Consider the following 70234-nt stretch of genomic DNA (forward strand, 5'->3'; position numbering starts at 1 on the left):
AATTGTGTTCTCTCGTGTCTTTTAATCATAAGTCCCGCGAGGCTCATAATGCCACATGTGCACTCCAAAGGGGCCCATCAGCTCGGCTCATCAAAGGGACTTAATTTAATCCCAGTCTTTGATGGAGACAGGAGCAGTCAAAGTCCACCCTAATGATTTTCTAAGTTTACTTATCTTGCAGATTTGGGGCATGAAGGGCACTTGGACTCCAAGTACAGCATTGATAATGGGAAAGGAGGAGGAAGAGAAAATTGGCAAGAGCTTGACAGTCTGAATCAAGAGAAATCACAGCAGAAACTTGGAAAAACAGTGGAGACTGAAAAGGCAAAATAAATCCCGTGACTGGTGTCACCTCGAGCAACAACATGAGACTGGTAAAATAAATTGCTGGAGGCAGTATCTACCTCTGAGTGAATATCAGAGCTGTGAGAGACCCACCAAGGAGAGGCCAAGAGCAGGAAAATCCAAGCTAGGAAATGCACAGCCAGAAAAAAGCAGGCACAAAGTGCTGTGGATGGTGGAGCTGCTCTGACCTGGCAGCACCCCCTCCCAGACAGAGCAGGATGCAGTAGGCATGAAAAACACACCTTTGCATGAAAAAGTGCCTGCTCCTCCCTAAGCTGAAAAGAAGCTCAAACCTTTCAGAGCTGAACATCTTTTAAAACCACTTCTCTGCTCATTTTCAGCCCAACAGTTCAGTGGACCCCAGGAGCTGTAATACAGTGACACCAGCTAAAAAATGCTGAGCAGACTGAAGCAAAAACCCACAGAAAGGAACCAAAATCCCTGGCTTCAAGGGATGCTAACAATGAACATTAGGACCAAAGGCATCACAGATAAGGGTTTAATGGAAAAGCTAAAAGCCCAGCCTTCTCCTGAGAGAGCTGACAGGAGAAGACTGGAGCAGTGTTTCACTCCTGAGCTGTAAGTGATGGATGTGAACACAGTGAAAAAAAAATTAAAAAAAAAAATTTAAAAGAAAGAAAAAAAAAAGAAAAAAATAGGAAAAAAAGGAAAAAAAAAAGGACTTCACTAGATGGTTCTGAAGCTCTCAATAGCCTTTAATAGTTTTCAGCTCAAATGGAAGAGGGAACTCAGAGCCTGCATTACAGAAGCAAGAAGTGCTGCGGGCTGTGAGAAATAGAGCACAAACCCTTTGGTTACCAGCAGCACATACAAAAGGATGGTGCAAGGGAGAAACAAAGAAATCCTCCAGTAGGGATATAAAGGACTGTGCTGGCACCATTACTGCAGAGATATTCTTCATGGCACTATCAAAGTTTTGGTGGAAGATGGATAAAATATCTACCTGCAAATAGCCAAGGCCATTTATTTATTTTATACAGAGAGTGCAGGTGGTCTAGGACAACTTTTGGGGAGAAAATGTAATGAAAACCAGTGATATTAGCTCCAAAAGTAAATCCACAACCAGCAAAGGGTAAAATGCAAACATTACCCAGGCTTGCTAATCCCCACAAAAGGACTGACTGGTTAAAAACATGTCAAATCCTTGGTCTCACGAGGAGTGCTCTTTGGAGAGGTGGAGGACCTGAATCTGAGGAGAGCTTCCAGGAAGGAGCTTGTGGGTGGGCAGAGTGGGAAAGTCCAAACCTCCCCTTGCTTCAAGTGGTGAGATGGGGGACTGCACAACTCCTTGGCCATCTCCCTGAAATAAGGGCACTGATGACACTGGCTGTGGTGAGAAAGGAGCAGGAACACACAAATTGAATACCCTCTATGGAAAGAGGGAACTGTCCTCTCTTTGCTCTGCAGATTTTGGATGTATAAACTGTCAGGAAGCAAAGCTGGCACCGGCAGCCCATGACTGGCACACAGATGGGCTGGCCAGTGCTGGACCTGGGAGCTGCAGCCCCCAGAGAGGCATCGGAGCAGCCGCTGAGCTCAGGGCACAGCAGGACTGCACTGCATGGCCTCGCACGTGGGGAGCCACTGTGACTGACAGCAGTTTGTGTTTTTGAAAGACAGCAGCTCCTGGTGCCTGGTGGATTCCTGCTGGCCTGTTTCACCTCTAACTTGGGCAGGAAAAATCCATATTGGTACAGCACCTTTGAGAGGTTTCTTGCTTTGGTGAGGACAGCATGAAGCTGCTTGGAAAGTGTTTTGATGCACAGGTTAAACAGAGAAAGAGCCTGAACAAAGGCTCCCAGCAGCTCCAAACAGACTTGGGCAGAGTCAGAGCTTCAAGCAAATCCACTTCCATTTGAAGAAACTTCATTTGTGAGTGGTACACAACCACAGCAAGGTCTGGGAGATGCCAGTTATTACCCAAGACCTGGTCACTGGGGATGGACAAATAGACCAAGAAGGAGCAGAAAGTGTCCTGCCAGGATGCAGCTTGCTGCTCCTCGACCACAAGATTCAGAGGCTGAAGCCTGGCAGCACATGGTAATACACAGTGATAAGACAGGGCTCTCAGCAAAACACTGACATTGACTTTTAAAAGCCAAGCCTGGAATGGCCACAGAGCCAGCCCCACTGACACCAGCTGGCAGTGGGGACAGAGGAGCTGCCCCTTTCCACCAGCTGCTGTTTCCATGCTGATGGCAGGTGTATGATTGCAAAAACAGCCCACTGACCATACACCACTGCTGAGATGGACACAGCCTGCGTGGCTTTCTCTCACTTCTGTGCAAGAGACTCTAAACTGGCTGGCAGGGCAGGGCCATAAATAATGTGTAAACAGGCTGGGGCCACAGGCAGCACCAATGGATGCTCCAGGGCTGGTGACAGCAGTGTGTCAGTCCAGAAGTCCCTGTGGCTTGACTTGGCACAACACAAGGGCTGACTTTGGGCAGCTAGCCAGGCATAGGATAGGTGTGAGGGAGATGCTGGACAACCCTGTGCTCTGAACTGATTTGCCTACAGAAGATGTGTCAGGGCATACGAAGCTGTGACAAAAAGCCAGAGGCAAAGCAGCCAGGGCAGATGCTGTTACCACCCAGACATTTGGCTTGGCGTGGTCTCTGCCCAGACACAGTTCTCCTCTGGGTCAGCAGCTTTTCTGGATGCAGAAAAGTGAGCAGCATTGTCCAGGACAGCCCTCAAGCAAACACACTGCTGCTGCCAGCAAAAAGGCTGCATGAGTGGAGGAATAAGCAAGGTGCTGAGGGCTGGTAAAGTCATCAGGGAGAAGTGACTTGTGGGGAGGGAAGATCAGAATGTGGGAGTGAGGGGGCTGACTGCTAGCAAAGGGAGTCATTTGGAGCTAACTTGGGAGTCTGCAACAAGAGGAGAACCAAGCTGCAGCTTGGAAAGGGTACATGGCAAGTCAGTTCAGCTTCTTTTCCTTACGCACATGGGTAGATCCAACAGGACAGGCCAAGCAGACTGTACCACATATGCAATGACAAAAAAATAATCCAAAGAGAAATGTTTGCTTGATTTGTGTATCTTCATCTTGGTTGCCAGTTGTCACATTGGTGGATTCCAGCTACAGCTCCTCATTGCTCTTACTGAATTGCTAAATTCAGGTTTACGTTTTTACTTTCTGTAAGCATATTAGAATTTTAATTAAGCACTAAGTCAGTGTTTTAGCAGGGTTTTGAGACTTTAGCTATTTATCTTGTTGATTACAGTTCTCTCAGGTCCTTAGTTGTGGCCTAAATTTAGAGCAATTCTGACTGACTGAGCCCTGCAGGATAACTGCTACAACTATTCATTAAAAATGAAGAGATCAGAGCTGATCAGCAGACTGTGGGAGCCTGCTGTGTGGCTGCTTTGCATCCTGACAGTCTTCTGATCTACAGGTGCTAGAGCCAGGTTAATGCTGATCTGCTGGCAAAACACAGCATGAAAGATTTTGAGAAAATGCAGCAGCTCCTTGATACAAAGCTCAATAAGAAACTGTTTCCTTACTTGTTGTTCACATGAGATGGTGAGGAAGGAGGGATTTTAAGCAAAGCAATTATTTTCTTTCATGCAATTTCCATTAGGCAACACGAGCCTTCGCAAGGCAAAATATTTGCGTGCCCCCATTTTTGTCTCTCTGGGGAGTACTTTGCAGGAGATGAACGAGGGTCCCTGCTTTACAAAGCACGTGGGAAGCTCCCTCAAGGAAGCAATGCCACAGTTCATGTTTAGCCAGCTTCATGTGGAACTTCGGGGCTTTTTTCCTAAATTGCTGGAGAATTCTAAAGGCCCCACATTTACTTGTACATGAGAGGTTTATCACACACATGAACATGAAAGACTAGCTATCAACAGCTATCAACATGCAAATCCAGCTATCAACATGCAAAACCCTGGCCAGATCTGTAAACATCTGGGACCAGACACATCTCTTAAATGCTGTTTTAAAATTGTATCACAATAACAAATGTAGTGATAATGAAATGCAGAGTCTGGGACCATCCAAAATTCAGCAGCTGTGGTATTTGCCATGGCGCTGATCTCCCAAGTTTAAGCAGCTTGTGCTAGAAAGTGGTTCTTGTAGCTCAGAAAAGAAATTCCGTGCAGAGAAAAAAAGAGATTACCCTTCTGTGTATGACCCTGGCTAAAACTTGTTAACCACCCCTAATTGTAGCTCTCCCTCCTGTGCTAATCACATCTGTAATAACATTCAGCTGTTTGTTCTGTTCCCATGGTTAAGCCAAGGTGGTGGCTCCCAGGGATGGTGGGGACATTGCCAGGGTAAAGCCACCTCCTCCTCTGCTCAGTGCAGACCCACCAGTGCTGGTATTCATGCTATTTTTTTAGTACTCTGGAATGCCAAGCCTATTTCCAAAGCATGGGTGACCATCTCCTCCAACAGCCCTTCACCACCAGCTAGGAGAGTGCTCTTCTGAATTCATCCACTTTTTAATCATCTGAGCTTTCTTCTTCTCTCATCTCATATTCCCTGCAATTAATTCAATGTAACTTCAGCTGTTCATTGAGGAATTGGGAAGACCTTGACCAAACAGCCCTTTGTTTCCTCCCTGCCCATCAGTCTCCAGTTTCCTTGCCTCAGGCCAAAGCCAAGTAAAGTGAAAACCTTTTCTTTAACTTGCTTACATTTCTCTTTCCCAATAAAACTCACATCTAGGTCACTGCTCAGTAAATCACAACTTCCACCAGGGCCAGCCCTGCCTCAGTCTACTTTGCCAGGCCCCACCTGGGTATCCAGAGAGGAGCCAGCTCCTGACCTGGCCAGGCTCCTGCCTCCCAGTCAGTGGTGACAGCACACACCAGCTGCATCCAAGTTGGTCCCATGCAGCCCTCCCGGGGCTCATCTTCTGGAATTCTGGGATTGCAGTGAAAGGAAGATGGAAGAAAGGAGAGATGCAAGCCCCTTGAGCTGCACAGAGAATGTGCTACTTAAAGGCATTTGACTGCCTCAGAAAAAGGTAAATTTAAGGAACCAACAGCAAAGATGCTGTTTTGCTGAGTTTGAAATCTCATTTTTATGCTTATCTCATGCAAAACTGGAAATAACACTGGTCACACTTACAACCTGCTAAGGGGAAAATTGGCAACAGCCGGTGCAAATGAATTTTCTGCACAAAAATCTTCCTCAGAAAGCACCTTTCAGAGAAACAGATAAACACACATACTTGCAGAGCAAAGCCAAATCCCCTGCAATTTCCATGAAGGTTTGTGCAGCAACATATCTACAATTCCCCACCACCTCTTCCCTGTCCCTCAGCTGGAGAGGATAATTCCTGTAGGTCAGTTAGAGTGAGATTTCCCTAATCTGTGCCAGGGAAAGCTTCACTAACAGCTGAGAATCTTCAGTGACAGGTGAAGCTGGACAGGCAGCAGGTTGCTATTTCTCTATAGAGGTTCATTCAGCTTTACATATGCTATCACTACTCTGGATCCTCCCTGTGATCCTAAAGCAAAGAATTGTGAGGAATAAAGAATATTTTTCTAAAATTGGGTATGAAGAGCTGAGCATGGCCCCATCTCTGAGGTGAACATATGGAGGAAAAAGAGAACTCATTACTCCACGAAATCAAGTCCCAAACCTTTGATCTAGTCTTGAGTCCATTTGAAGGTGATGCAAGGTCTCCAAGGATGGAATAGTGGCTCTAAAACTGGAGAAGTGCAATGCTGAATGTGCTATTTTCCACCTTCTCCAGCTACAGAAGGGGCAGCTCATTGTTAGAGCCCCCAGGCTGCTCCTGGCTGGTTGTGAGCATGCCAGTGGAAATCCCTCCAAACTGCTGGTGCATTCCAAATAAATGGGTCCAATTTAGCAAAGCTACAACAGCAGCTGAAGCAATGGGGAAGGATCATACCACCTACCAAACAGGCAGATCAGAGAAGGAAAAGCTTCCAATAGGTGATGATGAGCAGGTGGGAAGAAGTAACCAGTTCATCTCTGAGAGAAATGTGAACAGAGCTTTACAGTCCCCTGAGCAATTCCTTGGAGGGGCTGCAGGAGCAGCCCCCAGCCTCATGTTAGCACCTTATTTATAGAACTGCCTTCCTGTTCATAATCATCCCAACTGTGAATTGCAATTTTTCCTTCCCCCAGCATTATGGTGATGGTTTGGAACACGGAGATGTTTGGAAAGGAGCAATTTGGCACCAGGAGTCTAAAAAGCAGATACAGATGACATGCTAAATGTATCTTTTATGAGTTTGGAACGATTCCTTTAAATTAAGCTCAGAGTCTGTGACAGCTTCTGGTAGCATCACCAATAAGGAAATAAAACAAAAAAAACAAAACAAAACAAAACCAAAAAAAAAAAAAAAAAAAAAAAAAAAAAAAGCAAGAGGTTCTCAAGCATATGTAGTCTTAGAGATCTGGATACCTTGCTTTCCCTCATGCAACTATGAACTGCTTACCAATGCTTCTCAAGGAAAGTGCTTCAATAATTTTAATTTGTCTCTACACCACATATGCCCTCAAAGCCCAACATACTTTTAAATTCAAGGCTTATAAAAAATTAAATGCTCCAATAATTCTAAATTGTGTTTGTTCAGTGTTACTGGAGCCTGGCCATTCCTTCAGTTTGGGGATTTTTGTTTTGTTTGCAGTGGGTGGAGGAAGAAATGCTTTCTATTAGTGCTTCAAATTGGAAGCCAGTCAAACAGCATCACAGCAGAGTGATTCAGCAGCCTCTGAGCCGACTCACAGTGTGTCATAAAATGGGATTAGGAAAACAACAATGCTTGGAGGAGAAAGAACCCACACAAAGAATCACACAGCAGGAGAACAATACCAGAAAGAACAGAGGGGAATAATCCTCACTTGGCTTCTGAGAAGCAGGTTGGATGACCTAATTGGTGGCTTTCAATGCCCTTCATTCTCCATGGAGTTGCAGAGTTCAGCTGCCCGGATCCAGCCACCACAGCTTAATAAATGTCTCTGCATGGACTGAACCACCCCGAGTGTTCCTGCGTGCACATCTGCAGCCTCTTCTCATTTATCTGATGAGACCATGGTCCCCCTCTGGCACAACCCCAGATGCTACTTCACAGCAGGCAGGAGCTTATGCAGAACCAGTGGTGAAAGTCCATGCCCACTTGGAACAGGAAGCAGAGGGAGCAATCTTAGGCTGTGAGTTAGAAACCAAAAAGCTGTGTTTTGTTAGTGTTACTCAAGAAGATGCACACACACTGGCAGCATATCAAAGGAGCTGAGGTGGTGTCAAACTAAGTGTATTTCCTATCACTGTCCTGAACTGGAATTAAATTAAACATATGTATTTTGTGATCTCCTGAATCCAAGCATCAGCAACCACCTATGGCCAATGCCAAGATGGAAGAAGAAAGCATAATTTAAAACCTATTCTCTGTGAACCTAAAGATCCTATTGACAACCTTGTTTTAAATTTGGCCACGCCTGTTACAACTGTGGCCTTGAAGTGACAGAGGAAGGCAGGGACTCTCTCAGGTGTTTTACTAGATCAGCAGTGGTTGGATTACTCCTATGCAGAACATGAAATCACAGCTTCACGCAATTGAGGAAAATCAGACAATTATATCACAATTCCAATAAAATTGCTATATCCAAAGTCTGGTAGAGACAGAAAAACAAGGAGGAAAAAGAAAAATCTCATATGCCATGCTCTCCTCTTGTAGACTGAAAAAATGATAAAGTGCATCCTTGTAAATAACTCACTGCAGGATGCCTGGAATGTTATAGAAACTACTGCAACTTGTCTCCCAGTGGGGAATAAGTGAGGCATGAGATAAGAAATCAGCCATATCCTAACTTGCAGTGACAGGTGCTGTAAAAGGAAATGCCCAATAAAGGCTTAATGTATAGGAAGATGGCAAATAACTGTCTGGAATTCTGAAATAAGAAAACATAAAGCAATTCTCTAATCATGTCTAATCAAAGAACACAATCACTTGCTAAAAACTTCTAGGGGAAAAAAAGGGAGAGGTGGTAGCATGCTTGTCTTCGTCAGCAGTGTTTTGGGAATATTTTAGCCTGCAGAATTTAATTCCCTGTTATTACTTCTGAGCCTGAAGGTGAAAATCATAAATCAGAACCATTCATAACATGCAATAATGGGATGAAATACTCATAAGGAGAGTTACCTGATGAAATCCTTTGGGACTGTGTGTAACCCTTACAGTCTTTGATGATAGCATTAAAAATCCTTCTGTTACTAACATCTTTTCTTCCCTAATTCCTATAGTAGTTTTTCCTCTTTCTTCTCTCGTAACATTTCCAGATTTTTGTGTCATATGGCATTCCTTCCACCCTTCCTCCCTGCTGCCCTAAATATATGTTTAAGGCAAAATCATAGGAAAGCATTCCATGCTTAAGAAGATGGGCAGGTTTTAAATTACACTGTAATTACTAATAAGGGCTTTTAATACCTGAGGAGCTTTCCCAGGGAGTTTTGTTCTGCTTTCAGAACCCCCATCGTTTTTATAGAGGGCCATTTGGTCCCATTTATAAGGTGGTTACATTTTGAGTAAGAAAGACTGCAATGCTCTAAAATAAAATAACGCTGTCCTCACCCTTCTTTCACCTTCTCATAACTGAGTCAAAAAAACCCAAAAAACAACCCAACCCATGATGTGTTAGAGCTTTGTTTTCTGAGTAACAAGACCAATCATGTTTCCTCTGCTTGAGTTCTCTCTCTTCTCTTCCTTTTCTTCTAGGTCCTCTGGATCCACACTGACATAGAAATATCCCATGATGGAGAAAATAATGCACACAGCAAAGAGGAGAACAGTGAACAAGACAAATTCAGCCCACTAGGAAAGAAAAAAGAACAGCAAGTCAGGAGACCCCAGACTGTCAGTCTGGAGGATATCTCTGCACTTTCAAGTGCTTTTTAAAGAGCTGGGTGAAAATTATTTCTTAGTTTCCAAAATGGCTCACAAGATAGAAACTTTCTCATCCTGTTTTTCTGGTAAATGCTTGAACACATAATGTAATTACAAATATGTGATACCTCTTGAAACAAGACAGTTAGATTGAGTTGGTTTCATTAAATCTTTTCTTACAAATCTGACTGGAACATACCCACCTGGGCTTTTTGCCTACAAGATTCTTTTGGGAGAGGCAGATTCATGGTGGCCAGAAATAAGCCCCAGTTCACACATTCATGGCATCATCCCAGAAGTTTCACTGCCTGAATTAAACTACCTCTGCACCACGACCTCCCCATCAGCCTGACATCTCTGGGATGCCACAGGCAGCTGGCCTGGCAGGATTCCTCAAGTGAGACCCTTGAGGAAGAGCTGAGTGCCCACTGCTCTCAATGTGTGGCTGCCACTGCGTTCAGACCAGGTCCAGACACAGCCAGCTTGCCTACACTGAGCTCCAGCAGTTACCAGCTCAGGTCAGGTACTTCCAGCCCTTGGAGGGCCAGTGCTCCCCAGGGGAGCTCCACTGAGAGCCCCGCAGAGCAGGGGCTGGGGGACAGCTCAGAGTGAGCTGCTGTCAACTCAGGTGCAGGAGCCTGGGGCTGGGCAGAGAAGCTGTGCACCAGGACACCAGGACACCATGGCCATCCAGAAGCACCAGAAGCCTGTTGCAAAGCATGAGCTCTGTTTTAAGAGCCAAACCATACCTGTGCCATTGGTGCAGCCTCGGCAACAATGAGCACAAAGGTATTCCCCACAGCCACGGTGAGCAGCCAGCCTGCCTGCAGCACCGACTTCATGCTGGCTGGAGACTGAAAAGAGGAGAAGGGCCTGATCAGTGGGAACCGCGCTGTGCCCTTCGGCCCTGCTTCACCCTCTGGAGTCCTGCCCAGTGTAGCAGCCACTGGGCTCAGCCTAGGAGGAGATGGTGGAATTTTCTCTGTGTAGAGTGGTTAATCTCAACATCTGCATAACAAGGAGCTTTCAAAACACGGACAGGAGGACACATGAAGAAGCAGGAGGTGCTGTTGTTGCAGAGCTGAATCCGGGTCATCCCCAACCTGCATCATCTGAAATGGTACGATCAGGATGTCCAAGGAGCCACACAAGCCCTGCAGCTTGGAGTCTGGTGCCATGTGGCTGTACACCTTTGGAAAAGAGACTGGATCTTGATGTTAAATTTCCTGCTGAGGACAAATTTTTCACATCCCATTACAGATCATCCCACTGCATTAATCATCCTCATTAATAAACATCTGCACCTTACTCCAGGGATAGATTTCAGTAGCTTCAGTAGCTGTTTGACCATGTAATGCCTCAGTTCTCTCTTCTCATCAACCTCCCCAGACAATAATGAAATCATCCCTTGCAGGTTCATTACCCCTTGCTCCCTTGTTACAACCTTGCATGTTTAGACCCCTTCAGTCTCTCAGTTTAAAGCAGGTGCCAAGTCCTCATGCCACCCTGTAGCCCTTGAGATACCTTGCCTTTAGAGCACTGAAAAATAGATAGCACAAAATACTTCACTAGGAGAAAACCCTGATATTAAAATATTCAGAGTTTTCCTGTTAACTGTCCAGTTCTGTTCTGTGTTCTCAGGTTTACCAGAAAAGGATATTTCCAAGTATCACTGAGAACAGGTACCTTCAGAATATGAATTAATTTAGCTTGAGGGCACCCAGCAAGCTGTGTAACAATCCCACTTTCAGCTGAAGGATAGATAACATTGTTAGTGTCATGTCAAAGGAGGTATGACAAGTCAATGACAGATGCAGAAATAAATCTTGAACTCCAATTGTAAGGCCCTTATCTTTAAGTGGAGTACCTGAGAATAGGAGAAGGCCAGACCTGTAATGGAGAACATCACCTCCCCAGCAGATATCAGTAAATACTGTGGTAACTGCCAGGCCATATGGACATTGTTGGCTTTGATGTCTTCTGACTTCCATGTCTCAACTGCACCTCCAGAAATCTAGCAGGAAAATAAAGGCACACTGATTAGTTGCTGAAAGATCCAATATTTCTTAGCCTGGACAACAGCAGCAAATTTACCAAAAACAAAGTTTTAAGCAAAGGTGGAAAAAAAGCCCTGCCTTTGAAGCAAACTATGGCTCTCAATCCTGCCATTTCCAAGCCTGTTGGGAATAGGATGACTCCTGCAGCACAGGGCAGAGAGAGCAGGATGGAAGCATTCCAGCTTATTTAGGTACCACAAGAATTCCCTGAATTATTGCAAACCAACAAGTTGTCTTCTGTAGTGGAGCTGGGAAAAGCCTGTGAGGTTGCAGTGCAGAGCCTGTGACCTGCTGCTGTCCCCAAGGTTAAAAAACGATGAGAGGGTAAGTGCTCATTGGGTACATGTGGTCACTGCTCCCATTTTATCAGCACTGTACAACCTCCCTATGATATTGACACCCAGACAAATTCAGCTCAGGAGTGCCAAGAGTGGCAAAGACTGCTCCATATCTATTCACATAGTTATGGTAGGTGTATTCCTAATTATTTTTGTTTCTTTTCCCAGGTGTAATCAATACTGCTTGTGATGCACAGAGGCTCAGAGGCTGAGAGAGATTTGACTAGAAGCCAGGAAAACACTAGATTGGAATGACTTCAGGCAGAAAGCCCTGTGTTTAAGGAGAGTACTCGGGAAAATACAAGGGATGTTTACGAGATGTTCTTAATCACCAATCATTGCCAGGGAGGCAAATCAAGAGACTGTATTTCAGCAGGTTAAAAGGGGTGAGAAGAATGCTGTGCATTGCTCTTTAGCCCATAAAGAAATGTCACAAGCACCATGCTGTAACTGCACACTGAGGAAGGCTGGGTAGAAAGCAGCATCCCCATGATTTAAGTTTCACAGTTCAGCTACATTAGCAGACTAATATATTGCATTCTTGGTTCTTCTATATGGCACTCCTGGCAGAGGAGCAGGGCTCAGTACAAATCACTGCAATAATTAAAAGTGATCTTGGCCTCAAGCAAACTAACTCTCTACAGAAAGCAGAAACCATAGAGAGAGATGAAAAAACAGAGGATGAAAAATATTAAAATACTCGCACAGGGTTCGGAAGGGCTGAGGCACAGAGCCACCCTGAGCAGCCAGGGCTATAGCAGGGACTTATGCAGATGGGACCACAAACTGGAATCCTTGGCACAGTGACATGGGACACATTTACCTCAGCTGGCCCTGTCACCAGAGGCTCTGGAGCAATTTTCTTAGTGTTATATTTTTAATGCAACTTCTCTATCTGGTTTCTCATCTGGTGAAAGAGGCTTGCAGCCATGGAAGAGGGGTCTGGCCAACATCACTTCAAGTGTGTGTGTTTTATGTACATAAATCTCTGCATTCACAGATGGCAGCATCTGCTTGTTCCCTCCAGGGCTGTACATCCCACTCCAGCTACTGGAATTGGAAAAAAAAAAAGCCAGGTGCTTCATGGCTATATTTTTCCCCCAGCATATCTGGACTCTGCAGACATGAACAGCTCCCATTAATTGCCCAACAGGGAGATGCTACTGCCAGGGAGTAGCTGACAACACTTTGCTCTGCTCATCACAACACAGCAGCCAAAGTCCCAGAGGGCAGCTTAGCAGTGTGTCCTGTCAGACCCAGTTTGTCTGTGTGCCTTTGTGGTGGAAAGGTTAAAATGGGAACTAAGCTGATCACGTTCATCTCTGTGGCTCCAGCCAGCTGGACCAGGGTTGAAGCAGTGTGTCTGAGAGGTTGGCAGGCAGGGAAAGGAATTCACCCTCTCAGTGGTGCTCAGACTCCATCAGGGCTAGGCTGTTCAGAAAACCAAGCCTTGACTTTATACTAGGCTCCAAATTAGCTGTACAGACAGTGAGAGGAGGAAACAGATGTACAACCTCACCAACCTCCTCCCTCAAGACCTTGTTCCTCTTCTCCCTATGCATAATCTACAAAATCTTGGAAGATCAGTCTTTGGTTCAGTAAACTAAATGCAAGGATAGAGCAGACTGTTTTCTGCAATTTTTTGGGTATGAGGCACCACCAGGTACCATATTTTAAAGACCACAAGCAGAGTCAGCTCTTGGCAGATGGTAATAACTCTTTGCAGTGCTCTGGGTCAATGTTAACTACTCACGGATGGCATGAGACCAGCACAAACCACAGATCACATGATTTTCTATGGAGAATTTCTATCCAGGAAAAGATTTTACTTCTTTTTAACCCATGCAATCTGACATGATCACAGTGTGAGGTGGAACAAATACACACTCACCTCGCTTATGTAGGTACCAAAACTTTTTACAATCCCTTTGACAACAGACTGCCTTCAGAGGGTTACTGCCCAGGGATCAGAGAGTGGACAAAGCAAGTAAGAGTCACCAACACGGGAACAAAAGCACTACCAGAGAGTAGAACAGGAGTGTGTTACCATCACAGGAACACTTACATTAGTTATCACAACGGTGTATGAGGCACCAAAGTCAAGCAGCCCCAGCTCCAGGGGGAGCTCTCCTGTTTCAGTTATGCATTTTCCATTATTATATCTAGATAAAAGGATGAAGGACAGTATTTCCTAGTTAGTTCCACAAACAAAGAACACAGAACAGACCTATTAAATACACCCCTGAAATGGAGCAAGGAGGACGCAAGATGTAAAGATGCAATACCATTTACATCAGACTATCACCTGAGTTCTTGCTATCTTATCCTTCCTAAGAAGCACTTAGACACCGACTGGAATTCACATAATGGCCCAGGCCATTGCTAACATTTTTTAATGGTTTCTGCTTTTTCTTAGTGCTGATGTAATTTTTTCCCCCTTAGGTCTATTTTCCTCCCAAATTTTGCTGCATTTCTTCAGGAAATGTAGGCCAGACAAGTAGCCAACAGGAACTCAGAGATGTGGACCCAGAAGCAACCTTGTTTCCTTTCAATAGAGCAAATTAGCCTTCATATTTGTTCTTCTGATTTTGGATGTGTGAGATGGCACAGAGGCTCAGTAGCATTGCCACAATGGCTGCTGCGTCCTACTAAATTGCAGCAATAAATATTTTGGATGGAGCTGATGCAGAGAAAAGCCATGAAGCTTGTTTTGAAACATTGGAAATGCTAGAAATACCCTACAAGAGCCAACTCCAGTGCTGCCAAACCAAGGCCATATGGAGCCCCTGTCTAACGAGACCAGCCTGCAAAGCCATGTAATGCTACTTGATGTTACCAGCCCACATACTAACACTTGGTAGCATGGAATATGAACTGGCCTTTCCCTGAGAGCACCCTAACACCAGGAGCTTGGGCCTGAGAGAGTAACAAAATAAAGCAGGCACTAAATGGCAGAGGAGACTTTACCATGTCCCACCTCACTCCACTGGCAGATGCACAGGAATGGCCAGTCTCTTCCCTGCAGGTCCCCACATAATGTGAATAAAAACTTCTGCACATGACTGGCCTGGAGCACCTGCTCTGCCCTGAGTTGATAATTCGTCTTTTTACCAACATCTGCCCCTACAACCACATGCCAAGACAATAGCAATGCAGGTTTTGCTATTAGGCTGAGAAAAGTCTCTTTGTACCCAAGGAAATGCCTCAGGAAGAGATACTTACATGTCCCTCTCCAGCAGTGAGTACTCAGAAGCACTGTAGTTTTTCTGGACAGCAATGAACCTTTTGCTATCAATGGTGAGGTTGACATCTTGACTCAAACCATTAATGAATCTGCAAAGAAACCATACTTCATTGACCTGTCACACAGGGCAGGAGAAGCATAATAGCAGACATTTTAGAAGTTTGCATACTCTCCCAAAGCATTCTGTAATTCCATAAGTTTATGAGAGTCTCTTCTGCAAGTTACCAAAATGCTAATTTGTCTGATTCATTGCCTAGTTTCTCAATACAAGATTATTTTCCCTGTTGCATAAGTTTACCCTCTTACTCTCTTTTCTATGAAAAGTGACCCTCACTTTTTGTGGTCTAGAACCTCCTGGCAATCCAATCTCAGAGACCAACAGAGATTGCAGCAAAGTCTGAGGAGGCCATGAAGATGATCAGAGGGCTGGGGCACCTCTCCTGTGAAGACAGGGTGAGAGAGTTGGGGCTGTTTCAGCCTGGAGAAGAGAAAGCTCCATGGAGATCTCAGAGCACCTTCCAATATCTGAAGAGGTCCTACAAGAGATCTGGAGAGGGACTTCTTACAAGGGTATGGAGTTATAGGACAAGGGGGAATGCCTTTAAACTGAAAGAGGGTAAGGTTAAATCATCATGTTAGATTTTAGGAAGAATCTCTTCATTATGAAGGTGGTAAGACAATGGAACAGGTTGCCCAACAAAGTTGTGAATGCCTCATCCCTGGAAATGTTCAAGGCCAGGTCGGATCGGGCTTTGAGCAACCTGGTCTAGTGGGAGGTGTCCCTGTCCATGGCAGAGGTGTTGGTACAAGGTGTTCTCAAGGTCCTTTCCAACCCAGACCATTCTATGACACTCTGGTGATTGTTCCATGGCTGTGTGAGGGGACAGAGTCTCAGCCTACCACAGGAAACTCTGAACTTGTGTGTCCTGATGAGCAGGTGCACCATGCTGGCAAAGAGCTTCTACCAGTGGCAAGGAGTTTTCTAGCATAATAAGATATCTTCATCAAAACTAAACCTTATATGGGAACAGTTTGGTGTTTCCATAGACAAAAGACAGTTTCCTTCTGGCAATTCAAAAATTGATAATAAAACCAAATGTTTTTCATTTGACCTATGTTTTCAGATATTTTGGTTTTCAGTTCTTTAAATGGGGGTGAAATCCCTGAAGTTAGTCAAATGCTTAACAAAAGTAAATTTTTAGTGCAAAATTAGTTTCTTCCTAGTGAAACTTCTTTACAAATTCTTAAATAGAAACTCTGGGGATTTTGTCAAAAATCTCCACAAGAAAATATAAAAAAAATCTGATGAATCAAGTCTTCAAGGTGTTTAGTCAGTAGAAACCTTCACAACTACAGGGCTATGAAGAGATACTGCTCCCCTAGTTTGTCTACACAGGCTTTCAGATAAAGGGGTTGGACATTGATTTTAAGGTTGGTTTTGTCCGGGTTTTTTTGGTTTTTGTTTTTTTGTTTTTTTTTTTTTTTTTTTTTTTTTTTTTTTTTTTTTTTTTGTTGTTGTTGTTGTTGTTTTTATTTTGTGGTGGGTTCATTTTGTTGTTTTGTTTTCTTTCTAATTTCACCATGCCCAAATCCTCTAGAAAGTTTTGCTGGAATCCTGTTTTCTGGGGTTTGTGTGTTTGTTTTTGTTTTGGTTGTTTGTTTTGTTTTTTTGGCTTTTGAGGGTTTTTTTGCAAATTTGCATCTTCTGCACCTCACCGGCCAGCACAAACCAGAACAGGAGTGTTCATGGACTCAAATGGAGTAGCTCAAATTAGTAAGAGTGCACTAAGCAGAGCTCAATGCCCAGCTGAATTGTTTATGAGGATGTAAAATTGTTGCTGCATCCAATTTAATAGACACTTGTGCATGAGTTTGGGTGAATGTCATGGGTTGGCCAGTTTGCAAAGGACATAGCAACAGCTCCTATCCAAACTGCTGCTTCCCTTTCATCAGTGAGATGAATTTGCCACTTTTCCAAGGAAGGAGCTCTTTTTTGCTGCCATCACAGCCCAGACTGTCCTAGGCAGTGAGCAGCAATAGTTCTCAGCTCTGCATGGCATGTGTGGGAGGTGACACTCTGTCAAGCCTCCACAGCTGACACCCAAGTCTTGCATGAGAAGTGTGGACTGGATTCCAACCCGAGAACATCTGGGCTATGTTATATACAGATGCATTAGACAAAAGCACTTTCCCTCACCCAACCACCGCCAAATCCTCAAAAAAAAAAAAGCCATTCCTACCTAACAGCTGCCAAACCATTTTCTGGCTTTGCTTCCAAGTCTGTAATCTAAAGAGAGGAAGAAAAAAACCCATCAAACATATTTATTAATGCTGCCTTACCATGTGTGGCAGACAATAGTGGTGTCTGCAGAGTTACACATGTGCTGCAAAGCCTGTGGAAATCAACTGGACTCTCACATAAGCTTTACATCAGGCCACAGCTGGGGAGCCCTGGTACAATGAAGTCAATGGCAAAGCTTCATCTCCTCCAAGGGCTTGAGATGAGATCATACCTTTTCTCCTCATCTCTTCTGTAACAAAGGCTACTGAGTTTCAGCCAGTCACCCTTCTACTGAGGCATGTAACACTCTCCAAAAAATGTATTTTTCTTGATATTGACATAGCAAGAGAGCAGTACCCACATTAGCATCTTTCAAGTGCATCACTCCTACAAAATCTGCAAATGCCTAACTTTCAGACCCTGATTCTTGTCATATTCATAGACTTCACAGAAGTCTAAAGCTGATAGGAACTGCTAGGTTACTATACTGATGATCATGCATCACTCATGCTTTCCCTGATCCTCAATACTCAAGAGATTAAACTGTTGTAATGTGCAGGCAGAGAGCAGGAGAATCCAAGACGCTTGTTTGTGCTCACAAACAGATCCCTGCAGACAGATCCCTGCAATGGCCATCTGGATGGGCACACTGGGGAGTGAGAGTCTCTCTCCTGGAGACCACAGCTAGAACAAAAGCTAGATAGTTAATCAGCATTCATTTGGAGAAACCTGTTTGGTGTACAATGCTGAAAAAACACAGTTAAGACACAGCCCTGCCCTGGAGGTTGTATGTCACAAAAAAAAAAAAGAAAAAGCAAAGCTCTTGGCTATTAGAAATCCAGAGTTGAGCCATGTCCACTGAAGATGGCAGGGCAAGTTCAATTTGTACTGCCCACAGATGGAACCCAGGCAAGCCAAAAGGGACTTTAGGAACTGGCTCTCTCTCAAAATTTTCTGGCCCTTTCTCCACACATTTTTTCCTGATGCAAAGCCCTGAGTTTCTGAGACCAAGGATCCAGAATTTCTATTTCTAAATCCAGTGTATCTATTAATGCCTATTGTACTTCAGACTAATATGCTACCCACAAATAACATATGCCCTAAATAATAAATAGCCACAGTGAATAATAAATATCAGAGCAATAAATAATAAACAGCAACATTTTTTTTTTTTTTCCATGGGAGACACATGGGGATGAATACTCCAGTTTTTTTGCAGACAAGCCAGCCAAACTATTACTCGTTTTCACTGATGATCCCCAGAGCTATCAAATTCATTTCCTGCCTACTCAACAGCCCACAAAGGAGAAGAAACCAATTTGAGATAGGATCCTTCCAGGAAAGTACTCCCACCTGAGTGAGTGGATCAAGCGCAGCAGTGAGGGAGGTAACTCTAGGGTGAGCCCTGCAACACAGCAGTGATGCTGGCACTGTTTCCTTGTGTTGCAATGCTGGAAAAGTATCATTTACCATGCTGTCTTCCACATCTCCCTTATCCAGAGCTGTGAATGACAGGTCAATAGCATCACCCAACAGCACAGATGTTTCCCAGCACATGAGAGCCTGCCTGTGCCAGGGTGGGCATTAATTTAAGCACTGTCTAGACAGCTGGGGCAGCATAGATGTACGGGAGCTCTGAGATCACTATGCTCCAAGCCTGTTGCAGGTTTTTCCTTCTTAAGGACTGTATGAAAATCACAAGTATCCATTTTCTAAAGAAACAGCACACAGCTTTCAGGGTCACAGGGAAACTTTGTGTGATACTGAGCCCTAGACTCCAAATCATAAAGTTTGATCATCAGCAAAAAACCTTGCCGCTATGACAAAATAAATTCTTTAAATTAATTTCAAAAAAGTTATATGGTTTCTACTATATAATATTGAATTATATTATATTGTGTGGCTACCCTGCAAAGTAAAAGGCTCAGGAACTGCAAAGAGAATGGGTATTTTAGCATGAGGACAGATTCTGATGGCATTTACACACTTGTCACAATGTGCAATAACACCATGAATTTAAAGAGTGCTTCTTAGGATACAGCCATGCATAAAAGATATCAGAATCTGCCCTACACATCCCATATGCCCCTCTCTGATTGTTGCAGAAATACACAAAAGTCCAAATACAGCCAGCTCGGCTGCAGAGCCTGAAATGAGCTTAATAATTTATTCTGTTCAGCAAAACAAATGGGCCTTCTGTGCTTTTTCACTAAACACTTGCAATAACTAATCCCAGAATCATTCCTCTGATGCTTTTATTCCATGGCCAGCCCTGGAGCCTCTTTAACATCTTTGCTTTATAGAGCCATCTTTGGGGGAAAACCCCTGGCTCTGTTTCCCCAGCTTTCTCCAGCTCTGCTGCCTAGCAGGCATGACTCTGCTCTCCCACTGCAGCACTCAGTGGATTAAAGTGTGCCCAGAAACTCTCAGATGCCACAACGCCTCTATTAATCAACCAGCAGAAATGTGTACAGATCCAGTGCCTCTAGCTAAGAAGTGAGTTTTAGACCATCTGAGAGCAATCAGACAGACATTGCAACTGAGCAAATGAATTAATGAGCTATTACCCCATTGTAGCATCACAGCCATTGAATTAATACTGTATTTACACTTCACTCCCACACTCACTAAGCGGCTTGATAGGCTTCCTTCTGCCTCAAAAACAATTAAGCTGTATACTGATTTTTCCTTCACGGTGTAGTTAAAAGCAAGAGTCAATCCTTGATGTTGCAGGGTGAAGTGAAGGCTCTGTTGCTCTCCATTCAATATTAATTTTGAGTACTCAGCTGGGTTCTGTGGAAGAAAATAAACTTGGTTACACTTTCTTCAGATAAGAAAGGATTTGTATTTTCCTACCAGGTGCAACACTATCCCCTCTTTAAGGGAGACTGTAATCCTGTTATCCTTTATTCCTAATTACAGGTGAATGTAAGGTGTATGCTTTGCTGGGGAAATTCTTCTCCAAATGTTCAATTTCTGTTTCATATAACAGAGATATTATGCTTCATTTGTAAAGCTATTCCCATGCACTTCTAAGGCAATGGAGCAGAACAAGCTTTTGCATCTGTGGGCTTTAATAGAAAATGCCTGAAAAAAACTCCATTCTTTCTTCAATGACATGCAAGTCAGGCCTTTCAGTCCCAAATATATGCTTACCTGAAAAGACTCCACAGGCTGCTGAAATAGGTCCATGTCTTGGATTGTCACTTGAACAGGGTTCTTTGCCAAATTCAGAACCCGAATTAAACTTTCTTTTGGGACAAGTCGAGGCATATCGGTTTCCTAATTAAAGTAAAAGGCTTTAAGTGCCATCTGTATGCTTTATTAGCACTTTAATATCCCTTCATTTTTAGCCATAATAGTCTTCCTCTCTGTAACGACACTTTTCAATCTCTTCCTCAACAGAAGTTGCACTCAGAGAAAACGGAACATAAATCATTTTTAGGGAGGTTTCCTCATAGCAGCTCAATGGCCAACCCATCATTCCACCCAAAAATTGCTCTTCACACCACTAAGTGTACAGACTACACACCTACTGAGGAGGTAGAACAATGTCACAGCTTTCCTTATACAGCTCCCTCGTGCCTGGATTTAACCAACTGCCACATCAAAATGGAAAAAATTGTGCTTAGCTTTCAAAAGCAGTGACCAGAATAATTATTTCCCACTGCAGTCAGTGACTGGGGAAGAAATCAAACCAGAAGTTAAGTAGTTTTGAAAATCCCAGTCCAGCTTCATGTCTGTAATCAGTGCTTTTGCATTACTGGACCTTGCTATCTATACAGCTGACTGTATAGATATTATTCCTTGTTTTCTCAGAGAGGTAAGTTGATGCCTCCAGCACTGAGGTGTCTCCTTCTGTCAGGAATCATTTCCTAGAAAGAGTACATCAATCAGTGTCAGCCTTGTACTATCTGCAGAGCTAATTTTTTTTTAACTTCTCTTTTTTTCTCATTTTATTTTCAAGTAGCTGCAAGCAATACTGCAGAGCTATTTATTTTTTTTCTACCTTATCTGATAATTTGGGTATTGCAGGCAGGGCATTTTGAACCTAAATGGGTGGGGAGACACACTGCCAAAGAAGTCAGAATGAGCTGATTTCCTTGTATCCATATTTCCATATGCTGCTCTGGACCAACAGGCCTGCTAATATTATCCAGCAAATTTACTGTAGCTTTTCACTTCTGCTACTCACAGTCATGTGAAGGTGGATCATCTTATCCTCCTCTTTGTTAGATCTTACAATGGCCTTTAGAGTAAAAATTTCATGCATAGGAAAGGGAGTACCTCTAACTCACCTTGCCTCTGCCCAGAGGAGTCACCCAGAGCCAGAGCTCTTTGGTGAGCTTGGCCAGAGATTCTGGTGGTGGCAGTGAGAGCATTTCTTTGCTCACGTAAAAGATCAGAAAAAAGACCTGAACCCACACAGTCTCATTTCAGTGGGAGGCTCACTAGAGAGTTCACCTGAGGAACCAGCAGATGTTAATCCAGGGCTGTGAGCCAGCCACTCTAACAGAATGTTTTAAGTATACATAGAAGCTTTAAAAATTAATCCTATAGTAACTTTTGTGAGACAAAGGTCAGCCAAAGTCTACACAATGCTGGTCATGAGCCAGAAACAAACAGTACAAATCTGCAGCAGCTAACATGGAATTTATAAGAGATGTGCTACCATCCTCTCTGGGGATGCCTGGCAGTCCCTGATGCCTGTGTCAGCATTCACCTGCCTCCCCAGAGAAACAATTTGGCTTGTAAAAAAAGCCATCCCCATCATAAAGCAGGAAAGTGATTAAATTTTAAAATTTTAAAACATTTAAATAAAATAAAAAAAACCTGGAACTACCACACACACACACGAAAGACCCCAAACAGTAAAGTATAGGCAAGCTACAGCAAGAAATAGGAGAGAGAACAGACTACCTTTTGGAAATTAATCACTAGCATTAACTAGATGTCTGTCAAGCACTTTGACGATGGAAATCTAGAATATAGACCAATACAGATGACCAGCACAGCAAAACTGCAAAGACTAGAAAGAAAGACATAGAGACAAAGAGAGGGAAAAGTAGACAAGGTAAGAATTATCATTAGCAACTGGATCAGAATGCTCAATTGTAAAGAAAACATTACAAATTTTGATCAAGGAGCACAATGGCTTAAAGGATTATCTACCAGGCATCACTGATAACACTCCATGGAAAGAAAGTATTTCTGACGAATGCCTTGTGCTTTACTTACATTTATTTTGACTTCTATAACAGCTGCAAGTCCAAACGCCAGCCCTGCAAGGATCATACCTGTTGCCATTTTCCTAATAGGTCTATGGAGCAAATGAAAGAGGTGCCATTAAGGAAAAAAAGTAATTTAAACTATAGAATACCATTCCTCAGAGCCTGAGATGAGCCAAAACCATGTAATAAACTGTCCAACAGGTTGCACCCAGGATGACAGGCGGTTTAAATTGCCAATCTCTTAACTTACAACTATTTTATTATTCTGCATGAAGCCAGCACTGAGGCCAATTAAAACTGATAGGCCGTGAAAAGAAGTTCCTTCCTTGAAAGTTTCATATTATCTTTTTCCCAGGTCTTCTAATGGGAATAGCTCATGACATTATGTTAATCCATTATGTTGGAAGGAGCACCAGAAATGATGTATCTTCAAGTCCCTTTTGGAAAGGCAAAAGAAAAGTAACATTCCGTTTAGCAGTGGGAATGAGGAACAGAAAAATGTGTCGTTTATGTCATCAATGTTTCTGACCATCTGGGGCATCATTCTGGGTTATTTCTCATGCCAATACATTTACATTTCTAGAAAATAAAGAGCTTTCTTCTAAACTCAAGGCAAAGCTAGAGCAACTTTACCAGAATTACGTGAAAAAAATCTGCTATAAATCAGAATAATACATGTCCAGAACAGCAGATTCAAACTGAGTATTGAGTTGTTGAGATTTGAGACAAATGTGGTTCTAGATTCAGTGATCTCCACTCTTTGTCATGGTCTTTAGTCCTGGCATTTAATCCTGGTTGGTGCTTGAGTTTGTGGTGCTGGGTGAACTACTCTGTGATGTGCTCATCAGGCAGGAAGTTTTCTGCCAAGTCAAGGTACAGTCCAGACCATGGGCTCACAATGGTATCAGGGAGAAGCACAGCTTCTGATGTGTGTCCTCCAAAAGGGGCACCATTGCAGGGCTGGACAGTATTTTTGATATGTCTTCAGGTAATTCAAGTAATTCAGATGGTGGGAAAGGACCAGCAGGGTGAAGGGGAAGGTTTCTGAGGCACCTGCCACCCCATTCTATGTGGTTTCATCTGTCCAGCAATTTAGTTTGGATTAGGAACATGCTTTTAAAGCCAGTCACCCCACTCATTACCCTTTCCCATGCTATGGCTGACAGGCAGAAGTGGTGCTGGAGCATAGAAATTTGTCTCCTTTCAGTTGAAATTCCACTGAAAAAGGCACTCCAAGAGTGCACATAATGTACTTCCACTGCTACAGGGCATCAGTCCACAGAGGCAGAATACAGACGCTCTGAAGTTAATTCACACAAATTGCATAAAGTGGGTCTCATAAACAACCTGAGGTCTGCTCCTATTACACTGCACTTCTTGCTAACATAAGGATAAAGGATAAAATGCTTGGCTCATGTGGAAATCTCCTTATGCACTCACTGGTTCAGATCCTAGCCAGCACAGGACCATGAATTTGGTCCCCTGGGGACTTTTCAGGGAGGGAATTATTTAGGCATGACCTGGGAAACAAGGTAGAAAACATGTTGATCAAATTCAAAGTGAGATTACTCGTATCTGCTTTTGGAAAAATCTGTACAGAGCAGAATCCAACATCACTGAGTTTTACCCTCTGGCATTTCCATGAGTCACTTCCTTCTGTGGAAGAGGGTGATGCTGCCTCTTGGGACTGAAGTATACTCAAGTATTGGGAAAGGTGAATGGAAAATTGTGTTTCTCTTCCTTAAAAGCCATTCTGCACACTTACAGCAAAAGAAAAAGCACAGATGTATCTGCATTGTCCCCAAGTACTTACGTGAAATTCAATTTGCACATGTTTATCAGGGGGTAGAGCCCAAGGTCAAAAATTGGGATGAAGACAAGAATAAGAAGTGGATTTAAGAACTGCAATACAAAAGAATGGGAGTTCAGTGGCTAGAAAGCAACTTTTACTAATTAAACCCATAAAGCACTGTCCTCCAGAAATATTTCCATTACAGAAGGGACATGGACAAACACTTAAAACCTCCTTTTAAAATATAATCACAGTTTGCACTTAACAGCTTCTGCTATTTAGTTTTCACAGGCATGAATACATTTTGTTCATATCCTCCCCTCCAAGAGGCAAGCAAGCATCACTGGCCCAGTTTCCCTGGAGAACTAAAACATGATGTTTTTAAAGAGTACAAACCCCACTGACAATAGAGACAGGTGACCTTTGGTGCTGTGGTGGGACCTTACAACAAATCAGCAACAATGGAAACATCTTGGGACTCCAGCAAAATCCCAGAGGAACAGGCACTATTCTGTGAGATTGGCAATTTCTCACACTTCAATGCAACTGAGTAATCCCTCAGGAACAAAATTTCTCCTGGTAGGGGCACAGTTTGTCTGCCAGCCAGAAGTGGCAAAGCAAGAAAATAGAGAGCAATGAAGAACAAGCAGGGAAAAATGTTGTTTCAGTTCCAAAGGAAGATTTCAGGGAACAGAACAGCTTTGAATTTCCAGAGCTATTCACCATAAGAATTGTAATCAACTGTGACAACACAGCACCATCTTGCTTTCATGTTTTCATCTACCCTGCAGAAAGGGAGGAACCAAACATATTTCAAGAACAATGTTCATCCCAGGACAGGAGCCTGTTAAAAGGAGATACAGGTTGTATTCTCCACATGCCAGTACTAGCTCAAGAATTATTATAGTGGTATGTTACCCCACACCTCTGCACTGTTCTGCAGGAGTCAGCTTCTGCATTAGGACATCCTTAGGGCCTTCTGAACCCCAAGCTTGCAAAGCAGCCTGTGAACAATAAGGCAGAGGCCACACCACAGCAACCAGCAGGAGCACTGCCATTACCTTGAAAAGGAGCAAAGAATGGCAACTGGTCCCATGAGAAAAATATAAATGAGAGAAAAGAAGAAGATACATTCTAAGGGTTATTTCCTACTCTGTAATATCTTTTACCTGCATTTGGTCAGGCTGAAGGACATATATCCCCTGAAACAAAAAGATATTCCAAGTGATTCATAAACACTATAACATATCAGTGCATACGGTAAATAAGTAATCAGTCCCAGAGAGGCCTTTGCAGCCAAGGTGGTTTCCTCAAATGCTTTATGTTGGCTTTAGCAGCTGATATTGTGCTCTTGACACTTTTTGTCTAAGGACACAGTGTTTAATAAGATCATTTTGCAGAAGGAAGCTGCACTCAATCCTTGATATTTGGCAGCTGTGACACAGCTCATGACAGCTACTGAGGCCCATCCTTCAGGCTGGCTGAGCCATGAACTAGGTGAGTGGAGAAGGATAGGGGTGTTAGTGTCCAAGCTGGGAGAAAGGCTTAGAGCTTTTTCTTTCCTCTCTTCCATAATGTGAAAAGCCCCAATCCTATAAGTGAGTGTTCCCAAGCTTCAGGACCTTGTGAGCTCTGTTGGCATTTCTCCCCAAATTCCCAAAAGGATAGTAAAAGACCACCCTTGAGCCAGTGAGATGCACAAACACCTCTTTCCTCCCCCCATCTGCATCTAAGAGGCTTTGGACAACTGCAGCTTCTTGGTTTGAGCCAAGAATCCTCAAGGCTATAAGAGGTGCCTCACACTTGCATCACTATCCCAGCCCCCACAAATGGGCAAGGTCAAAAGGAATGGATGGATGGAGGGATCCCAGACTCCAAAAGGAACCATGGACTTGTCTCCAGGGAGGGACTGGTGATTTTCTGAACTCCATGAAATACTTTTCATTTGAAATTAGGATGAAGAAGATGGGGGGAGAGGGGGTTTGGGGTGGGTGGGGAAGAGAGCAGGAGAGAAGAAATTATGAATGAAATAATGTATTTCAAAGAAAATGCTGGGGGGTTCTCTCCTGTCTGCCAGTCCTGTCCCAAGCTGAGTCTAAACTGGCTGCCTGTCTCTGCCCACAGCTGCCTCCTGGCAGAGTGGAAAAATACCAGGCAAATACCCCCTCCTGCTACTTTGCACACACTATAGAAATGTGCCATTTCTCATTTAGGAAATGAGCCTGCAAATATTTCATCTGACACTAAATCATTCCCTGCTTGACTCCAGACTTCCTAGCTGAGCCCTTGTCCACTGAACAGAAAGTCACAGACTATTACAAACATGAACTCCAACAAGCCTAAGGGTGGGATCACTCTGATGTTGCTGTTAATTTTCACCTTCTTGAGGCAGGGCAGCTCATGAGGGGAGAGCAGAGGAGACTGAAACAAAAGCCAAGGAGCTATCCAAGCCTTGAATCTATCTTTCTTCACCTGGGAGAGGCCAGTAGTGACACCTGGTGATACTTAGCTCTCCTGCTAATGGATCCTGCTAAGTGCATGTGAGCAAAACACCAGAAAACTAATGTTTTAGATATACATCACGTAGACTGCATGGACTTTGTTCTGTCTTTCTGAGGTGGATAAATATTACCCAAGGTGTAGTCTTTTTCATGCCTCATTTGAACTAATTAAGCCTAATGAGTATCACATATTGAGAGCCCAATTTTTAACAGGAGTGACATAGAAGGTCTCAAATTTGTGGCTTTAAGACAATTTTAAACTGGAAAATGGACACTTACAATCCTAGATTTTTATGTGAGCATCTGCAGGCAAGATCTAGATGGCCTGTTAAAACCAAAATGTCTAAACAGGTCTAGATGGCCTGTTAAAACATATATGGGCTGAAAAACAGCCCAGTGTGGGGACCCCTTCAGGCAGATAGCTAATCTACATTTATCTGCTACTTAGAAGACCTTTATGGAAACTAGTGAATTAATCCCTATCACATCTTTAACCTATACACAAGATTCCTGCTGGTTTTGAGAGGCTTCATTAATGTATCACCAAGTGATCCAGTGCAGAAATTTACAACAGCTCCAGTCACACCTTAAAAGGGCTGAGTGACTTGTCTGCCTTCCATGGGCACAGCAGGCTGGAAATCCTACCTGCTCTGGGTCACAGGGCCACTGGCTGCCAGCAGGTCAGCACCCCTGACCTTGTAGGCTGCTGATGGCTCCCCAGCCCTCACTTCTAGCTGAGAGGAGCTGTGATGAACTGAACATGGCTGCATGAACAGAGCCTCTGGCTTCTAACCACCAAAAGTGAGACTCACCCAGATTCACCAAGCAGACGCTCTTAGTACTGCAAGACTCCGGTTAATAAGCAAGAGCAGGGATGTTACTACTAGTCTTACCCTGATGACATTAAGTACTTACAAAATCAGCATTCATTTTTGTGGCTTGCAAAGTCCACCTGGATCCCTAAAGAGAAAACAGACAGCGGTGAAGCCTTCAAGATGTTCTACAGGGCTAGAAAACATGGGGACAGAGAAGATGACAGTGATGGAGGTCTTAATTCCCATCTATTCCTTCCCTTCCCTCTAACACCTGTCATTAGGCAGGGCACATTCTCCCCTCTCATTCTCCTGTGCCAGACACCAGGACACTGAAGGGCTGACCAGAAGTGATGGTAGAAGGAACTGGACACTTGGTACGAGTGTGGCCCACTGTGTCCCCAGGATGCTTTGGCGTTACCCCAAAAGGACAGAGGAGCCAATCAAGGCTTGAAGGCAGAGCTGTACCCACTGTACTGTACCTGCTGATCAAACAGGGCCCAGAACATTGGCAGTGGTATGAAGAGGAAGAGAACACGAGTCACCATTTTAACCTCCCCAATCAGCTGTTTCTAAAAGGGAACAGGCAAAAAGGTAATGTAGGGGTGTAAAGCCAACAGGTGATTCAAGCCACAAATAATAACTCCTATTTCTTTCTGCATGGAAGTTCTTCATTGCACTTCCTTGTGACATTGGATATGTTTGCATTTCTACACTTCAGTGCAGCACCTAAACCGTCCATTAAGGGTCAGGAGAGTACAGATGTGGGAAGGGACAGGAAAATGCATGAGAGGAACAGTGTGGCCAGGCTAGTCATACTGTCTCCCCTGTCTGTCTGCCCATCTCCCCCTTCCCACTCCACACCTATCAGGTAGAGCATCACTTACTGAGTATTTTTCTGAAGCCCAGTCCAGCCAGTGATCTCTCTTTGGAATCTCACGGGAGCGGTTTTTCAGCCGGTTTTTAATAGCAAACTAGGGAGAGAAAGGGGTGAGTAACTCACTCATGCTGTACCTGCCCTTGTCACATTCCCAACTCAAGGCTACCTTCCCCATCCCCAAATGTAAGCAGTGCCAGAACATTGAGGGGAGTGGGTTGCTGGATACCTCTAAAATCTCAGATTGGAGGCTTTATGATGAATTGTCTGCAAGGAAGTTTCTATGACAACGGTTGATTAAAGGTACAAAGGGGGAATGAATCATAGAATCACTGAATCTTAAAATATCCTGAGTTGGAAGGAACCCATAAGGGTCATTGAAGTCCAGCTCCTGGCCTGTTTATGCTGTGGGCTCCAGTCATTGAACACTGAGCCACACGGGCAAAAAAAGTGGCAGATTTCACTTAGAAATCCTGTCTTTAAGATCCCACCTGTTTCCCCAAGGTAAATTTGGCACTAGGATTGACCTAGATAAAGAGAAAACATCTGCTGTCAGCAACAGCTTCCTGAAATAGAAACATCCTTACCCACCTAATAATAAGAGAGTATTTTTCACATACTGTATTCAGCTCACACACCATGAAAAACAATTTTTAAGGCTCTAATGCAACTTCAGCAAGTGTCTCTTGCATTTACATGAACATGCTGAATGTCCATAATGTGAATGTGTGCTATTACTGTCTGCTGAACTGTTAAAGTTCAGAAAAATTATTCAACTGATAAAAATGGAGTCATATATCTGATACTCTCTGAGTTTCTGAATTTTTCTTTCAGTTCAGTTTCCACCAGCATCTGCCACTTGTGGTTCAACTTAACAGTTCATGGAGCTAAAGGAAAGCAATTGAAATGCTGGAAGAATAAAATAGAACCTAAATATGTTTCTAATTCCTTACAGCTCATCAGCAAGACATCCCAAAGCACCACAGAGAACTCCACAAGTCACCTCCCCTATCCCTTTGCACCTTTTTGTCCTGCAACCTCTGACTCACACATGAAAAAGAAAATTACACACACTTACACCGATGCATTTGCACACTTCCAGCAAGACATTTCCTTGTGGTGGTGTCTTTCTGTACAGTCCACTTCCAGCAATGAACACAACTGAAAAAAATATTATTATCCAAATGGGGATTCACATGGCTGAAGCTCAATCCTGCACTGGCTTCTCGGAAGGATCCCCCACCCCTGTATTCAACAGAAATGCTCTGCCCTCGGGGCACACAGGATTGCCCTTCTAACTACATAAATATACAGGACTCCTTTAATGTCTACAGATGGAAGAAAATGCAACATCCTTCAAGAGGCAGTGTGATCCCTAGGAAGTCACCACGGTCCTAATATCTGCTCTGGCACCTCCACATCTGATTCACTCTGGGAACCAAAACTTTGAAAATTCATTTTGTCTACGCTTTTTATAGACTAAACTTATAGTACAATCCACACTGAATTGCTGCACCTGATGTTGGAAATCAACCCTCACCCACTGGAAACCTGTGAGGATTAATCCAGATACAACGGGGGCTCTGTGCACCTTGCATCTCACACATTTCAATGGAAGCTGCCCAAAGATCCCTGCCTCACACAGAGATGTTAACAGAAATTACCTCCATTTATGGTTTCCACAAATGGACATACAATTTAAGATACTGTTTTATCTTGGTTTTCTCCCTCAAAGCCCAAAGAATATCAGAATGAGGCTTCAAAATCCTGTCAGAGATGGAGTTATCTGATTGTGTATCATTTATCCTCTTCCATGAGAGTCTTTGAGGACACTGGAATTCCAAAGAGATTAGTAGGGAGAAGCACCTTAAAACTGAGTATGAAATCCATATAATAAACTAACCTGAACTTTTAAAACTAACCCAGTTGTCTGGGTCAGTCCACAAGCAGTGGAGAATAGCAGGTACTTCTGTCCTAACACAGGAGGCCTGAGACACTGCAGGGAATACACCTTTGCTTTTATCTGACTATGAAGACCTTTAGCATCTAGGTTTGACTTGCAGAACTTGAGAGACCTCTGAAGTCAGTTTAGGTGAGTAGCACTTTGCATTTGTGCAAAGTCACCCACAGTGAAAAGTCAGAGAGAAAAGACCCAAAGTCACCCAGGTAGCTGCACTACTTAATTTTTAGCATTTCCCTGTAAAGATGTTGGTGCTTTTAAAAACGTGATCCATTAGGTTTGCTGAAATACCTTTTGGTGATGCCATTGACTCCTTCAGGAGCTGATGTTCCTGCATTGGGTTTAGCATTTGGAATGTAATGGTATCAATCTACTTCATCCTTAGGAACAGTAGCAGCTCAGAAAATCTCACTCTAAATCTGCCTCTAAATCTATCCTTGCTTTCCATCAACGCAGGGAGAGGGCCAGTCAGGGCCGAAAGGGTATTTTCTCCCTTCTGCATGCTACTCACATAGTCAAATATATCACTTCCCAGAGCATTTTAGCACGTTACAAAAGAACAGAGAACTGCTTTGCCAGGCAGGACGCGGAATCTGGCAGCAGGACCCTAGCTAAAAACACATTTCCACTGATGCCCTCACTGAAACTGCAACATTTCCACGTTCATTTTCCCCTGGGCAACTACTGCTCTGCTACAAACATTCATCACAGCATGGTGCACACAGTGGGGCCCTAAACTGATAGGAACAGGCCACAGGGGAAAATAGAACCCTCTCAGGCCTGTGACCATGCACTTTTTTGAAAAGAATTGCTGCAACATTAGCTGTGGCCTGATGACGTTTCTTCAGTTTCCTGATTCTTCTCCCTGATGGAAATTTGAGTGGACACAGCAACATTCACATTCTCTGGGGGACAAACTTTTCAAATCCAAGATGCTGCAGTGAAATCACACAACTGCTTGGTATCCCAGTGAACGTAACAAGCTGAATGAGAAGTCACCCCATGCTGTGTCAAAAGCTCACACATGCAGTATAATAAGGGAACTGCTCTTCTCAGAGTTTACAGCTGTGAAACTAAAGCTGATGGGGTGTCCTCTGTGCTGGCTACCAAGGAGTAACATTAAAAATGGGGAGATTGTTGAATGTTTTATAAAGGTTGAAGAAGAAATCTTGACAAGTACATCAGTGGGGCTAAGATGCAAGCATTAAGAAGCATAGGGATTGTGGCTGTCTCCTGACACTTGAATAATAAGGATTTTTTATTGCAACATAATAATAAATTGTTACTGCAATTGCAGGAATTACTTCAGCCAAGCAAAATAAGATAGTTCAGAGCAAACTAACATCTCATCTAGCTCCTTCTGCAGCACACAGATTCAGCAGCAGAAGTCTGAGCCATTGAAGATGGCCTTGAGCTGCAGGAAGCCCATGGAAAGGTTAGAAGTGCCATGTTAAGCTTCTCTTCTATAAGCTGAGGATCTCTAAGGACTGCTCAGATTGCAGTTCAAAGGCCATGCCTCCTCATAGGCAAAGCTGCAAGCCATCAGGAGAATCATTTTAGTGCCTTCCTTTGCATTAGAGCAAAGCAATTATACTGTGAAACATCCATGAGACCACCCCCTTAACAGTATCACAGTAAAAGATTGCAGTAAAACCATGCTCATCCCACCATCAATCAACTACTGATATTTATTGCTGTTCTGAACTGGGAATTGTTAGGTGACCTTGAACCCTTTCATTTCCTATCACAGTATCCATCCAGAATTAGTGAATTTGTGCATTTTCTCATCTAACCATGGACTCAAAACTGGTAACTCCTATTACCACTATTTCCACTCACCAAGTGCCAACACCATCAGTGCTGCTGGGACACCAAAAGCCAGTGCATAACAATCCTCTCCAAAACATTTCACATCCCCTGAAAAAAAAAGTCAGAAATAAAAGCAGTTCATTACATCTAGACTTATGTTACTGGGGCTTTTGATTTGATTCCCTAAATCAGTCACTTCCCCTGGTTTTAAATCTTCTTTGCTGGTGCTTGACACTGTGAATTGAATCTCCTTGAAACAGTTGTCCTCCCTTGATGAAGACAATTTGGAAGCAGGGTTAGTGTCTGCCAGCAAAAGCAGCTGATAATGGGATATTGATGCAAACGGTAGAAGAGAGGAGGCAGACAAATAGGTATAAAGAAGTACTAGGAACTGTAATTGGGGGGGGAAAGCACAACATTTAAAATAACCTGAAGCCATTCTGTATTTGACTAGATCCAAATAACCTGTGCTGCATCAGTTTTGAGTGAAAAACCTGAATCTGTTTTCATAGCGACCTACAGTGGAGAAAGTGGAAGCCAATGCCTGCACTGTGTAAGTGGGAGCCCAGGAGCTCCAGTTTCCTTTCTCACCACCACCAATCTCACTAGGGGCAGCCTGCTTCAAATGTCAGGTCTTGCAGCAACCCATTAGGAAACCAGGAGTGTTATTGGTTGCATCAATCTGAGCTCTGGGTCACTGAAACCTGCGCCTCTTGGACCAGGTCAATTCTTGTGCTGTGCCCTGGCTGCACACAGCAAACCAGCAGTGGGCTCTGTGTTTGAACGCCAGGGGCTAGACATCACTGCATTCTTACAGGGATAATGACAAAATGGCTAAAGTAAGCCAACAGAGTTAACAGGAGACAAATCCATGAAGCCCTCAGCTGCTTGTTGTAGCTGGAAAATCACGGCTGCACAGCTGTGTGCATGCATAGCATTTATTTACCTATTTTCAGCATATCAGCTAAAATCTAACAAAGCTGAGAGCACGAGCTCTCTGGGCACACTGAACTTTCAACATGTTATATGAGTTGGACCTCTCTACCTAAAAGTATATTTTTTGTACTTGCACCAAATGTTTACAAACTGCATTTCCTGCTCTTCCAAGAAAAGATTTCACGCTTAGCAAGAATATTCCCCTTTCCCCATCCTCTCCAGTTCCATGTTGCAACTAGTTTATACTGGCACATGTTTGGATGCTTCAAGGGACTGGATTTTCATCTGCCCACTGACTATTTTAAGCAAAAGCCCTTCTCAACTGAATGTTGACCCAGAGACACCAGAGAACAAACAAGTAAGAGATATAGCATTTGTTTTTGTCCCTGTGCATGGTGTACACATGAGACAAGAGCCTGTTAAAATGACACTCCAAACAAACAGGGCTTTCTGGAAGCCACGGAATGGAACGGAAAAAATGGCAACTAAATGTGAAGATTACCTTATCCCTGTCCCCATCACCTATGGCCTGCTGCTCTGCCTCTGTGCCTGTATTTAGAGCATGCCAATCCCTTTGGCTTTGAAGCACTGTGATACAATGAAGTAAGTGCAGCAAGGCTCAGGGACTAAAAAGGGTTTTGCAAGCAGGCTGGAATATAAAGTAGGTCTTAAATGGGGCAGAGGCCTGTGCTTTGTCTTCGAAGCTAGTTGCTCAGGGCAGCAATCTTGCAAGCAGATCCATGCAGACAAGCCTGAGTGCCAGGACATAGCCCTCCACAAGTCAGCAGCACCCCGTGGGAGGGAGAAGGTAGGACTTTAAAACCAGTCCTGTGAAGTTTTTCAGCCCTGATACTGTGCAGGACAGCAGAGCTCATTTCCCATCCATAGTTTACCTGAAGCCAAGTTCTTCACTGGCAGCGGGGAACAGATGACCATGTAGGTCCTTCCACCTTTCAGAATGTTTTGATTCTGCAGTTCAGGCTGGCTTTGAAATACAACCAGGAATATAATTTCTGTGAGTTGTCTGCCTGTATTATAGATCTCTTATGCTGCTACAGCAGGATTAACAAGGTGTAAATGCAATACACTGACCACTCCACAGATAATATAATTTCTGCCATTTTGTTGTCATAAGAGTCTAACTATGCACAGCAGAGTAGTTAGAGGGCAGCTAATTGATTGTTTTATTCTAAATCCACACTGACCTCTTAATACAGGAGTTACAAACGTGGAGATCAAACTTCCAGCATTAATGGATAAATAGAAGATGGAAAAAAACTTGCTTCTCTCTGAGGTCTAAAACAAGAGAAGACAATGTCAATGTCATGGCTAATACACAGCATTGGGCTTGCAAATTGAACACTATCAATTCTCTTGTTAGGAAGGCTGGGTAAATATTGACACAAAGTGCATAAAATGTTAAGCAAACAAGCTCGTGTTCAGGTGATGGTAAATGCTCACACAAATCAGCTCACGTTACTTGAGAAGTGCTTTGGGGCTTTTTGGCATTTCAGAGGAAAAGCTGCTGCTTTGAGAGCGTTGTGAGACTGGAAGAAGGGGAAAGCATTTACTTATTCAGAACAAGTAGCATGATTCAGATCCTTTGTCACCTAATTCAATCCAATTTGGCATGGTTTGACAAGCTCATAATTTCTTTCCATGTCTGAGCTCTTTTTTTTTCCCCTCCTCTCCTGTGTAGAAATAGAAAAAGAAACCTGTATATTTTAAGGAATTGGTAATCACAGCATAGATGAAAGAGTGCCAGCAATTGAGAAATATCCATCAAAGAGGAGACCATCAAGGTGAGACCAATCAACCTCAAACTAATAGGGTAAATTAAATCTAGGGGAGCAAATTCAAGAGCCTGATGGAGGGATGAACTCTAAGAGAAAGAGTTTTGAATTTAACCTAAGCGGTAACATATTGAAGTTTATAGAGTCAAAGGATTCCTGCTGATCTTCTTTCTTTCTGCATATTTCATAATTCGGAAGGAATCAAGAAATTGATGCAGACTTTGGTCCTTTGTGCAGGAGTAATGAGTGCGTGCCATCTCACCCTGCTTGTGGGAGGGACATACATGCACAGTCACACATGTGCTGTGTACAGTGTTAACCTCCTCCCTGTGCCTGGGGGGGCCAGCAGAGGGGAAACAAAAGCAGGCTACCCGACCCACCCCATGCTCATGTGTATCAGCAGCTCTGGGACACCTGAGCTGATAAAGGTAGCAGGGAAAAATGCATCAGACATATTGTATGGTACCCGACAGAGAGCTTCACAGGGCACCTTGAGCCTCTTCTCTATGACCTGAGCATCATTTGAATGCAAAGCTTTAACTCAGCTGAGTGCTAGAAAACTCCTCAGGGACTGTTGTTCTGTCTCCTTTCCTTCTAATGTGTCCTGCTTCCGTCTGCTCCCTGAGACAACAATATTCACAAGGCTAGAAAACTGGAGAAAGCGTGAAGAATTGCAGGCAGCTAAAAGAGGACAGCTGTAAAGTAATGAATCCTGAGCTCCAAAAATGTAACAAAACTTCCTGTAACTGATGGTGCAGCCAACAGGAAATATTGCTACTTCGTATGGCAAGAAGCTTCTTATCACAGGGGATTACTGCAGGGAAGAGGGGGAGGTGAGAGACTGTGAGAGGGCTTCTCTTCATGCCCCTTTGCAAAGTGGGTACTGAGAAGGTCAGGGTGAGAGCCCTATAACCTCCCACTGTCACCCACCAAGGAGTCTGGGGGTCTCCTTACTTGGATTAAGGGCTTTCTGCTGTGACCCAGCACAGTTAGGAAGACCCCATCATCTGAGCTTTTGGCTTTTACATGATTTTATTTCCTAGAGTGTTCAAGGCTGACCCATACATTCCTCTTAAATTATTTATCCTACACTAAAGGATTTTAAAGCCTTATAAAAATCATGTCAATGGCATATTCTCATGGTTAATAGAAAACAGCAGTGGGTCTTACTACCCGTTATATTCCTTTCCTTGCTGGTGGTTTTGATAACCCAGAACTTTCTACTGCTAAACTAGTAAAATTATATTTTCTTTTTCATTCTACCTTTGTGACTAGTTATTTGTCATCATAGAGAAAACTAGAGAGGTGAGCAGCCTCAGCAATCTTCCCCATTCCTGGATAGCCCTCCCATGACTTGTCGAGGTGGTGCAGTAGAGCCCTCACAGTCCTGCTCTCTTCCAGCCAAATTGTCATGGCAGGTCTCTAACCCTTCATATCTGAGCAAATCAGAATTTCTGAGAGCTGTGATAAACTCAAGCATGCAGCTCTTGACACGATCAAGTCTAGAGCAACAATTACCAAAAAAAGAATGTGGTGGTAAGAGAAGAGGATAGTGATGCATACAGAATTTGGAGCATCTTATTTCACAGATTTTCAGATTTTAGTGATGGAAAGAAAAACGGTCAGAGAAAAGCTACAAAAATAATAACCCAGCAGCTTGCAAATTATACTGACTGGAATAAAGAATTTCCTCCCTATTGTCTTAATCTTTAGAGCAGACACACATTAATAACATGATTTGGATTAGCTAATTTGAGAAAAGGTACTGTACTTGATAATCCTGATCTCCTTGCCAACCAGAAAATAAAGAAACAAAGGAAAGCTATTTAGCACCTTAAACACCATACTGTACTGTTTGAAAGCAGCTTTGGTCCCTAATTAATATGTGCAGCAGCTTCACATTCATATAACATATTGTAAATATAATTTTTGTTCAGGCATTTTTAACTTGGACTTCTAATCCCATAGACAAAGGCATTTGGAAATCTCCTGCAGATAAATCTGTTTTCCCTATCTGACCTCCCACCAAATTAGTCCCCATCACTGTCTGTAGTAGTACTGTTCTCCAAGTGGCAGATCCAAGACTATTATGCTCCTGAAGTACTTATAAGAGAATCAGATTGATGCTGTGCATTTACCTCAAAACATAAACTTGTCTCTAGGAATAGCAGGGGTAATTTAGTTATTTATACACAGAACTACCTCATTCCAAGTTTTCAGACAAAAACAAATAAGCCCATGCACTTAAGGACTCAGATGAAGTTTATTGGTGTCCCGGAAATTAAGGAGGAATCAAATGCTTCATTTCATAGTGAATTTTTAAAACTTATTTCAGGCTACCTGGAGTGGAAGAAAATAAAACATAAGACCCCTCAAACACCACTCCAGAGGAAGAAATATTCTGTTTGGCCTCAAACCTTTCATTCCTTACAAAATCAAAACTTTTCATTCCAATTCTGATAACTTAAACTTCCTATCACATAGCATAAAACATTTGTTTCTTCTGAAAGGCCAAGTCATTTCAAAATGGTAAAATAGAAAACTTTCTATTTTGAAAAGAACGTTTGAAAAAGAACAAATAGAGCAGAACACATTGTTCTTATCAGAATGCTTTTTACAGTTTTCTTTCTCTAAATTAGTTTTTCTTGAAGGTAGCACACAGGTGAATGTTTGAGCCTTTGTATTAGGTAAATTTGTTGGAGAGATGTAGTCTGAATGCTGGAGAATGGGTAGAGGCCCACACAACCACAGGCAGTTCAGATTTTCTCTCTGTGATGCAGCTGTAGTTGTAAAGTTGGGATAATAATATGTATGTGCCTGAGAGGGGTGCTGAGATTCATTAGCTGAAGTCTATAAAACACTCTGAAGATAAGTGTTATATATTATCATACTGTAATTAGGTGGTAATTGAAAGATGCTGGATAAACACTATTAATCATTAATATTCATAGAAATAGCACTTGTGTAAATGCTGCTGTTGGACCTCTTAGAATTCTTTTGGGACAACTATTGGTGCAGCAAGCCAGGATGCCCATGCACTGGGATGCATGCAGCTATCCCAGAGCACGTGTGCTGTGCTGCCAGCCTGCTCTTGGTCAGAGTTGTGCCAGATGGGGAGGCTGGTGACCAGCAGAGCATTGCTGATCCCCTTTCTGCCACATCCCCTAAAGCAGCAGGTGCAACTGACAGCAGGTAGACACGCCTGCAGGAGGATCTGCTTTGGACAAGCGACCACAGAACATCCCATGTTTTGCTACTTCTTAGTAATCATAAGCTTCATCACTCAGTTCATGTGCAAAAAGCACAACTCTTCCTAAAATTTTAAATTTAGTCTATATTATTTCATTACATGTTGACTTCATACTGGGGTATTGCAAAAGACAAGGAGAAAACTGCCCTTCTGGGCTCCTTGTCCAAGGGGCCAACTCTTATCTAAATCACCAGTGCTTTTCCTGACACACTATTAGTCTCATGTCCTTCTTTAATGCCTCCATTGATGGGAATTTCCATCTCACAAAGGCCCTAGTATTTTCCAGTGTTTCTCTAGATCTACTTCTGGAAAAAAAATTCACACTGTCAGTCCTAAATAATCCTCCTTGAGTTTAAGCCTACTCACCACAGACCCCAACACTTATTTTCTTTTTTGTAGCAGCGGCCTTCTACATATTTGAGGACTTGTGTGCCCTGCACACAACTTGATGATTTGAATAGTTGTCATCGAGAAAATAGAAATTTATTTGTGTGTTAGGTCAACATAAATCTATTTAACTTTGAGTCAATTGAAAAATTTAGCATTTTGCCTGAGGATTAGCACTTCCTGACCTGCTTTGCTTCCTTAAGCACTACCTTATCCCTGGTTTAGCCCCTGTTCTGAATAATGGGAGTTTGAGATTAGTGCAGATGAGGGGCTAAGCAGTCATGACAGAGAATGAGGACACAAAGCACCTGGACTACAATTCTCAGGACACACAGCACAAACACAGCTAAACAGAAACATTTTCTCAACTCTTCAGAACTTTCCATTCTGGAATATCCAGAAAACATTCTGGCATTACTTGCAAAAGACTAGAATTTCCTACAGTTCTTTCTGAACAACATCTGAGACACAGACTATGACTGATTTGAGGAAAAAATCCCACAGAAGCACAGGCTGGTGATAATCTTTTCTTTCATTTGCCATATTCCACTGCAGTGCATTATAATCACCCCTGTTAAGATGATCTGTGATACATACAGTTCTGTGATATGCAAGACAGGATTTTTCAACTACTCTTATGTCCAATTAACATTTAGATGATTTGATGCAATTATGACCTATCCTTTTCAGTATCAATCCTGTTCTGCTGTCATTTTGCCTTCCTTAAGCACCTAGATTCTCTCAAGTCTTATGCAAACCATCCTACCTCATGTCTTACTATGTCTTTTCCAGCAAATTGGCCCTTATTCTAGCACAACAGGATTTTGATCACAGAAACATCTTCACAAGTAAGCAAGACACTGCAGATTTTAGGAAAGAAAAGAAGTCTTACATGTTCCTCTTCAAACTGGTCCCCACCAAATGCAGAGACACAGGGCTTGATACCTCCTGTTCCAAGGGCGATCAAAAACAGACCAACCATAGACAGGACCCTTCATGCAAGAACAAAAATGTCACCATTGCAAAACCTTTCCAGAGCTTATGAGAGCATTTTACTGTCACCCAACCATGATTCCTCTGATAATGTTGACTTTTGCAAGCAGGTAATGATGATGAGCTAAATAAACAAAGAAATTAAGTGTCCTAATAATTTGAAAAACAAAGTAATTATCCTAATTTCTGCATTCCATACCAGTCAATTAACCAAACTGGTTTTGTCAGTTTCTTGTTGTTCTGAGGTCCAATGGACATATAGGAGATCAAAGATCTGTGGAATTATTTTTATTTATATGACAACAAAAGCTGTCAGAGATCAATAGAGAAAAAGAAAAAAAAAGAAAAAGGGGAGTACTTTTTGCAGCCTTGAAGCTTGGGTAGGAGCATACAAACTGTTCGAATTAGGCTCATTCTTGTGCGCTTTCTACTTCCCAGTGGTTTTCAAAATGCCATTGTTGGCCTGACAGATTATGTCTCCAGGGAACAAGAGTATCAGGACTGACCAGGTCTGGGACAAAAGAAAACTGTTCTGTAAACAACATGTGCTCCTGCCTGCATGTGCGTATTTTTTGAGCCATGACTACACAGACAAAACCAGCTTGGTGGTTTCAGAGACACTACTCTGACAAGCCAATCAGTTCAGAATCTAGAGAGTTGTGTCCTGTGGAAGAGACAGACCCTTCCCCTGTCATCATAAAATGTATTTCAGTTTTGTGTTCCCATGCACATGGGGGAACCCTCCTGAGCTGGGCAGCTGTAGTGATGAAATGAGCAGGCTCCTTCCTGGAGCCTGGTGCAGGCAGCTGGATACAGGAGACCAAACCAGTAGCATGGTAGAGCAGAGAGGGGTGATCCCCAATGCCTGTGCCAAAGGGGTTAAAGTCTGTGTTGTGATTTCCAGCTCTATCTGGCATGTTCACACACTAGATCCACCCTTCTGCTCTTACTCAGACATTCCTAACCCTTCCCTGATGAAAGTAATCCATGCACAGCCCCCAAAATGCTGGTCTGATGGAGATAAAACAAATTACAGACTTAGGTAAACTAACTACCATCACAACCTGCTACAGCACTGTGGCTTCAAGGGCTACTTACACATGAACTGCCTGGTTGCCCAGGGATGGAATGGCACCGACTGACTTTATCAGATGGCCAACAACATACACAATGGAGAGGTAGATGATCGTCCTGTGAGGAAAGCAAACAGCAGTGACTGAAGGTGCTGGGTGATGTACAAGCTGAAAACAGTGTGCCCATGGGCCCTGATACGGCAGTTCTACTTCGCTGGCACACAAGGAACTGGATTGTTCTACCAGTGGTACAGTGGGCAGCTGTAATTCCTTAGTGTCAACACTGAAGGAATAGATATGCAAATGGGTTCAGATTAAGGAGGGATAGTCCCTGCTTTAATTGTAGACATTACTGAGCAGAATAAAAGTGTTCCAGTCTTGTCATGCATAGAAGACTGCAAAGAGAAGAGCACTGTTCAGCTCCTACTCAGTTTCCAGACTACTAATAACTGGCATTTTGTAGGACGTGCATAAGTAAATCCCTTGACTGGAAGGGGTATCTAGAGACTGTTGCCCACATAAAACTTACCTAACCAACAAACCTGAATTAGGAGTGTGGTTTCCTCATTGTAAGTCTGTTTTGGGATACTTGGGTCTCAAGTATCTCTCAAAGACTGAGCTAATCTATCTGCCTCCCATGCGTTGGTGAGGGAGAAGAAGAAATTTGAGCAGGATGAGAAGACTCTTGAGTGTATTCTATTCCTTCACCACCCTCTAGATTAAGATAAATCTATGTATTCTTGTGCTGAAGACACATGCAGAGGTTAATCAAAGGGCCTGTAAGGACAAAAACACTAGAAGAAGTCCTATGGGCTTTGAGCATGGAAGAGGTCCCTGATGCATTCAAACCCTGGTTGCAACAGCTAATTTAGCATCACATCAGATCATTCCTAAAAGCCCCTCTAGTCTGTTATATTGGCCAAGGTCCAGCTACTACAGCAAAAGGCACTTCCCATGAAATTATAGAGATTACTCCAAGGAAAATCTCTTGCCTAACACACGAGCATCTGTATAAGGATTTACCTTCTCACAACATCATGCTGCAAGATAAACATCCTCAAAACTAATGAACATTACTAGGTGACCAAAATAATGAATTTAATAAAGCCTCACTGTTATTTTTTTCATTCAAAGGGACAAGGAAATGACTAAAATTGAGCTCAGAGAAAAAAAGGACACTGACAGCTCCTTAGGAACTTTCTTCTGGATAGGCATATGGCAGCTGTTTATTTCCTATAGAGACACTTCTGCCAGATAGGCTTAGTCTTAGAGAGAAAAGTTCAGCTGCACTTCATCACCCTGACAGCCAAGACTTCTCAGATAATGAAAAAACAGTGCCAAGCAAAGAAAGTCCTATATCCAGCTGCTCATCACCACTCTGGGGCAGATGTTTGCTCCACAGCTTATCATCAGAAGGGAAGACTGCCTAAGGACTCTTACTCAGAGTCTACCTGGTTATGTGCTGAGGAGATGATTTGAGAGAGCACAGGTTTCTCAGGCATAAAAGTGGGTGTGCTGATACATTACCTATGCTGTGAGAAGTGTAAGTACATTACAGTTAATGCTATTTCATCTGAATCTGAGATCTACATGATGACATTGCTTCCTCACTATCTTTGAATCCTTCTCAGAATGAGACCTTAGCAAACAAGGTTAATTGCCCCACAACTCAGCTTCCTGAAGTCAGGTAGGGAAGGACAGCAGAGGAAAAGGGTTATTGTAACATTTAATTTGTCCCAACTTTGTTGCCTATTGGCCTTTGGGTGTTAGACAAGCACAGAACAGCATGAGCAAACAGATTAGCTCTGTTAAAAGAGAGGAGCTGACCTTCACAAGCGCGTCTTTGCTGCACTCTGAGCTAGCTCAAAACTGGGAGCACACACAGCACTGTCCTTGCACAGGCTGCATGGCATCAAAGCATGCTGACTGAATTAGAGAGATGTCTTCACTTACTTGTATTTGCCCAGCCATGAGTCTGCCATGATGGCTCCGATGACAGGTGTGAAATAACACAATGCGGAGAAGGCATGGTACACAGCAGTGGAGAGATTCTCATCCCAGTGGAAGAAGCTTAAGAAATAGAGTGTCAGGACAGCTAAAAGGAAATAAACAAAAAAAAAATCGTATCAGATAATTAATGTGTATATCTGTGGGTAAGCAGGATCATGGTGGCAAGAAAACCATGATTTGTCTAGCAACTGAGCAGCGCTGTGGAAAGATTTGTGCTTCCAGACCTGTTCCTCATAATCTCTGACACAGGAAAAGCCAAAATGAGATATATGAGTATCTGACATCCTTTGCTCATAAACATTTATGTTTAGCTGAAAAACGTATTTTCTAGCTTATCTTACCCTAACCTGTAGTTCTGTTTATGCACTTTTTCTATTTACAGATTAGGTCCCTGTAAGATTCAATTCCCAAACACACTGATTGCACATCAACTATGAAAGACATCACACAGTAGAAAACCAGGTTTGATATAGAGAATTGTACAATAATTTAGACTGGAAGGTACATTTGGAGCTCTCTTGTCCCAACTTATTTTCATCTTAGATACAGCAACAATGTTAGGACACACTGTTCATACGTGCATTCCAAAATATCAATTAACTTTGAAAGACAGCTGATACTACACACACAGCACAGCTCAGAAACATCAATCCAGTTTGTGTAAAGATCTCAGGATGGGAAAGTCACAGGCCACATACCTCTCATGCCATAGTAGGAGAAGCGCTCGCAGAACTCATTCACCACAATGAAGGCAATGCTCAGGGGGTAGTTGGAGCCACAGAGTTTCTATGGGAGACAAACAAGAACATATGAACTGTCAAAGCCTTCACCCCAGCAACACATTCCCACAGTGCCTGGGTGGTGGAGAGGAGTCCAGTCCAAAAACCAAGTGTCCACAGGTGCTTGACTGGCCTGTGAGCTGGACTCAAAGCAGAGAGTGGATCTCACAGTACTCTTGCTTTGATTAAGGCTCCCCAGTGAATCAGCCTGGCTGACATGAGCCCAGTAAGGACTGCCATGGGGATTCGTGGGCAGTCAGCAGCCCACCATGCTTGCAGCTTCAGGAACTCCACTGGAAGGGTGCTACCAACTCTCCACTGCAATGCTAAAATGCCACTGATACCAAAAAACCACCTTTGGATGCCTTTTCTTCTGCACTCCATATAAAGCTACACACTGCCCCAAAACTGCTCCCTCTTATAGTACCAGACCTTGCCTCAGAAACTGGGAGACCTCAGGGATCTGCGGTCTGCTTCTGTGTCTAAAGCTGCTACCTCTCTCAACCTCTTCTCCTTACTTGTGCTGAGCTGTGCCACCACTCACTGAAGCAGAGCATCAGCTCTCTGTCTGACACTCCCTCAGGCATGGCATCCATTTCATATTCCAAGATTGCTGGCACAGCTATGGATAAAGCAATTTATTAATCAGAACTTTAAAAAAGCCAGTGATGGGACTGTCAAACCTGTCTAAGTGTGGCCACTCTTTCTCTGAGCCTGACTTTACTGCAGCTAACATCAGCACTTCCCAAGTGAAATACAAGGCATTAAACAGATGAGTCTTGGCATGACCCTATGTGGGCCTCTGTCCCTCTTGCTACCCCACCATGGTCTGAGCTAAGCAGCTTTCAGATTCCAGCTGCTTAGTGGCTCCACTGCCTTGCAACAGGAGAGCAGGTTTGCACAGCCCTGCCCAGCCTCTGCCAATTAGCAGGAGAGGGGCTGGCCATGGATTTGGTGAGGAGTCTGGGGGGAGTGTGATATTAACAGATGCAACTATACTTATAGATTTAAACAGCCATGGTATGGGCCAGCGAAGTGAGATGAACTCTTCACATGCATTTCTGTGCCTCATGTCAGAAATAATGAATTCTGTATTTCTTCCCAGAGTCCCAAATGCAAATACAGTACCAAAATAGATGTGTTTATTCAGGTTTATTTTACTACCAAGAGACCTAAGCTTATTTGGATTCCCAAAGCAATGGTATCAAGTTTAGAAGAGTATAGCTTAATGACACAGTCTTCCTCAACATTATGAAAGAGCAACAAAACAGACAGAAAATCAAAATCCACAACACCCACCTCCCCCCTACTTTCCATTACTTAATCCTCTAAAGACAAATATTTTTGTCAATTTTTATATATAATATATATATGTATATATTTTTCTCACCAAAAAACTGCCTTTTAATAAGAAAGCCTTAACCTTGTTGCTTTACTAGAGTAAATACATAATTATCCATTTCATTTATGATTTATAATGAAAGCATTGTGCTCAGCAATATGGCTTGTAAGAAAGAGTGGGCTCCTTTGGAAACTGCACTGGGGCCTCCTGCTTTTAGGCTAGCCTGAAAATGGTGGCATAGATAAGCTGTAAATGCACAAACACACAACCATATGCACACACAGGATATTATTCTCCAACAAGTTTTTCATAACAGAAGAAAATCCATAAGAGGCAGATTATGTTTGATGTTTGTGCTGGGAGGCATTTATGAAATTGGAAATAAAATTGTACAACAGGGATTTTTTTCTTCCTCTCCTTCCCAGACTTTACCATACATACTCATGGCATTTAATAACTTTTGGTGGAGGTGCAGAGAGTGACTGTCCAAACCAGGCGGACAGGTGGCAGGAGCACTGCTGCCTGAACTCACCCCTCCACACCCAGTGCACACGTTGCAGTGGATTTATTTGCACCGATTTCAGGTGCAGCGACTCATTTCAGCCACTCCTGCTGTGGAATGGGCACCTCCTACAGATGAGCAGGGGCAAGGAGGGGAAGGAGAGCAGGGGGCAGTGACTTCCCAGCTAAACCTTCCCAAGTGCCTGAGCCACGACCCTGAGTAAGTGCTTACAAACACAGAGCAACGACTTACAAGTGGGGGTACTTCCATCTGGCTTGTGTGTCATGAGATGGCATCAGCACGTGCAGAAACCCTCATGTATTCTCTTCACTGTATCACTGACCTGCCTGTGGCCTGCCTGGACATCCAAAAGTGGGAAGCTTTCATCCATGTGGAGAGCCAGATGCAGTTTGCTCGCTTTCGCAGAGGAGGACCGTGCTCAGCAGACAGCCCCAGCAAAAGCAAAGAGGTTAAGCCTGGATTCATGAACACACAGATAGTCTGCAGTGCTTAGCTGCTACAGCAAGCCTGGGATCTGTGGGATTATGGATCTCTTAAAGATACTGTGGAAGTTGATAGACTGTGTCTTTGGAAAAAAGAAAGTTCATTTAAAGCACCCGCTACAGGAGATGTTTGTGTTCAGCTCTCCTTCTTGCTGAATAATGGCAAAACAGGAGAAAGATTAATATTTCCCAGGAGCTCTGGATATCCAATAGTTAATGTCTGCACAGTAATTAAAATTGAGTTAAATAGTTGGTTTGCTAATGACATGACTGTGAGTTTTAAGACCAAGTATTACATATTATCCTGCAAGTCAAAGCAGCTACAACATAAGCCAAATTCTTCCTGAATCCTATGCAGTGAACAGTTTTTAGGGGTCAAGCACTCAACAAGAATTAGCCTGAAAACTTGCACAAACATCAAAGCTGCAAGGCAGCAACACATGCACCTGACTCAGGCTTTAAATCAGAGGCAAAGATGTAAACTCATGGCTCTGGCACTAAAGTTGGGCTCTGTAACACTCACCAGTGGCCTGTCCTCAATCCCTGTCCTTCCTTCTGCTTTTCATCATCTGGGTACCCTTCCCTGGGGGGTCTCATCAAACTAAACAGAGTTCAGCTCCCTCCCTCCTTTGCACAACAGCTCCATCCACTTCAGAGATCTAAGTTCTTTCCCACAAGGAAAGTAGTGTTCAGGGAAAAGACAATAAAAACCCTTACCCTTTTCCCCAAACATTCAGACAGTTTGTGCTTTCCCTTTAAGCTGCGCTTTCTTAACTTAATCAGGTTAGTGGAGGGATTTTTGCCTTGAGTTGTTAAGGCTTATTTCAACCCTCTGCAAGAAAGGGTGTTTGTCTCTAGCCAGAGCACAACAGAGGAGAGAACAGAGAGATCTTGCAATGTTTAAAACAAGCTGAGCAGAAAGCAAAGCAAAGGAAACCAGCAGTAACACTTACCGGAGATTTTTTCTGAAGAGGGAAATCTCCTTTGGGGGGATCATCTCCTGCAGAAATAAAAGTGAACAAAGTTTCCTTGGATTCGTTTCTCTGAAAAGCGTTCATCTCCCCTCTCGCCTTGTCTCCCACCATGCTATGTGGCTGTGGTGAGTTGACTGGGAAGATTTCCAACCTCAGGCACGAAGTTTGATTCAGTTTGAGTTAACCCTAATTGAGCACATTTATGCAGCCAGGGCATAAAGGGGAGGGAGATGCTACCAGGAAAGACAGCTCCAGAGTTCAAGAGGAGTCAGGGAACACAGCCTAAATCAGTCACAGGTTGGGGCAGTCAGCACTTTGTGGCACAGACCTCCCTGTTGTTTGGCATGCCCCCAGCTATTTTACGTGCACCAGCCTAGCACGGTGCTGGATGCTGCACAGATGTGAGCTGAATAAAAATCCCAGGTCCCAGATACACCTACAGCCTGTGGATTTAGGAGTATACCGTGCATCTCCCTCCCAGTGTGGTAATGACAGGTTTACTCTGCAGGGAACTCATTTCACTGGAAAGCCACACATTCCAAGACATAACTACTAAAATGTTCATCACACCAAACCCTTGGACGCTGGATGTCACAGATGCCTGCACCGTGTTAAATCATTTCTTTGCTACTGCAGGAGTGAAATGACCCAGAGTTCATTCCCACACCAATTTCCTAGAATGACCTTGCCTTTTCCCACAGGACAGTTTAATCAAGCTGGCACAGCCAGCACCCAGAAGCAGCCCCAACACCTCTCTCTACTTTCTATTATCCAGAAGACCACTTTGGGGCTCCATATGTGGCAAATGTGGCCCATCTCTGCTGGGAGTCCCTGGATTCCCCCTGCAGCTCCATGGGCTCAGGTCCCTGCAGGTACACAGTTGTTCCTCCTTCCATGCCCTTCCCACGGCAATAGTGGAGCTCCTCATCTGCATTCTGCCAGTGCCAGTTGCAATTGCAGAGCAAAACTCACATCCTTCCATAAACTATCCTCAGTGCTTGTGGCTCTGCTGTATCCTCAGCGCAGTGCAGAGGTTTCTCCTTCCTCTTACGCTTGGCTTCTTTAAAAGGCAAACGTTCAAAGAATTTTCCCAAATATTTCTCCCTTCTCATATCAGTAATGCAGACCACACCCAGAATCCACAGATGGTACAAGGAGTCTCCATAAACTCGTCCTCAGTGCAAGTACTGTGTTGCTGATAGTGCCTGGTTATCACAAGAACCAGGTTTGCAGCTGATGAAGCAAGAAAGAGGCCTTTGGCCACACCACAGATCCTTAATCTGGTTTCAGTTATCGCTAACAAGACATGGAGAACACTTACACAAGGGAATCAGATGTGATGGACTGCACAGAGGAAGTATAATTACTATCCATCATGTAGTCGGGATTACTTCCTCTGAAAATTCCCAGAGATCCCATTTCACCCTGCTAACTGGGCAGCAAAACATGGGGTCAGCTGGGCAGCTGACTTGGAAGCCAAACTTCAGATGGTGCCAGAAAGTTGTACCCCTTCTTTGTTCCTTTTTTCCTCTACAGCAGTGGCAAAACAAGAGTTTGGTACCTCTTCTGGTACTGCCACAAACCAGCTGCTTGTCTTCAGCCCTCCCAGTGACCTGCACACATGCACAGCCTTGCTCTTCACCTGGGTTCAGCATCCAGGGAGCTCAGGTTTATCAAGCCCTTTCCATGGGCATGAGTGCTCAAAAGCAGACCCAGTGTTGGGGGCAGAACAGGTCTTGTTCACATGGGTTCTGTCCCTACACACCAGGCTGGCACCTACTCGAGTCCTGCAAGTCTGACCCCGTGCTAGAGGCAGCAGAAATATTTGTGAGCCCTCTGCTGGCATCTCATGCCCCAGGTGTTTCTACACAGCTCCCAGTGGAAACCTGCTATATTCTGCCATACACAGGCAAGCAGAGCAAACACAGCAGCAGAATTACTAAAGGAATAATAAAAAAGGAAGACAGAAAAGGTTTCACCATCCCTTGCACAGTGCTCCCATGCTGCTGCAGTGTGACGCCTTAACATTTTTAGCCTCCTGCAGTTATATTTCCTCTGTATATATACAGCCCTCTGCATCACATAAGGTAAATGATTATTTTTTTTAATATTAGCATGAGCAACCCTATCAGTCAGTAGGATTAACATACTACTTGTCTAATACACTGCAGAGCTGTTTAGGCCACTAGCTGCCAGAAGGTCTTCTCAAACAGAAAGGAAGAAAAGGAATTGAAATGTCTGGCAAAAAAAAAAAAAAAAGGTAACTTGTAGCAAACAGCAAAAACAAGTTTAAGAGAATAAATTTGCAAGCACCTCAGATACAAATACAGAATGACACTTGATAGAAAGAGACCTGTGCGACTGGACTGAAAATCAGGAAGGAATTGTACCACAAATGGAAATAAGGTGGCATTTCTGAAGACAGGTATAGACACACAGATCAAACAGAGTGGTAGAAGTGTGCCTGCAAAGCTAAGGCACAAAATGAACTACAGCAAGGGGACATAAAAGGCAATAAGAAAAGGTGTTAGAAATGCTGTCAATATTGGAGAAAGAGGAAGGAAAATGAAAAGCTGTTATTTAAACCAGAAAACAATCATCCAGAGAAGCCAGGAAACTTGTGTCCTTTTTGTTATTTTTACTAAAAAATAAATTGCAACAAGGTAGGCAACACCTTTGAAATGAACCAGCAGGAGTATGTGTGAAATGAGACAAAAACTGCTTAAATAATATTTGGATATCTCAAATGTGCTCAGATCATCAGAGCCTGATGAAATTCACCTTCAAGTGCTGAATACCCCATTGAGCCACTTCCCTTGTGAAGGGCAAAAGCAGAACAAGCATCACCACTGCCTTTAAAAAAGAAGATTGTTCCTCCAGGAGTGTTACTCCATAACAAGAGATACTTGATCAGATAATCCCTTCTAGGCACCAAAAGGAGAATAAGGATTACAAACCAGCCCTTTCAGATTGGAAAAAATGCTCTCAAACCATATTGTTTTATTCTTTGGTAAGTGGAGTAACAGCTAGAGCAGCTCTGTATGTGATATATCCTAACTCTAGTGCCTCTGATTTCTCATAAAGAAATAGGGTCCATATGAAATGCTCATAATAGTGGACAACTGGGAAATTCCTCCTAGAGTATCAATGATTTTCCATCATATTAGGAAAGCATGAAACATGCAGGTCCTCAGCTTTTCCATGAGCAAAGAAAACTTCAGCACAGCCAGCATGGTGCTCTTGTTTGTACTCAAAACGAGGGTGAAGAAGCCTGGGAGACAACTGGGTATGAACCCAAAATAGTGTTGCAAAATGGGAGAAACTCTGGAATGAAAACTATGAAATTTGTGAAAGAAGAATACCAAATGTCACTCCTTTCCATTGACAGGAAAAACAGCCAGAGAGATGAATTATAATCCATTTTTGTTGAGGATAAGATTAGAGAAATAACTGACTTTTTTCAGTAAAGAATATTTGGGGCTCCTTTTTCCAATTGCCCTCTCAATGAAGACAGATGAGCATTGGAACAGAGATGGTGTGGCTCGGCCTGCAGGGTTCAGACAACCCATGATGTCTGTTATATAAGAATGCGTTAAGGACTACATAAATATCAGGTCCTGTCCCAGAGCAGGCATATAGATGAGGTGCCCTCCTGAGTTTCTGTGAAAATCTCGTGCCAAACAACTTCACCTGGTAAGTGTGAAAGCAAGGATTGCTTTCTGTAAGATTTCCTCTTCTGAACTATCCCTTATGCAGCTGAGGAGTCTGTAGGATGATTCAGGCTTACATGTTATATTCAGCTACCAGATGCCTTGCATAGCCAGAAGTTCCCGTTAATACATTTTGCTATGACTTTCAGTTCATAATTTATTTTTTTTTCTGGTTCCCAAATCCTCAGAAAGAGAATCTGCATTTTCACGTTGCTTTTATAATCCTCACATTCTCACCGCTCCTTGCTGCAGTACTGTGCACCTTAATCTGCTTATACTCAACTAATCTCTTCATTTTTACCTGCATTCATCTCATCGTATGATTCCTTCCTAATTTTCAGCTCAGCCACACTTGTCTTTTAATAATGAGTCTTAATTTTAATTCATATACACTGACCATACTTTTATAACCCTTTTACCACATATGCACTTCTCTCCTCTTTCTCTGTTTCTGAGATAAGGTTTTAAGAAACTAGATGAATATGTGGCAGCAACACTTTGGGCTTAATGACCAGACCCTGGAAGGATGTGATAACCTCTGGAGGTCTCTTCTGGCTTATTTTCTCCAGTTCTTTGATCACAAGAAAGAGCAGAGCTTAACTGATTTATACAGATCAAGAGTGGTTTCCATTGCCTGCAGACTTCTCCCAAACTTCAAAGTAATTTAAGAAAATGATGTATCAAATCATTTGAACAACCAGGAAAATATGCCAGAAGCCTTCAAACCCACATCTCTCCTCTATTCACCAGCCATTACAGACTTAAAATTGTGAAGGTATTTAGATCAATACCACTAACAATATCAAGTACCTAATCTGCATTTAAGAGCCTGTCATCTGGTCACAAGTCAACCTGTAACAATCCAAGAAACCTCTCATCCCTCCTCATGCCTTTTTGCCTTCAGTTTCTCCTAATATTAGCAAGAAGAAATCTTTAAACACTTCCTCACCAGCTTGGGCTTCCTTTGCAGGCTGTGGTGTGCAGTCCCCCTCTGCCATTCCGTGCCTTGGATGTGCCCAGCTCTGCTGTGCCTGAAGATGAGCCTCGTTAAGCAATCCGGGCTCTCTTTCACCCTGCTGTTAATGTTTCACTTCTCAACAGCAGCCCTTTGGCCACCAATAAAATAGTTAAACTTCCATTTATTTCTGATCTGAAGTCATCTCTGCTCAGCTCTCAAGTGTCATAGGGAATCTGCCTTTCTTGAATACAGCCTCTGAGGCTGCATGGCACCTTTCACGGATGTTCACGATCAATCACTTCGCACTGCAGCCACACTATCTTTCAATAAAATTACTACTTCTGGTTGAGGATAGGGACTGGCTCTGTGACTAGACAGGATCTACAGCTGGCCATAAATCCAAATTTTTGACACTTTACACCAGCTACAGAGTTGGTCTTAACTATACATGTCTTTCACTATCATAGAATCACAAAACAGTTAGGGCTGGAGGGGACCTTCAAAGTCCATCCATTCCAACTCTTCTGCAATAAGCAGGGACATCTTCAACTAGATCAGGTTGCTCAGAGCCCTGTCAAACCTGATTGTGAATGTTTCTAGGGATGGGGCACCTAGTGAGAGGATTACAGTTTTGAGAAGACACGGGATTTCACCAACCTTTGACAGACTGGCTTCAGTTCCCAGCTCTTCACATGTCACGTAGGAAAGCAGATATAACATTGACAAGCTGCTCCCCAAGACTCTTTTTCACCTTCAAGCCATGAGCTGCCTGAAGGACAATCAATAATTTTTCTAGTGCACTTCCACTGTTTACTCCTTTCTGCTTTCCCCCACAACCACCTGTAAACTGCTGTGACTTTCTTTCAGAGAGGCTTTAGGGAAACTCTTCTGCAGGGGAAAACCCCAAATCTTTTCTGCAGATACAGAAGTAGTTTAGAGTGAGTTCAGCAGTAGAGGAAAATGGGGTCTCCATCACCCAGCACCATGGCCCTGAAGCCATCTGCATCCTTCACCTTTTTATTGCAGTCAAGTCCCTACCTGCTTCAAGGTATCTATCACCTCAAGATAAAGTCAAGGCTACAAACAGGCTGTTAGTTCCTGCTGAACTCTGCTATTAGCTGGACATAGGATGACCAGTGGAATTGGGCAGGAGGGCTAGAAAGATGCACTAGGGAAACACTGAGAGACACCTGAATTTAATAGTGAAAAGAAGCACACAACAATAGCTACAAGGTGCAATAGTGAGAAGCCTAAGCTGATCACAATCAAACTCCAAAATTAAATGAGGAATAAATTCCTACATATGATGATTCATTTGATACAGCAACAAGGGATGCAAAGCCTGAAGTAAAAGATGAAGAACAGCATGAACAACTCATAAAAAGATGATGGCAAATCGTGAGGGGCTTGTGAAAGGAGGATTGAAGCAAAACTTTAATAATGGCTAAAAAAGAGCAGGCTGTGCACAGAAGAGATATTAAAGAAAAGATAGATGGTAAGAAGAATTTAAATCTATAATGTAGGAAGTATGGCCAGGATCCAGGGAGTGCTATTCATATTATAAGAAGATACAGCATAGATAAGTACAAAGCACAGCATGGCAAAGCCAGCAGCGTGAGACTCTGGGCAAGCACTGTGAAAAACAAGCAGAAAAGACATATGAGCACCACAGGCCAGACAATGCAACAGAGAAGAAAAGCTGGAGGGAGAATAGTTGTTGGGAAAAATAAAAGGCTTCACTTGGTAATGCTTGTGACTTACATTAGAAGATTGGGGTAGGGAAAGACGAGGAACACACGAGGAAGGGCTTTTATTTCTGAACAATTATTTAAGAGGCTATCGTAGCAAGGAAAAATTAGGATTTTTCTCTCCATTGAAGGGAATGTTCAAGGAAAACACAGGGCATGAGAGAGCTGAGGCAGGAAATGAAGAAAACTCAGCACAAACAAAATACAACCATGAATTTAAATTACTTTCTAGGCTCTCACGTTGAGAGTATCACAAAACCACTGAAAAAAAAATGGAAGTTGTTTCCAGAATAAGACTTGTGGTCTTTCAGAACAGACCACTGATGAACAGCAAATGAATACCAAGGAAAGCTATATATTGCACAGAAAATCAGGAATAATTTAACTATTCAGGCTGTCACTAAGGAAATGGGCTATGGAAGCTCTTGAAGCATTTTCTAGTTATTTTCCCCTCCACTTCTAAGATGTATTTGTTGCTATGGTATAAGGTACCATGCAGTGACTGGTAGCACTGGTTTCAATAAGTTCAAGACATAGAGAAAATGTACATACACGTGCTACAGGCAATGGAAACATGTCCAGTTTCTGGTATGTTTCTATGTTCTGCCCTTCATGATAGTCCTTTGTTCCCCCTTCATAGAAATTCAAGGCTTTTTAGAAATGCTGCCCACTGCTTAGAGACAGTTCCTAGTTGAAACAATAGCGATTTTTAGTGTTCACATAGGTATGTGAAGTCAGCAACAGAGAGAGTGCTCCAGAAAAAAAAAACAAATGCAGAAAAGGAGAGCCAAGATAGGTGTGCAAGTGCATGCGAGCTCCATTTCTAACTCAGTGCTGTTTGTCTCTCTCGGGTGCAAGCGATCAATTCTGACTGTCACAAGGTGTGCTGGTCCCTTGGGCACCCAGTGCCACACCTGTTGGTACTGAGATACCTGTCTGTCTCAGGCTCAACTCAGGCTCTCTGTTCAAAACTTCTGAATATCAGAGAGAGCCTGGAAACAGAAAAAGCTAAACATTTACCCAGTCCACTTGCCTGCAGCTGAGGCTGGGTCGTCCCCTTCCTGGTGTGAGAAGGTGGGAGGTGCTTCCCTGCAGCTGGAAAAAAGATGTATGTGGTGAGGCAGAACTTTGCAAAACACCTGAGGACCATTTGATGTCCCAAGAACATTTTCTCCCTGGTGGTTTCAGAAGCAGAATCTCACATAGTGCCTTTCAGCAGCAGGTGTCTCAGGGCATCTCACTGAGCAGATATCAGTACCTCCATTTCACAAAGGAGAAAAAGAAGGAAGAAACATCCTGATGAAGGCAGACGCCTCTAAAACCTCTTGCATGCCAGCCCAGCAGTCTCTCTGTTAAGCTGCCCCGCCTGCAGTATTATCAGAACAAGTGAGAAACAGCTACTGATGTATTGTGCCACAGGCTCTGAGGGACAGCTCAGCCACTGAGGACATCACAGTCTGCAGCATCCTGGGTCTGGAGGAATGCTGAAAGACAGTTGTATCCAGCGTCTCAGCCACCCCGTGGGTGCATTGCCAGTGCTCACTTCCAGCCCCTGGGACAGATACTGCCTTGGGGATTTCTCTTTCTGCACTGATCTCAGCTGGTCAGCTGAGCAGTCGCTCTCTTCTGGTGGTGTGTCCCACTTCCTCTCCCACCCTGCTCCTGAGTAAAATGCTGCTTTTCCTGGCTTCAGTGAGCCAGTTGCTACCGAGAAACCAGAAATCCTATAACCACTCTGTTCCTCACAGCCAGCTCACAGGGATGGCTGGAACTGGATGAGGGGGTGTCTGTTGGGCAGTGAAGGAGGGGCTACAGGATGTGACAGCAGGACCCTGGGACTTGGTTCTGACTACCTTGCTTGTCAGGCCCTTGAGCACTCATTTCAAGTTTCCTAACCTTAGCTGCACTGCCTATTATGATTATGCATCAAGCAGCATAATCTCCTGTACATCTGGGGCAAGTGGTTTCATTCATTAATCTGGCTACTGGACTAAGAAAATCTCAGAGAAGGCAGGAATTCCAGTTTTTTCCAATTTTTTTTTTCCATACATCCACAGTTAACAGCCTATTTGTTGTTCTCTGCAAGTTTTCCTGTGTCAGGAGACATAATGCACTGCACAATTTCAAATCTTTGCCATCACAGAGAGGGTATTCTCACCACAACCCAGCACACAGCTGATTTTTTGGCTGTGGTTTAAGTCAGATTGCAATTGTGTAATCAGTATTTCATCAAGGCAAGCTGCCAGGGACAGAGAAGATGTAAATCCCAAAAATATATCTGTTCTGATGAAAAAAAATCTTCCTGATCTAATCCACAGAGATCTCAGCTCTCTGACAGTGGCCCCTCCCAGATGCAAGCACTGACAGATATGATACGACCTTCTGCATTCTAGGGTCTGTCATTTCCACTGAGATGTTAATCAGATCCTCCCCACCCAGCTTCCTCTACCACCATACCAAGGGCCAGGCAAATTAGAGGCTTGTCCAAGATTCATTAACTCTGGTTCCCTGCATTTTCATAACGAGCTTGCAGTGCCATCCATTCTTTTCAGCCTCCCCCCGCAGTGACCAGGGGGATCAATTTGCTAACACAGTGAGTGGGAGCAGCTCTCACCAGCTCCAGGGGAAAGCAGAGTCATGTGGGTTTTCCCTGCATCAGGTCTCAGAGGAACTGGCACAGAATTGGAGATATTTTTGCTTTTTTACATGTTGATCTAACTATAGGGTCTCCAGGGACCCCAACACTTTGTAGCACAATTCTTTTTGTTCTGGCCATCCTGTGCCCAGGGTAGTCTGTTCTCCACTGACAAATCCCCTCAGAGTGTGGCACGGATAAGGGTTATATTCTCATAGAAAGAAAAATTCATCTGTGACTCTTCATCCTTATGCTAATTCCCCCAAAAAGGTCCTTTTTTCCTAGGAGATGAGTGGCATCTGATCCACCTGACATCAGTGGGACCAGGAGTGCTCAGCCTTCCCTTGATGCCACCCCAGAACACATGTTGTCTTCCTCCTGCTCAACCATCTTTCTCCCAAATCTCCAGTCTCATTACCTTAACTGGAGCACATCTTCTGGCTGTGATTGAATAGTGAATTAGGCATTTGCTTTAATCCTCCTCCTCCTCCTCTATTCCCAGCCTGTCTCCTTCCTCCTGGGATCTTGCATGGGGTTGTGCCCACCGCACAACAGCTGAGTTCTGCATCACACACCTGCAAGCACTCTGTGTGCTTCTAGTGTGCAAACAGCAATCCTGAACAAGGAAATGGTTTTTCCTTGGGCACACAAAAACCACTCTGGTGTTCTCCAGCTTGTGGCCACCCAGAAGCCATAGAGCAGTGCTGAATGCACTGGGCAGCAGCACGGCACATACCCAAGCAGCAGGCAATGGTGTACATGAATACATCCACTGCAGTCTCACCTGGGGTCTGTGACAAGTGGGGAGGGTGTTTCCACCCCAACTGGTGCACAGTGGAGCTGGGGATACACTGGTACAGGCTTTCCACCACTCTTTCCACATCCTGTGCCCACAGCTGCCTCTGCTGTCTGGCATTCAGTCTTTACGTGTCTCCAAGTACTCCTTAGTAAACAGAGGAGACCGCACTGTCAGAGAAATCCATTAGTGACAACATTTAATAACTTTGATAAATCCATGCCAAAAAATGCAAACACCTTTTCCACAACCTCCAGCTACACCCATGCTACATAAGGTCTAGCCATGCCAGTTCTTTAAGATGCAGACAGCCATTTGAGTGAATTGAATGCATTCAATTGACTTCAAAGAACCTTTGAGTGCTCAGCAACTTGCAAGAGATTTGTTTACAGAAATAATCACTTTCAGAAGAAAAGTGTACATGGCACTTTTTCCTCTATCTCCCATTCAGTTTTACCTCTAACAATAAATCACAAGAGACTCAACATGGAATGGCTTGGCATTGTATTCATCTAGAAATATTTCTTTCCTGTATAAACTCAGATTAATATTAATTCTCTCCAAGATAAAGGCAGCTAGAAATAATTTGAGGGCATAAAACCGGTTTTCAGCATCCCTGACACTTCCCATTGTTAACAAACAGATGATCTTATAATGGTGAAGTCAGAGGAATAATTCCTCTCTTATACAAGGTCTGATTGACTAGACATGACAGATGGTGTTTTTATTACTTTCTGTTCTAAAAGAGGCCTCATCTAATGCAGTCCAAGCTGTGTTACGAGTCTTAACCTCCCAGATAAGCAAACCCTGTTTCATCAGGTTAATGGATCCTTACTCGATTCAGGAAGACAATTTTCCTTAAAGTTATTCTAATCAAGTACTCAGAGCCCAAATTGTCCTGCCTGATTGACTGCTAGCAATGGGTAAATCCCTCTGCTAAGAACCATATTTATTTTCAAAGAGGGAAAACAAGTTATTATTATTATTATTATTATTATTATTATTATTATTATTATTATTATTATTATTATTATTATTATTACTACAGAACCAATTCTGTCCTGTATTCAGGGACTTCTTCTATACTGGCTTTTACTGCAGTTGCAGAATTAAAGACAGAAGTATAGTTAATGGAGCCTTTCTCTCAATAGTTTTGTTAAATAACAGGCAGGGAAGGAAAATTAGAGAGGTGGCCTGCTGTCTATTAACTCAATTAACTGCCCCTATGGCAATAGCATCTGACCCTAATCAGCACAGAACTCTTCAAGCAGACTCACTCCAACCTATCTTCTGCATCCACCCCCAAATTAAGGGCTGCCAACCCCAGCAGCTTTGCCACTAGGCTGAGAAGCGACAGATGACCATCCAGTTTCTAAAAGAAAAGCTGTGAAGGAAAAGCAGTGCCTGAAGGATGCTCCCTCTACGTCCCATCTCCTGTATGGCATTTGGCTGCACAGGTGGTTTGGTGGCACAGCTGCATGGGGGCGCAGTGACAGCACGCATGAGATAAGGGTGGCAGTGCCCTGCTGCCCCTTTGCTCACTCCAGGCAGAAGCCCTGTCAGCTGTAGGGCTGTCCAGGCTGCTTACAGAAGCAGATGGGAGGCCTGACCTCTCCTACTCTCTTCCACCTACTGCAAGACTGGTCTAGCAACTGAGCCCACGTGAGGACAAGGAGAAGAGCAACCAGCTCAAGGCTGTGCAGAAAACACACAGAACACAGTGAATTCTTGCATAGAAACAAGAACTGAGCCCACAACTTCTGAAAGATCATTCAAACAGTGCTTTTACTTCTCAACATACATATTAACTTCTCACACGGCCTCACAAGCAGAATTGGTAGCCCTGATGCCCCATCAGACATTCAATACTGGATTTCCACCTCCAGAAAATCTGACCCCCAGGAGCCTTGGGTGGAGTTTGCAGAGCAGGCAAAGTGAGCTTCATAACAAAAAAACAAAGTTCCTTTGCAATATTCAAGGAAGGTGAGCTGTTCTCCTTACAGCTCTGCTGAAGTTATTGATGCCTCAAATGAAACAATTATTCTCAATGATTCTTATTTACCAGCCACCAGATTTTTAGGGTTTTGTCATGCAGAGAATTGTTATCTTGTTATATTAAGGCAGGCATCTTAAAAACAGTGATTATTCTGCAGGAATGATAAAGGTATGGATAGCAGGTGAAAATGCTGTGCTTGAATCAGACTCCCAAGCCAAAAATTCAGGAAGTATGGCTTGGCTCAGGCTCAAGGATCAGAAGTTTCAAAGCTTCCTCAAATGTCTTTGTTTCAGGTCCTGTCATGTAGCCTGTCACATTTAAAACACATAGCACACTTCAGGAGAGGCAGCCTTTTAAAACAGTACTCTCCTTGAATATCATTGTGGGGTTGATTGCAGACACCTTTGGACTCAGAGCAATCACCACTGCTAATTGTGCAGATGGGGGATCGATAGAGAGGCATAACTTCAAAGCCTGTTACTTGTGGAGACAGCCTCAGGGGACAGCCCTGAAACTGTCCCCACAGTTAAACAATCCCAGAAGAAGTAGGTATCCATCCCTATTAATTACTGATGGGAAGTAAGGCATCAGTGCAGGAGGAGGAAAATATGAGAGCTTGACTCTTACTAGGTCTTCTTTGCTACACCAGTTTTGTAAATGAGAAGTGTATGGGGTAGAGAACTTGTCCCTGGGCCTGATGCAAACCCCCATAAATCAGGTGAATAGACCATAAGCAAATTTCCCTCCCATCCAGTTTCCAGTGTCTAGGAACAGCTGACTCCAGTTGCTTTGGAACTGCAAAGTGGCTCCACAGCTATTGGATAAGCTGCCCCAGTAGGTTTCTCATTGCCTTTATTGAGTGTTGGGTCAGACACCACACACAGAAATGTCAGTGATCAATGAACCCATGCTTTGCTAGTTCTCTGCACAGGAACTTATTCACAGTTAATCCAAACCAACTTCATTCATGAAACTGGCTGGAAATCTCATCAGAACAGGCTTTACAGAGAGATTTCTGATACTTTTGCTTCAAGCACCAGCTGAAAATAGAGCAAAAGAGACTCCAACTTCCTCTGAGTATTTTGTCAGACCTGAAGATGGGTGATTAATTCATAAAAATTAATAGCAGCTTGCTCATTTTCTGCCTTTTGCTTTTCTTTCCCCTATGAACAGGGTGTTTTTTCCTTAGGCTTATATGTTTTTCAGAACAATTTGTCACGTAGTCTGCAAGCCATTTCAGGTATTTAACAGCATTAGTGATCTGCAATACAGGCACAATAGGACAGCAGGGTACATTATAAGCTTCCCAGATTTCCACCTGGATGAGCACACATCTTAGAAACAGGTTTGCAGTGCAGATTTGCACAACTCTCCTTCTGAAGCTCTTGCATGGATATTTTGGACAATTGCCTCCAAACAGCCCACTCCCACCAACATTCCACACACGATGTCTGTCTGCTCAAGCACTCCCAGCCAGGGAACGTGGAAAGAACAGGAACACAATCCAAGTGTGTTACTTACGGAAATCTCTGCAGAGAGTTTCACACAAAGGCGTCGGCGGAGTGTCCCCAGGTGGAGGGATTTCCATGGAGAAAGCAGTGAAGTGGTCCAGTGCAAAAGAAGAGCACTATGACCAGTTTGAGCTTCAGGATGTGTCCGAGATAAATGCAGGGTAAGAAGTTATTTCTTCTTGTACTCACAGCAGCACTTGTATTCCATGGTAACGTACAGAGAACAAATGGCAAAACAAACTCTTGGCCTCACAGGAACATTGTTCTTTTTGTTGTCCCTGGCGACTTTCAGTTAATCTTCATCTGTGGGTTTGGCCAGAGAAATGTACTGGTGAACCTCCCCTCTCTGATTTCTCTATGCAAACTTAAAACTTCTTGAGGATTCATTAACCCTTTACTTCATCATTTCATGTATTTCAGATAGTGCTTTGTATTTTCTGTACCACTCAGTGGCTTTGTAAGTGCAGAGTTATTGGTGAGGTCCCTTCCCAACTTGCACATGTTCCAGAGGAGGGCTCAAAATAAACAGCTGGTCACACAGGGAGGATAGAAAGCTAAAACAGGTACATGGACCTAGCTTGGCCAGACCTGGTCTCTCTCAGCCCTAGAGTTTCCTCCTTTTTTCACATTCCCTGTTGGGGAATGAAAAGCAACTCAAAGGGTTTAACTATATCAAGCTAACTTATCAAAACTGATCAGTAAGCAGAATTGATGCCATATGTTTTCCAAGAGCTCATATCCAGCTTAATGCCTAAAATTAGATTTAGGCTTTGGTGACTGACAAGCAATTTCTCCAAAAAGCCAGTCCTTCTGTGAGCGCTGAACATTTCTCAGGCACCCCCAATTTCTACTCATGCAAGAACCACTTTGCCATTCAAGTCCAGGTTGCAGTGAAATAGGAGCAAGCCAGGGAGGTAGACCCATGTTCCTAAGGCAAAGTAACCCTGAATGTTTTAACTGAGAAAGAAAAGAAATTTTCACTTGCTTCAGTCTTGCCTTCATAAGCTATTGCAAAGCTGAAATTTGCTGCTCCTGGGAGCTGGCATGCAGAAGCACAGAGCCTGACACAGGTGGCTGACCAGCCATCCACCCAAGCACCCCATGCCCCATCTCCACAGCACCCAAACATCTCAAGTGCACCAGCAGCTTCCCCCTGGTTCGGGCCCAGAGCTCCAGAAAATACAATAATTTCAGTCCAAACAGTCAGGTTGCTGAACCACCTGTGGCATGTTAGTTGTGAAATAAAGATGATTGATGAGTAGTGTACGGATCATTTTAGAGGAGATAAACCAGACAGTCAAGATGCTTGTGGCAGAATAATTCCGAGAACATGATAAAATGCCATTGCATTCCTTGAGATTAAAGGCCTGATTCTCCTCTCACCTAGGCTCTGCATTGTCTGTGAAGCCAAACCTGTAGTAAAATGGCTTGATTGGAAGAATCTCCTTGAATGTTGGCAGAGCTGCACTGGAGTGAGGATATCTGGGTGGCAGACCTCAGTAGCCTCTGGCAGCCCAGGGAACCCAGCTCATTCCCACAGTGAGGACCCTGCAAATCCTTGGAGTATGGGGGCTTCCAGGCTTCCCAGCATAGAGGCGGGAGCCTGGCAGCCCCAAACCAAGCTTGTTGTTTCCATTGCTGCTTCTGGCAGGGAATCCCAGACTTCTGAGCTCTTCTACACACCTAGATAGGTGCCAGTCTGATTGTGCCATGTGAACTGCCCTTCAGACTGCGGTACAACATCCAAGCCTCTCATGACATGGATACAGAGCCCTCCCCAGAGACAGCAGAGAGAGGAAATGAGGTACAAAAAGGCTGGAATTCAGGCACTAATGGCTGTGAGGTCACCAAGGAGAAGAAAGAAGGGAAGGAAAACAACATGAAGGGAGCTCAATTTGCCATAAAAATCATAGACAGTAATACGAAATCTTTGTAAAAGATTCCTTCTGCCTCAGAGTTCATGCACAGGAAGAAATCTGTCAAGACAAACATGCCCCAAGAAATGACCATCTGGGAAATGTTGAGGCAGTTCTGCCCAATCCCCTCAGCCCATTAATATGTCAGGTCAGTGAAAACAGGGCTGGACAACACTTCAGTTTATAAAAAGGTCAAGGCTATTTTCAACCAGCTGCACTTGGTATGCAGAGCAGCTCCAGCTCATCACATTTGTCTACCCCTAATGCTCCATCCCTATGGGATTTCAGAATAGCTGCTTTGACCAGAGTCAGTAAAAGCAAATAAATGTGTGTTGTTAAAAAGGGTTGTGTAGGAAACTTGCCATGTGTAAGTCCAGAATAAATAGGAGCCTGTAGAAAAATTGTGTCTGGTGGTTGCCACATAGAAATAAAAGCTGGGAATGAATCACATGGGACAACCAAGGAAGGAAGAAATTACCATAACTGCGCCTGAACAGAGTCTCCTCTCTGCAGTCTCACACTGCAGTTGGAGTGAGGGTGAGAGGGATCTAGCTACAAGCCTGAGCAGTCAGTGTGAGATCAGGGATGCTGCCTCTTGAGTTGTCTGGGGGCAGAATTACTGCCAGGCACTCTCATGACTTTCTGTTGTACGCTGGTGCTACCCACAGCCAGGGAGACACACAGGAACCAGCTCATCCCACCCATCCCCATGTCAGTGAAAAAACAGAGATTCAGTGCAGAAAATTGACACCTAGGTACAAACACCTTCCTCAAGCCCCTCGTAGCACCAGGGTGGAAGATGGATCATTACTAATAAAACCAGAATGTTTTGCTTTCAAAATGATCTCAGGGAGTCAGCGTCTGCTGGAGCAAAAAGCCTATTTCATGAAAATTTAGCAGGGGAATAATTTAATGGAGCTCAGATAAAAAGCAGTCACCTGGAACCCAGATTTAGAAGAAATTGCTTTTTTTTTTTTTCCCCCAAATTACTAGTTTGGAGGTTAAATAAGGAATATTCATCTGATTTCACTTTTCTCACACATTTTCCCTGATGGGTGCACTAATGAACTCTAAACTGCACGGCAAAATGCTTTCAGTCCATCTCCACACCTCCCAAGGAACAAATTCTTTATTAAAAACTAATGATTCTCCTTTTCGAAATTAGCATCTGCAAGTTTGGGGGCAACTTCAAACCTGGTAGAAAAAGAGGCAATTCCCTTTGCAATGATTAGGACTTCCTCCTTCTCACAAAAACCCCAAGGGCCTCTCAACTCGACTGTCTTGATTAAAGAGGGGCTCAGCTTTAATTGGATAATCGCTGTGGTTTGTTACTCTTGGTTACAGCAGATTTCCTCTGCTGTGTCTTGGCCAGGCAGGGTTGCTCCCCTTGCACCTCAGTTCAGCCCTCCTCAGGTGAGCTGTTCAACAATTACAGGGGTCACATATCATCAAAATACATATGAATATGTGCACATCCAGACTGTTTAATGTGCCAGCGTTGTCCTGCCCAGCAGCAGGTCGTGCACCATGATGACACTGTAGTCAAGTAGCTACAAGACCCAGTATGAGGGGAGACTTAGCTGAGGACACAGCTCAATGACATATATTTTCTTGAAGCCCTTTAGAGGGATTTGGAATCAACTACCAGTGGATGATAAGTTCATGTCTTTGCTTGCTGTGCTGTTAGGACTGCAAAACCTCAGGATGTTCATCTCTGTTTGCTGCCTCATGCTCAAATGATCTCTAAGTGCTTTGTGAGGCTTCTTACACTGATTTCCTCACTCAAACCAAAGACAGAATTACTAGCATTTAAAACTGAGCTAGAAGATAGGAAAACCTAGTTCCAAGGTTAACTCTGGATCCAGTGGTAACCTCTTTGACACCATTTATCATACAGGAGATAAATTCCCTGACTTTTCTCCTCAAAAGCTCTTTCTAATTTAATAAGCAGATTTACATTACACCAACTGTTTTTTTTTTCTTTTTTTTTTTCAAGCAGAAAAGAGGCATTCATTAAAACCAGTGAAAAAAATATGGGCTTGCAGGGAAAGGAATTGAGAAGATTGTTTTTATGTACAAAATCAGATCAGCATTATTCAAATATGTAATTTCAAATATTTTAGTTGTTGTAGATAAAAAAATCTGCAAACACATCATAAAAGCTTTGAACAATTGAAACAAAACATGTCAAAAACATTTTGACTGACTCAAGCCATATTTTTCATGCTTTCATTCTTTCGAAATACAGGCAGTTTGTTCTGCCTCAGGATAGGAAGATTTTCTAAATCTCAGACGTTCTGGAGAGGTGGAAATCTGCATTTTTAAGTCTCTAAGACTGTTAAATTTCCAGATCTTCTAGAGATAGACAACTGCATTGCCAGCGTGTACTCCTTCCACTTCTGCACCTCACTAATGGAGCACTGGCCCAGACAAACCACATGCAATGAGGCAGGGTAGTGGCAGTGAGTGACAACACCAGTTTGCACTGCCTCAGCTGCCTCTTCAGTGAGCATGGCTCATTTTCCAGTCAGCCACGGTCAAGCTCTGGAGTTGTGTTTGCTTTAGGGAAGGGCAGGGCAAAAAGAGTGGCTATTTGCCACCTGCATGGGCCAAATCTGCCCTGCCTGCGCACCCCATGCAGCCCTGCCCCGCTGCAGCAGACTCTCAGATACCTCAGCCATGTGCTGGCTGCCAGAGCCACTGAATCTGAAGACATGGGTACCCAAAAAACTGCCTGTGTGACAGATATTGTGACTCTGCTGGACACTGTGGATTCAGGTGGTTTTAAATGGGGAAGGAGCCCAACTCTTTCGAGCTAAAAGCACAACCATGCCAGGCCAGAGCCATTGCTTACTAAATTCTGCTCTACAGCCGTGCTGTTGGAGTACTTGGTCACTTGCCCTTTACAACACATCCTAGTGGTGCAGAGATTTGCCAGATGCTGGTCAGCCCCATTCATGCACAACAGATGATTCTGGCCATGCCAATGGAAGCTGTGGCAGATGCATTGGGTGACTGCCTGAGGCAGTTCCAAGCCAGAGAGGGACAGCAGGATGGCAGAATGGCCAAACATAGCTAAGATGGCACAGTAAGAAGCTCCCCTTCTCTATCTGAGGCTGGATGGATGGCCTGGAGAGAAGCAAGTCTACATCACTTAACACCTTGCTGCAGGACAAGTCACAAAGTGCTTTCTTAGGCAAGAGTCATTGAAGGCACCAGGCTCCCTGCCTGCCTACAGGATAAGGAGAAACCTTTGGGACCATTGGCTTGGACTGCACAGTTCTATCTGCCAGTAAAAGCTGTGTGTGCAGCACCTTCTGCTCTACTGTATTTTTGGCCCCTGCCCCACCCTGGCAGGCAGCAAAAATGAAAGTAATTTGACATGTGATGAGCCAAGGTGAGCCAGAAATGAGAAGGCAAAAGAAAGCCAAAACCAAGACAAAGGATGGGCTTACACAAAGCACCAGAGCCAAGCACCTGCCCCAAAGGATATGATACAAAAGGTCAATCCTAGCACTGAGCTGTGCATGAAATAAATATTCTTTGGCTTCAGGGCACACAACAGAAGCTCAATGAACCTCTTCCTCCCAGCATGCTCCCAGCTGTAGCGTGCTTGTCCTCTGAGTCACTCCAGAACCATGGTGATGGGCTATCAGCTGACAGATGGATTTGCCTCTCTGTTCTTCAGTATGTGAAAGGTCACTGATCTACAGAATCTCCTTCCCTGGTCTTTTTCCTTCCTGTCAGCGGTGGAAGTCTCCATGCTCATTCTAGCCCTGATCTCTAAGGTAACCAGCCCTGCATTTCTGCACTGGTAACAAAGTACAGTTGCGCTGCCTTTCAGCACCAATCCTTTCAGCAGCCCATCTAAAATGAGCTACTGATTCCATTTGACTTCCCAAGAGAAAAACAAACAGATATCAAAGCCATGCCCATCTGTCATTGACTGCAGAAAACATGAGGTAAGAGTGGGGACACAGCTCTCCAGGACAAAGCAAACCAGACTGCTACACCCATCTTATCATTTCTAGAAGAACCATCTGACTAAGCAACTAAAGAAGGTGCAGGCTCTGCTCAAGGAATGGGTATTCCTGCAAATTTTATCAAGCCTGAGAAGCCAGATCATAGCTGAATACATCCATATTGGTTGAAAAGGAGGCTGTTTCTATCACAGGATCTGAACTTGCTCTGTTAAGAACTAATTTATGAGGAATCTTGCATTCTGGCAAACATATAAGGCTTAACATTTAAAATGTCCAAGAAGCCATCACAAAGCCATCTCTTGAAACACTCTCATGGCCCTTCAGGCAAGGAGCAGTCAACCTGAGCTGACTTACTGCCATCTTGCTAGTCATAAAAAAAGAAAGGACCAGAGATAAAAAGGCCAACAATAATGTAATGCACATCACCACCTTCAGTTAAAGCTGCACTGAATCTGGCACCACCATTTCTCTCCCTTTGCTTGAAAACTGGAATGATAGCACTTTGCAACTAAAATTCCTGAGTTTATGAAACAGCACTCAGATGGGAGTCAAACACAGGGCAGTGACTCCTGTCTGAGATGGGGCATCCTCAGGACCACAGCATTGTCTGCTGTGCAGCCATTCACACAGAACAGCTGTCCCTAGTCAGGCATGAGCAACACATTGCATGGAGCATCCAAACTGAGTTAGGAGTGGTCTTGGTTCAGAAGAGGACAGCAAGGTACTATCCAGATATTAAAGGTGCAGAAAGGATCATAATTAACATGTCCTTCTAGATATTCAAGTGAACAGATTCTCCTTGGAGCCAACAGGAATTACAGTCCTGATATAAGGAAAGGGGTGATTCTCAGATCAACCACAAACATAAATCCATCTAGAGTTTCTACAGAGAGGCTTGATGGGCCTCCTGTGGCTGACCCAGTATCTTTTGGCTGGACTTTGAAAACAGCAAAAACAAAAGCTCCACCTTGGAAGCAATGCAAGTGAGAGCAGCCACCATGTTACTTGTCAGAGCCAGTGCAGCTTGGAAATAGTCATGTGGAGCAACAAGCATGTCCTTGACAGGAGCACGCATGAAATTTTAGCCCAGAAATATCTCACTGATTTATTTCAGCTTTTTAAAGCAACGTTGTCAAGAGAATGGAAAAATAAAACTGACTGCCCTACATTTTTAGTACTGCTTGAGAGCATTTAACCCAGAGCAGTGTTTGTCACTGTATCACTCACAAAGGTACAAAGCCACTTCCCTGGGCTTCCTCACTTCCCCTATACCTACAAGGCAGACCAGGGCTCAGGGATGAAGACAAGGCACATCTGAGGGAGCCTGGGTCTGACACAGGAGCAAGTCCTCAGCCTCACAATGCAATTGCTATTTCAGACATCATTCACCCACTGGTTGTGCCTCATATTGCAAAAATGTTTCCCCACCATTCTCCCTCCCAAATTCCCTGACACATCCACATAGAAAACACCCCACTGGATTTTGAACACCTCCCATCATTTTTTTTTTCTTTTTCAGCTGCCTGCCAGCCCCAGCAGCTCAGGGCTGCCCATTTGCAGAAATCAGCACTCTAATCCACTGACCTTTTCAACATTGTACAGGATTGTCTATTTCTTATCACCATAAACTATTTTAAGTAATCTTTTAGATGTTCAGTTCATTCTTCTGCTTGCCTAAGGAAATATAAAAATTTACACCTATTGTAAAAGCATGAATAAAAGCTGATTGAGGAAAGTAGAGACAATAATGTGCCCATAATACTAACAAGCTCACTTGCACTGCATTTCTCTTTAAAGGAAGATTTGTCTGATTATCAACAGGGTTTTGATTTAGACTGCTGCTGAAATTACCACTGTAAAAGTAAACCCACTTTTATTGCATAAGTACAGAGAACAGTTATGTACTGTTTAAACGTTTGTCTGTTGCTGGGGGTGATCAATCTCTTAATTATCAAGCCCAAAAGGGTTCTATGACAAAAGACGATCCATTTAGTGCACTTGGGATATTTTTGAAAAGGTTAAAATCTACAAAATAAAAATCAACAAACTTTTTTTTAGACTAGAAATCAGCAAAGTTGGTAACGGAATCAGGTGAAGAACACATGCCATTATTAGATGAGGCTGTTTGACAAAGCCAAGTGAGGGCAGTGCTCTAGAATGTAATATTCACATTAACTTTTCAGTTCTGAGCAGACTTAACATGTGACTGCAGCTATTTTTTGGGCTTGGTGAATGTTTTTTTTCACTGATGTTGTGCAATTTTTCTAAATATAAGAGTGAGAGTATGAACTACATGCCCTACCAAGGGTCAGTCACCTTCAGTGATGACTATATGCATTTTGGTTACTCTTTATACAGTTCTCTGGTAACCTGAAACTCAAGATGTAGAACACAAGTTTTCTTTGGCAGCAGCGTCACCCTCCTCACATTCATGCATGCCTAATCTCAATTCTCTAATGAATCACAAACAGCAGAGAAGGAAGAAGTTTGTGTGCATTCTCCATGGGCTTTGCTGTGTACACTACACTAAGAAATAAACCAGGAAGAAAACATTTCATATAAGCAAGCAGAGAGTTGCTTGGATCTCCCAGTGTCCAGGTATGATCAATTTCTGCCAAGTGGAGACCAGTAAAACTGGAAATGCATCTAGAGATATTCTTCTTTTGGTTTCAGCACACTCAGTATCAATTCAGTCCTTGCTCAGTGTTGCACCTGCTCAATGAGAACAGCAAGATCTCCTCTGGCCATTGTGAACACTGTGCCTTTGTGACTGTTTCTTCTTCAGCTAAAATCAGAGTGGCTGGACTATGGGCTTTTCAGCCTTACACAGCTCACAATCAGCTCAGCTGCAGCTCCTCTTCAGGGCTCTACTCTGGTCAGCAAGGACAGGGAGTTGGCAGCAGGACTAGAGGGCAACATGAAAAATACCAGTTGGAATCACTTTTGTGGATCACTTACAGAAAACACATTTAGAAATGAAAAGCACATTTAGCTGAAGAACATTTCATCAGTCTCAAAGTCACTTGAATGCACTGACAGGGAGCACTTTGGAGAGTACTCAGGATCCAGTTCTTTTCAGTACAGCTTCATTATGAGATTTGTGTAGGCTTGCTTTCCAGTTGGGTGATGTTGCTGGGTAGGAGCACTGGTTTGAGTGACTGATTACTCTGGTGGTGCAGGCTGGGTGGGAAGGCTGCATGCTTGAAATGAGCATCACAGGAACTGCCTTTCAGACTGCCATTGTAAATCAGATCTTCTCTGAGAGAAACTTATTGACTAAAACATTTCCAAAAAGTGAGACCATGAAGACTAAATTACTAAATTTACTAAATTACTAAATCAGAGAGATTTCTAAGATAACTCCTTCACCAAAGTAACAGAACTACCAGCAGACAGACTATATGAGAGAGAGAAAATCCTGTAATTCAGCCTATTTCAGTACATGAGAGGTGGTACACAAACAGAAAATCAGGTTGTTAAGGTACCTTGGTTTCAGTTCTCAACTTTGTCTCATCTTCCTGTCATGATCTTGGGCAAATGACTTGACCTCCCATAACTTTAGTGCCTCCGTTTTGGAATGGGGAAGATTCTGCAGCCTTGATTACTTGGCTTCTCAACAACTTGAGTGAGCATCTCTGTAGGGGTTTGTACAGTACCTAACACATGCTCTTTGTGGCTGTTTTGAGAGGAAAAGCTCCATCTTTTATGTACTATTGTAAACACCACTAATTAATAATCACTGGAAGTTTTCCATTGCATCTATATAGTTCAAGAGGGCTGTTCTCATTCCCAGGCCACAGAAATGAGTAGAACAGACTGAATCGCTCATGCCTTCTTCAAAGGACTTCAGCTGGGACATTGGCTGTCTGCAGGTTAAAGGTTTTCAGCAACCCTTCGAAGGCACTGGCATTGCCTGTGGAGTCTTCAGCCCAAACAAAAGAGCAAAGACCCTTCAGGTCTTTTGGGACTTAGAGCAAAAGAAATCTTTCTTTGAATTGAGGAAATCTTTAAAGAACGGACTTCAGACCTACAGTGATAAAGGAAATAAAAAACATCTACACTGACAGCGCCAGTTAGGAGCAAACAGGCACAAAAGACTTTGAAAAACAACCAGCCTTTCATCTTCAATAGCAGGCTCAACAGCTCTGCACCAGCTACTCTGTAAACAGTATAGCAAGGGAAAGAAAATCACTGGCACCAAATGCATTAAACATGGCAGTGTCTTCAGATGACATATTTTGTAAATTTCCTCCTTAAAAGTTATGCTATTTCTTAAATCTAAAGGTTTATCTGCTGAATA

At 43.4% G+C, this 70234-nt stretch overlaps 1 protein-coding gene across 9 annotated transcripts; it reads right to left on the bottom strand.

Moving 5' to 3' along the window:
* Positions 1-7910: 7910 nt before the first annotated feature.
* On the bottom strand, positions 7911-60271 carry SLC15A2 (solute carrier family 15 member 2). Of its 9 annotated transcripts, XM_038142563.1 has the most exons (24): positions 60046-60271; positions 54118-54192; positions 46661-46707; positions 43280-43367; positions 42525-42666; positions 40597-40689; positions 39398-39497; positions 34281-34371; positions 32170-32247; positions 29449-29531; positions 28381-28467; positions 27976-28065; positions 27597-27641; positions 25350-25382; positions 24202-24290; positions 22396-22477; positions 20314-20439; positions 19786-19950; positions 17117-17163; positions 14855-14965; positions 13698-13794; positions 11105-11251; positions 9987-10091; positions 7911-9165 (listed from the first exon to the last, which is right to left on the bottom strand). In XM_038142563.1, the coding sequence occupies exons 1-24, from the start codon at positions 60110-60112 to the stop codon at positions 8989-8991; spliced, it is 2265 nt and encodes a 754-aa protein (XP_037998491.1). In that variant the 5' UTR covers positions 60113-60271; the 3' UTR covers positions 7911-8988. The 9 variants fall into 9 exon arrangements, with proteins under 9 accessions (XP_037998491.1, XP_037998493.1, XP_037998490.1 ...); XM_038142565.1 differs by lacking the exon at positions 54118-54192 and having other exon boundaries at positions 60046-60269; XM_038142562.1 differs by lacking the exon at positions 60046-60271 and having other exon boundaries at positions 54118-54807.
* Between the last annotated feature and the right edge of the window lie 9963 nt (positions 60272-70234).

Source organism: Motacilla alba, chromosome 7 (genome assembly GCF_015832195.1).
Source record: "Motacilla alba alba isolate MOTALB_02 chromosome 7, Motacilla_alba_V1.0_pri, whole genome shotgun sequence".
Lineage (NCBI taxonomy): Eukaryota > Metazoa > Chordata > Aves > Passeriformes > Motacillidae > Motacilla > Motacilla alba.

Excerpts from the sequence above, each read along its gene's own strand:
- SLC15A2 (XM_038142562.1), bottom strand. The coding sequence starts at position 54,265 with ATGTTCTTGGGACATCAAATGGTCCTCAGGTGTTTTGCAAAGTTCTGC. Across the intron at positions 24,291-25,349 it reads TTCAGCCTGACCAAATGCAG|TTCTTAAATCCACTTCTTAT; the intron begins GTAAAAGATATT and ends TTTGTATTGCAG. Across the intron at positions 11,252-13,697 it reads ACACCGTTGTGATAACTAAT|ATTTCTGGAGGTGCAGTTGA; the intron begins GTAAGTGTTCCT and ends TTTTCCTGCTAG.